Source organism: Copadichromis virginalis, linkage group LG12 (genome assembly GCF_057382275.1).
Source record: "Copadichromis virginalis isolate Kocher_CV1m ecotype Utaka linkage group LG12, C_Virginalis_male_GT1.1, whole genome shotgun sequence".
Classification (NCBI taxonomy): Eukaryota; Metazoa; Chordata; class Actinopteri; order Cichliformes; family Cichlidae; genus Copadichromis; species Copadichromis virginalis.
In genome coordinates this window covers 20,208,951-20,279,691 of record NC_140629.1, presented here as the reverse complement: position 1 = coordinate 20,279,691, position 70,741 = coordinate 20,208,951, and the positions used below count along the sequence as shown (strand labels likewise).

The 70,741-nt window shown below is 40.1% G+C and overlaps 2 protein-coding genes and 1 long non-coding RNA gene across 3 annotated transcripts; 1 reads left to right on the top strand and 2 right to left on the bottom strand.

The window, feature by feature from the left end:
* Positions 1 to 20,494: 20,494 nt before the first annotated feature.
* Positions 20,495 to 28,258, bottom strand: tmem167a (transmembrane protein 167A). Its single transcript, XM_085475202.1, has 4 exons — positions 28,178 to 28,258; positions 25,597 to 25,706; positions 21,400 to 21,434; positions 20,495 to 21,282 (listed from the first exon to the last, which is right to left on the bottom strand). Exons 1-4 carry the CDS (start codon positions 28,178 to 28,180, stop codon positions 21,212 to 21,214), a joined length of 219 nt encoding a protein of 72 aa, XP_085331328.1. The 5' UTR covers positions 28,181 to 28,258; the 3' UTR covers positions 20,495 to 21,211.
* A 15-nt stretch (positions 28,259 to 28,273) lies between these two features.
* LOC146696872 (DNA repair protein XRCC4-like) lies at positions 28,274 to 54,259 on the top strand. The gene is made up of 8 exons (XM_085475201.1): positions 28,274 to 28,342; positions 33,828 to 33,986; positions 34,776 to 34,963; positions 46,276 to 46,442; positions 46,912 to 47,076; positions 48,631 to 48,728; positions 50,858 to 50,988; positions 52,396 to 54,259. Exons 2-7 carry the CDS (start codon positions 33,848 to 33,850, stop codon positions 50,983 to 50,985), a joined length of 885 nt encoding a protein of 294 aa, XP_085331327.1. The 5' UTR covers positions 28,274 to 28,342; positions 33,828 to 33,847; the 3' UTR covers positions 50,986 to 50,988; positions 52,396 to 54,259.
* A 218-nt stretch (positions 54,260 to 54,477) lies between these two features.
* Positions 54,478 to 62,433, bottom strand: LOC146696871 (uncharacterized). The gene is made up of 2 exons (XR_014923344.1): positions 54,805 to 62,433; positions 54,478 to 54,714 (listed from the first exon to the last, which is right to left on the bottom strand). It is a non-coding gene; the product is annotated as an uncharacterized LOC146696871 (long non-coding RNA).
* Positions 62,434 to 70,741: the final 8,308 nt, after the last annotated feature.

The following is a 70,741-nucleotide window of genomic DNA, read 5'->3' as shown; positions in this document are numbered from 1 at the left end:
ATCACTGGGTCCATTGGCTGGAGACTACTGAGGGGCTTTTTCTACTCTCTAATTGCTCCAAGCTGCGTCCCCTTGAACGGCCAGAGACACACACAGATTTTCATGAGTGAAGGAAGAGGGGGCAACCAAAGCTGAACCTGTTTTTAAAGGAGCGCATGTTCATTAAAGCTCACATTTCATTGTTTCTCCTTAGAATATGAATAATGCTTTCAGGGCCACGGGAACAAAGAACTGCGTTTGTTAAGTGCATTAAAATGAAGTTTTTATTTTGGAAAAGGAGAAAGATAAACTTCCCACTGTAAACATTTTCTGATCTTTCTTTCTGTAAGTGCAGAAAAGTTTGATTTCTTCTTCTTCTTCTTTTTTTTTTAATATAAAATCCTTAACATATTTTAAATGTATAAAAAAGTGACACAAGGCAATTCTGTCAGTGTTACAGAAGGCAAGTTGCCAAAACATTCTATACTAATTCAAATAATCTACAGTTTCTCTTATTATTTTTCTCTATTATACGTGCAATAATACTCCTAAAACTAAAACTAGCTCTACATAAAGTGTGACTATATTGTGCACTTGTAGTGGTAACCTTTGGAATTACAAATAGTTTTTACTGTTCTAAAAAAATCCCTTGACACAAGTTGTTTGATTACACAAAGGATATAAAAACAAAACAAAAACAGTTCATTTCTATTTATGAAACTCAGAGAAGCACCCTCCCCTGCATAGGTGGACATTGCATATCTTGCAGCCAAACACGCTTTCATGTCGCAGTCCCTTGTTGGTGCAGTTCCTGCAGCGGCGCGAGCGCTCCGACATGCGCTCTAGGCGATGTCCATACTCTATGGGTGAATCTGCGTGTCTCTTGCGTGCTGCCCGCTCCATGCCCCTCGCCCCTTGGTAGTCTCCAATCAGCTGCTGTGCCAGGCGAACACGGAAGTGACGTTGGGTGAACTGCTTGCCGTTGAAGCCCGCTGGTGGCGCGCCCCCCCGGCTCTCCCTCAGGATGATGTATGCATTGACGATGCACAGGTTGACATAGAACCACAGGAAGTAGCGCCACCACTTCTTGCACGGCCTGCCAACCTGGTAGCACTCCCTCAGCTGGTCACACAGGTCCACGCCCCTCATGTTCTCCTGGTACAAGAGCAAGGGCAGAGGTCGGGGCACGCCAAAAGACAAACCTGAGCTGTCTATGCTGTCATTCTCACCATCTCTGTCTGCCTCGTGCTGCTGCCGGCCTGGACTGATGCCCACAATTCCTGGAGCGGAGTTGGTGGACAGGCAGCTGACCACCTTGGCGTCCCTTGTCACAGTAGCAACCAGGTTGCCACGCTGGCATTGGTAGAACTCGCCCTGGGACAGCTTTCCGACGTTTCGTGGGCGGAGGACCTCTGGGTAACCTTTGCGCCCGGGCTGAGTGGGCCCACAGGCATACTGTCCGTCTCTCAGCAGCCTCTGGAGGAGGGGCACAGAGGTGAAGAAGCTGTCCATGAAGAGATGGTGGTACTGACCCTCCAGGCCGCGCACTAAAGAGGTTACCACTCTGTAACCGAGGCAGGCTGCTGCCTCGTCTTCACTGGGCCGGCCTACGTAGATCTTGGCTCGATGACAGTAGCCTGAGCGAGAGTCACACAGCATCCACACTGTCAGCCCCTTCCTGAGGGGCTTGGAGGACATGTACTGGGTGGGGGAGAAACGTCCCTTGGTGACAATGGCACACTTGTCTATGGTCAAACAACGATTGGGCACGTACGCGTCCCACATGGTGTTCTCCACCACATCAAGGAGAGGCCTGATTTTGAAGAGGCCATCATATCCACGCTCCCCACGCACGGGCTCTGACTCACGGTCGCACAGCTGGAGATACTGGGTGAGTTTCTCAAAGCGCCTCGCCGTCATTGTCTTTTTAAAGCCCGCATTGCCGATGAAAATATCACTGGCCCAGTACATGCCGGTGTCTGGAAGCTGATTGATGCCCATAAGAATATTCAGCCCCACATAAGCTTTCATCTCCCTAACATCAGTTGGGTGCCAGTGGGGGTCTGATTTTCCGCTCCTCCTTTGCCGATAGAGGGCGTAATTGTTTGTTTGTTCTACCATGTGTTCAAAAAGAGAATCTGGGAAGAGTATCCGGAAATAGTCACGGGTGTCAGCATCGTCCCCCAGCGAGTGCTGAGGGCCACTGACAGCGGAGAAGGGCTCGATTGAAATTACCTGGTCAGGCTCGCCCCAGAAGTCGGGAGAAGTGCAGTCTTCATCCAAATCATCTTCAAAGCTGAAAAAACTCCTGCGCTCCTCCTCCTCCTCCAAATCGGAGAAATCAATATCCGAATCGTTCGAGGTGGTGTCAGAGCAGTTAGTGGAGGTAGAATAATAGCAGTCCTCTGCATACTCCTCCTCGTCGTGCTTGAGCCCATTGCTGCCTGTGACTAAAATTATGTTGCAGCCTCCTCCTGCGATGAAGCTGGCCGCGTCTGCAGTCTCCGCCGCCGCGGCTGCTGCTGTGCTCGTGAATCCATTCTCCCCCTCGCCGCCGCCGTCCTCCTCTTCCTCTTCCTCCCGCAGTTCGTCTTCCTCGTCCGAGTCTGGCTTTCTGTACGGAATCTCAAACCACTTCACATCGGCCGAAAGGTTAAGCGGAGAGTCTTGGCTGTCGCACGCCGCTGTACTTTCTGTGTCCGCGCTAGTTTCCAAAATAGTAAAAAGCTCTCTCCCTTTTCTTGCCGTCGCCATGTCGGGGTATTAAAGTGCCCCTGCATGAGTCTTTTTATGTAGATTTTTTCACTGTGGAAAAATATTCGCGCAAACCGGCCATCCGAAATGAACTGATGTGCACTTAACAGCAGCCTCTTCCCTCAAAAAAAACTTGCCAGCGGTGGACCTATGCGGCGTCTATAAGCTTGATTCTCATTGTTTCCGCTCCTGGTTTTTCTGGGCTTTGTAGCGCAGTGTGGCCGCAGACGTCAGAAGCTGCATGCATGTCCTGCTTTGTAGGGCGTTTTGCGACTGCAGCTGGTGGGGTTGCTAGTTCGCTAGGCTGGCAGATGGCCGCTTGCTGTTCTAATGCCCGCTGGCATTCCCCACCATCAATAAGCCGTATACCCATTTCTGAGGCCGCGGAGATAACAGAAACCACTGCTTTAAAAAACAAAAAAACAACAACAACAACATCAAAATCACACGCTGTCAATCAGCTGTCACACCAAACAGCTGTAAAACATTGTGGATCCTGCAAACAGATTACAAACTCTGAATTTCCCCCCAAACATTTCTACCTTTGTTTTTTCACAAGTTTATTAAGTTTAGTTTTTTTTCCCTAATGTTTGCAACTGTGACAACTAAATGCATAAAAAAACCACACACAGCAGTTTTAAAGTGCAGGACTTCTTATCCATCCCCATGCCAAACAGACACCACAATGAACTCGGGCAGAGAAGCAGTTTGTTCATTCATAAACATGCTTCTTCCCTCTGACAGGTTCTTACATGAATCTGAAGCCCTATAGGCTATTGTGGAATTAGGGACCTCCCTCTATTTTATGAATGTGGGCAGATACTCTTGTGTTTTACTCTCAGACTGAGGTTGGAGATCTTTGCTTGATGAGATTGATTCCCCCTGCAGGTAGTGGCTGCAAACCCGTGAGATGCTGGCCCTTTTATTTTCCTTTAACTGTGCCATTTCAATTAGGATTTCCCGTGTTTACACACTACACTCATGACTCTGCCAAGCACTTTCTAAGAGCCTGTGACATTTGCCAGTATAAGTTAACTCTTCAGTCCCATTATGAACAGATCAGTGCAACAGCTGAGCTCTAGTCGTGAACTGCAGCTATACTTGCAGTTATTATTATCAGAATAAACAACCCTTTTATGATTACTGTTGTTGTTTATGTTTTATGGGGTTTTCCTTCATCGGTGTAACACTTGGAAGCTCAAAATGGCCATTGTAATATGTGATCTAGGGTTAAACAAGGATGCTTTTGACATTTCTGTATGCTACTCTGCATTAAATAAAGTATTCGCTACATTGTACTAGTTATATAGTTATATTAATTACACATAAACAGCATATTACTGAGGGTCACTTTCCCACAACAGACAGCAGAAAATGTAAAATAAGACATTTGGCTTTGACTTGAAATAATAAAACTTGTTTCTTTTTCGTTTGACTGAGGACTGGTTAAATCCTTTCTTTTTGTTAGGGTGGGGGAGGGTGTGGGCTGCAGGAAGGGTCCTTCCCAAATTCTTTTAGCTGTGGCCTGAGTCTACATGGCTGGCTGAGCACTGGGTTGCTGCCCCTGGGCCCTGCAGCAGAGGCACGATTTATGCGTCCTTCCTCACTAGCTTATTGCACAGATTCTTGTTGTCTCAGTGATATCATATTGCCTCTCTGAGCTAGAGGCCTGCTGTTTTTATCTGCAGAGAAGGAACTGAATGCCATACGAACAGTGCACACTGGGAACCAGTATTCTGGAAAACAGTGGAAAATGAGGGAGGCTGTGGACCTTCGATATCCAGCCCAAAAATAGAAGTAGAGAGGGGGAAAAAATGGCTCACTCCAGCGTTTCCAGGCCCCTGGAGCAGAGTACTGCAGCAGACCCCTCAGAGACTCCTGCGGTGGGGTGGAGAGACGTCAACCAATGGGGGTGCAGGCGTTCTGTGTGTGTGTGTATGCGCGTGTGTGCCTGTGCGGCAAACTCAGCTCCTCCACTGCTCAGATCCATTTCCTGTGGATGAGTTCAGAGATGGTTTTTGAGTGTGTGTGTGCATGCATCTGGTTGCATGTGAGCAAATGGTGCAACCACTGCAGCTCCCGCTTTAGACAGGCGGCCTTTTTTCTCTGTCATTTTGGTATAGTGTCTGCTTTGCTTATGTGTATGTAATGCTTGTCACTGAGGGGCTTGTTAATCACACATCTTGCACTGCCAGAAGCACCCTCAGTCTCAGCTGATGTGATTAGAATTACGAAAGCAAACCATAAACAGTGGATTTTTTAGTAAGCAGACTATCAGATGATTTGATGAGCTGATGTTTGACATAACTGGGGAAACTGATGAGCTGTAGTGCTATTAATGTAAGCTAAGCTGTCTTTTTAGGACAGCTTTGCTATATTATGGACTCTTTACTAAAGTGTTGCTACATAATGAAATGGTTTTTAGCGTTTTGCTGAACCTTTAGATGACCCAGTTACCTGCCCAAACGCTCCATGATGTGTAATTTTGACCTTGAGAAATATTCACCTGATTGTCCCCTCCCTTTAGGCAAAGGGAAAACACTGCCCTCTTGTGTTGGATAGAGAGCAGTGATCACATGAGCAGTCTGACAAAGTTAAAGTCTTTAAAATAATAATAATAATAATTTCACGATCAAATGTTAATTTTATTATATTCATCTTATTATGGCCGAGCAAATCTTTGCGGTGAAGCACACAGAGGCTTTATTTTGGTCTAGTCAGAGTGCAGTAATGTGAAAAATCCAGTGTGCTTTGAGCCCAACAGTCTTCACGTGACTTTCCTCTTAGATATACTTGTATTGATACTGGATCTCAGAATGAATATAGCAATTATAATGAGGAGTAATTAAATTATGACAGTGAAAAAACTGGCACACTGCTCTATTACAGATAAGTTTTTGTGCATATACAAAAATATCAATGCAAAAAAACAAAAAAAACAATAACATGTTATCTTGCTCTTCAAAACAGATGAAAAAATCTCCAAGTTGGGCAACAGGTTATTTTACAAAGTAGTTAAAGCTACTGGAGAACTTTATATGCTTTGGCCACTAGATGGAGGAAACAGACAGAATACTGAGGGAAATGAAACAAACGTAATTATACTCAGCATCATGTTTTATGCTCTCTTTGTGTGCAAAGCTCTCTTAACAGACCAGTGGAATAAGAAGTCTCTGTGTATTACTCACCTAAGTTCTCACTTGGCTCTTAGTGCATACACCATGTGTTCCTCATTATGCCTTTTGTACTCGAGTAGGACTCACAGACCTCATCGTTGAGGCCTTGGCTCTGCCTTTTGTACAGTTAGCGCTTCTGCAAGTTCAGGTCTTAGGAAAAAAAAAAATCTGTGTCTTACTTATTCCTTAAATTCATTCATTTACTCCCATAATTCATTCTTTGTGTGTTATGGTCACCATTTTACTGACCTTCATTTTAAAAGGGGAACCACAGTGTGTTCTGTAGGAAGCTGAGGCAATTTAGCTAAGCTTAATTTCCTGATGACTGCAAATGTAAAATGTTTTAAATACCAGACCCTACTTCTATGAGTCAATCTTCTCTGTATCATGGATGGACGCACAGTTAAATATCAGACACCACTGTTAAGCACATCTTTATTGGGTTTATACCAACCTTTTAGTTTAGGCAGCTGCTCATAAGTATAGGCCAACCCACAAAAATCAGGGCTGCACACAGCCGGTCAGAAGAAAGAACAGGCAGGATAAAACAGACGTGGGCAATTAATGTTCCCAAGGGGCCACACAAGAAACTGGGACTGTTGTGGATGTCCATACTAACTAGCTTTTGAAGAAATTAAAAGAATATTGAGCAGAACTGAGTTCAGCTTATTAGTGCAGAACCTCGACAGCAGCCTCAGGTTCTCATTTAGGCCTTTGGAAAAATTAATTGCCCATACCTGGTATAAAGGATAGACTTCCAGCTTTCATGTTTCACAAATGAAAGTGCCATGAACCTGCATTCTTTTTTATGGCCAGCAGTGGGCTACTACTCTGGCTGCACAAAGACTTCCAGTTGTATAGTAATCTGGTTCTTGATTTTCTTGCTCTGTGACCTCATTAAATGTGTCCCCTGATGACTTAATCAGTTTAGACACTAGTTTCAGGTCATAACTGTCATATTGAGTACTTGAAGTTCTTTTAATAAGTTTTGATCTTTCACAAATCTATTATTTGTACCTAATATTCAGGAGGAATAATGAGGTGTGAGGTTTTCATCCTGGTCATGGAACACTGGACCAGCTCTTTATCTTGTTCGTGTGTATGGATGTTTGCCCAAAGTGTGAGAGTTTGGGGTGACTCTAGTTCAGGAAGTAGATCAGGTCATTTACTAATCAGTAGGCTGGTGGTTCGATCTCTGACTGCTCCACTTTGCATGCCAGTGTATCCTTAAGCAAGATACCAAACCCCAAGATGCTCTCTGATGCGTCCATCAGAGTGTAAATATGTGTGAATGTTAGATAGAAAGCAGAGTTTGAAGGTACTAACTCTCATTATCACACACATTCATACAAGCACTGTTTTCAATGTTTAAACTCAAGAATGCATGAATGTGTACAAATGGGTTAATGAGGCGTGTTGTATAAATCGCTTTGAATGCTCAAGAAAAGTAGAAAAGCACTACATAAAAACCAGTTCATTTGCCATTTATCAACCAGTCTACATGTGCTTTATGGACTTGAAGAAGGTATTTGACTGTGTTCTTTAGGGGATCCTGTTTGAGGTGCTTTGGGAGTATGGGGTGTCTGACCTGTGTTTATGAGCTATTTAGCTGCCACAGGTTTGTCACTGATTTCAAGGCGGAGACAAGTGGTGGAAGGCTTCCACCTTGATGGACTCAGGATCTTGTCTCTGCTTTTTGTGGATGACGTAGTTTTCTTGGCTTCATCAGTTAGTGAACTCCAGCTTGCACCTGAGCAGTCTGCAGCGAAAATGAGCACCAGGGTTTGTCCAAAGCTAGTGTTCTCAGCAGGAAAAGGGTGGAGTGACATTGCTCATCTGACATTTGATTAGGATGCCTCCTGGGTGAGGTGTTCTGGGAACGCCCACTTATAGGACATGCTGGAGAGATTATGCCTCAGTATTCCCCCAGATGAGTTGGTAGAAAGAGACAGGGCCTCTCTGCTTATACTGCTGCCCCAGTGACCCAGCCTGGACTGATAAATCACAGTTGACAGTTGTTGTGATTTGGCGCTATATAAATAAAACTGAGTTGAATTGAATTGAATTGAATAAATGGACAGATGGATGATCATTCTAAGAGTTTATCCAGAATATGCTCATTGTCTAACAATTTGTCAATCACAAGTCAATAGGCAATGTGAGTATGTGGTGTCCTTGTTTTCTCAGTCAGATCCACCCCTCACCAGTTTCAAAACACCAAGATGGCTATGGCAAAAACTCAACTCAAGGCTTCATAACGGAGCTTTGTTAACCAGTGGGTGAAATCACAGAGGCTACGCCCATCTTTTATACTGCCTATGGGACAAATGAGCGTTGTCAACAGATGTCATATGCACTGCACTTTAGCAAAATAAGGAATTCCTAATAATTTCTTCAACAGACTGCAGAATATGTGATGTCTAGTGAGGAAAACTTGAATTTTAACTTTTATTCTCATGATTATTACTTTAATAGCCATCAGTTGTCCTCTTTTGGTAATTACCGAACTGTGTAGAATAATTGTATCCTTTTTAAGTGTTTCAAAGTTTCAAAGCATGGTCTAGTATTAAGGGAATCCCCTTTGCCGTCCACCATTGGCCTTGCATATGGGTGTCGTTGTGTTACTGTCATGTGACAAAACACGTGGGGACAGATTGCCACAGTGACGCACCAGAGACCACAAAATATGGCACATTTGGGGATTGTGGAAGTGTTTTGTCTGCTACATGCAGAGAATGACCGGAAAACGTTTCACACTGTAATAAACAAACAATGCTTTTGAAGAATGTGTTGTTAATCCTCTAACATATGTCAATAACTCACAGCGTCCTTTGTCTGCATTCATGGGAAAGTGAACATCACTATTGATCTGATTTGTAATTAATGTTCTGTATGAATGATCATTGGCTTATCCCTTTCAGTGGGATACTCTCCTCTGATTTTATTATTAGCAGTAAATCATTCTCTTGCATCCAAGTCTCCCAGATGAAAAGAACTGTTTTCATGTTGTTTTTAATTAGATCCAAATGGTCTCGATGGGAAAAAATACAAACAAATGCATGATGTGTGTTGTACACCATTATTTTTCAGTCCTGTAAGTAACAAATAATGGATTGATATCACTGTCAGATTGCTGCTCACATCATTCACAATGCAAAGCAACACAAAGTCAAGGCTCTTGGATAAGTTGGTCTCAACTGGCTGTTTTTTTCTTGCCTCCTTTTCCATATTTTTCATATATCTCTCCCGTCTGGCCTGTATTGCAAAATCATATGAGGTCTCATGCAGTAAGTAATAAACAGATGGCGAGCAATTCAAAAAAGCTGTTAAAATCTGGCGAATGCTTTCGAAGGAAAGCGTTCACCTTTAATTTAGTAGCAGCACATTCATCCCTATGACAAATTCATTTCTCACCGCTGGATCCACATGACACAATCAATGTGCATCGGGGGCCTTTGTGTCACATCTTTTGCAAAGAGCATTTCTGCATAGCAAAAAAAAAAAAAGACTTCACTAGAAGCTTGAGTGCAGCCCTATATGATTTTGAAAGCCGGCAAGGTTAACAACTGCCATGAGTATATTGATCTACAGTTATGCAAAGTCCTATGATTTCAGGTTGAGATCTGTCATTTGAGACACTAATATTTCACAGAAACTAAAGAGGTTCAAGACTTCACTTGGTGTAGGTGCAGTCTCAAACTGTTATCGCTTTTAAAAGCCATTAAAATTTCAATTGTTACAGAGATGTGGATAACTTGTTTCTTTCAGCTTTACATCCCTGGTTGTGTTCAGCCTCAACAGACGCCAGTGATTGCTTGCACAGTCTCTGACGGGGAGCAAAAAAGTTCCAGATCAGCTGCTTGGTGTGCATCTCAGTGTCAGAGAAAGTTATTGGACACCTTAACTTCTCTGCTTGTGCTTTTCTTCTTCCTTTTAGGAGTTACTCAATGGAGCCTGGTCCCTCATTAATACAGACTTCTCACATTTGGGGAGCAGAGGGAGGAAGTGACCACATATGGACCTTGTTACCAGCCCTTGATGAAGACTTCGGGTCACAAAACAAGGGGCCGCATGGGGCGATGAGTGTGCAAGAAAAGGACACTCCAAAGTCTACAAAAGTCTGTAATCCTGCTGTACAACCACAACGTCTTCCCTCAAGTCATATCTTTAGGTACTCATCAGTGTTGCCAAATCCTTAGTTTGACCACAGCTGCTGTACTTGATGATAAAGAGCCATGTGTATCATTCTTAATACATAATAATTGTACTAGCAGTGGTCCTAAGTGGCTGAGAATGATGAGTTGAGTCTGATAAAGTGAGGTAACACTGTGAAAAAAGGTTGGCAGGGTATACAGCCGGACTTTTGAAGACCGGTGCCTTAAGATGAAGAGGACCTGGTTCTCTGAAAGGAAATGACCTATAAACAGACTCGTGAATGTCAGTCCAAACATTCTCATGACTTCTCCAAACAAAAAAAGGAAAAAGAAAATATTTCACAGTGAGCGAGCTATCACCCCTCTGCACGTGTTTGGGTTAAACACCTGTGCAATCTGTAAAGCATAAGTGACATTTTTCACCATGTACTTTGAGAATTAAATGTAAAAACAGTCAATGGATAAATATCAGTGGCACTGTTGAGCACTGCCTCTATAACAGAGAGATAACACCATGATATATGTTGCTTTTCAAGTCATTCTTAGAAACTGAGTTGGTGAATCAAGCGGGCCCAGTTCAAACATCTGTTATCAGTTTGTTTTGATCACCTTTCTTCAGCTAAGATGACTAAGAGGAGAGCATACACTTGAAAGAAATTGATTGTTAACCACAGATTAACCCAGAAAAGACGTTTCTGGTCTTTAAACATGTATGAGTAAAATAAAGACTCATATTTATCCGCTTGTTGTTGCTGTTGTGGAGTCAAAGCTAAGTGCAGGGAGGCCTGTTACTATGAGACAACCCTCTCTCAGCCTGACTCATGTCTGAGAACAGGAGGGGACAGAGGAGCCTGTGTAGCTCTCCCAGTCTCCGTTCCCACATGAGAAAGCTTGTCTTTTTGTCCTGTCTATTTCTATTTGAGAGAACACGCAAGTTTAAAAAGAAAAATGTTCCTGGATATGAACTGATCTCTCAATGATCACAAAAATGAGGGAATCTTTGTTATCTGACTGGAAAAGACAAAACACTGAGCATATGTTTGACATGTGCAGTCTTGCAAAATATTATATATCTTAAAGGCCACTGCGGCTTGTTGTGATCAACCATCTTACTGCAAATTTTGCTCTTCGCACAGCACTTTCGTCATTGCATCACATACCAGTCACACCCATGGACAGAGAAAAATAATGACGATGAGGAGACTCAGCAGCAACTGGAATAAAAGAGAAAAACATTTCCAAACAATATGGAACAAAATAATCTCATAGACAAAGGACATTTTGGAATATAAGATCTCCATAGTTCTCTGTAACAAAGAGGTATTTGTTAGTGATTCAGAATAAACTGTATCCTGTTTTAGAGAACAGTGGATATGTTTTCCACGCACATTTAGTTGGGCTCCGTACTTTAAGAAAATCTTTGCACATTAAAAAGCATAAACCTGCACATGACAACTAACTATTTAACTTAACTATTCTGTTATTTCGTGAATATTTTAATGATTTGCGTGTGATTCTGACCTCCAGGGGCTTGATCTGCTGCTCATCCTGTAAGATGAAGAGATATTGTTAGTCGCGTGAATGTAACTGATCACCACGGGGTTAAAAAGAAAGTGTAAATGTACACTATATGGACAAAAGTATTGGGAAACACTCTTAATCTATGAATTGACCTATTATGGAATCAACATCTTCAGGCCACGGGTTTCCATGTTTAGGTACTTTGGTCCATATTTTGTGCAATCAATCGCATGTATGAGTGTTAACTTCAGTACAAAGTTGATTTGAGGGTGTAAAAGTCTCTCACCTGTTTTGACTGTTATCTTCTCTAGTTTGTTTTGGCTAATTTGCCATGGTTGGCATAGAAGGCTGCCTGTTGCCCAGTTGTAGGTTGTTACTGGTGGGGGTCAGGATAGCCCTTCCATGGTTGAACTCTGTAAGTATAAATAGTAGGGTTATTAGGTAGTATTAAGTAGTATTCGCTACTTTTCTTTACAGCTTTAATCTAAGAATGATTGTAGACGTCAGCAGGGTTAACTTGTCAAGTCAGACTTCCTGATTTAATAAACAGTTTTTTAAGTGTCAGTCTGAACAGTAATAATGTATAAAACATGTTTCTGAAACTGATAGGGTTCAGTTATCTTCATTCATTCAGTTATCCTTGTTGCATCTGTGGCTAAAGGTATTTTTAGCACTATTAAGTGCTTCTTAAGAAGCAGATGAATCGAGGATCCCATTGTTTTCTTTGTGAATCACTTTGTGTATCAGATGCTCCATTTTCTTTGCCATCTACCTCAGCACGGGCACGTTTCAGAAGTGGTGGCCTTTCCTGCTTGGTTTCAACTCAAAGTAATATTTAAAAATCAGTGCCATGACCCCAGTATGCGTGACTGATTTGATGCTTAAGCTATCCAGGCACTGAGTTTGTTTGGGGAATAAGGCGAGGTCATCCTGCAATGTATGTGCTAAATGATCCTGTTATGAAAATAGATAAATAAAAAGGGAACACAGTTTACACTTTGGATTATTACTCACCCTTTTACTTCTGTGATCTGACAAGCTTGTGTTAAAAAGTCCCGGAGAAAAAGATTTGTTTCATGGATACGTTTTCTTAACAAACAGTTTGAGGAAATAAAGCTATCAGAGTGCAAGTGATATTTGGAAACTCTTCGTACGCATGGTTTTGAGCTTCCCACGACAAGATTTCTGTTCTGTGTATTGAAGGTTCATTTAAACATGACGCGCATGACGTGCTGATTCTTCCAACTTGCACCAGGGAAAGAGGTCAGACAGACTACAGTTTCATGAGAATGAAATTTACTTTTGTTACAGCAACTGAAATTTTTATGGAATACTTCTGCTACTACTACTGTTATACTAATAAAAGCTTTTTTTTTTTTTTTATCCACAAGGGGTCTGCCAAATCAAACACACAAAGTTATCAGCATGTTTGATTTATCTGATTTTTATGCCGGATACTCTTCCTGACACAACCCCAGAGGGATTTGTGTTTCCTTTCAACATCAAAACAGGGATCTTATGTTTGTTAGGCAACTATTACCACTAATAATAACAATGATAATGTTTTAGAGGCGTGGTCCCGCTCCTGATATTCAGATAATTTCTCTCCAAACCTTTGACTGACAGACGTGATGACAGCCTTAGCCATTTACTGCCTGCTTGGCCTTCCCTCTGCTAATTGGACCTGTTTGAGCTGTTTGAGCCTTTTCATGGTATTATGTGAAAAATAACATGTTCTACTGTGTGGTGCAGACTGTTTTTTTTAGCACCAAATGGCACAAATGTGTGTCTGTGCATTGCAACTGTACATTTCGTGGTTACAACTTGCTAACTAAACCTGCTAATCTTGCTAACTAAAAACTCCCAAACTTCAAAAGACTCCAAAGAAAACCCCCCCAAAAAACTAACATGACTGCCCTTGAAATGCTTTTCAATACAGTCTACGGTAGAAAACCCAAACTGGCAATGAGCATGTCTATACTGTCCCTCTAGCGTTTTACTGTTTCTCAGTTCTTTAGAAGAAAACAATACTCTGAGCATAGCATAACTGTTGTTTTCATTGCGCAACACCAAATCCTTTGGTTAACTGAGTGTGAAAATTGTGTGATTGCAGCCCTCTACGCCAGTGTTTTGTTGATTTTACTGTAAATTCAGCTGGAGTGCCAAAGTGTTGCAGGCCAGTAAATAAATCAAATCATAGGCTTGTATACTAATTAGAAACAGTTCTTATCTGTTAGACTTTTCATCAGTCTTATGAAGATGCTTGTTTTCTAAATTCCCACAGCCGTACTCCACGGGGTACAATTTCTGATACAGCTGGAGATTATTCATGTTATTATTTCTCAATTTGTGGCTACACCCATGAGTGTCACTCTAAGATGGGCATCTGACAGTTTTTGGGTTTTTTAAAATGTTTTTTTTGTCAATGTTTACGTTGACCAGCTGTGTCTCACCACAGTTCTATGAGTTACACTTCTGTGATACATGTTACTTTGCCAGGAAGGGCCTTGTGGTTTCAATGAGTGTGGATACACTATGCATAATGCCAACATTAGTACAGGACTACAGTCCAACAACAAATATAATATTGTACAGCCTCCTTTTTAAAGAAAACCAATAAAACAGATGAAACACTAAGAGTCACTTAAAGTCAGACCAGTTGAAGGCTGAGGGAAATGTCCCTGCAAAGAGGATTATAGACCAATAAAGTGAGTTATGGTTATGTGGGAGAGTCGTGATAAATCAAAGATGTTTACAGAGTCTTCTTGTGGATGTAGGAGAATCTTAATTGTACCGTGCACAAGATATTCAGCTGCTTTCCACATAGCACTGTGCAACCCCTAATATTTAAAACTCAGTAAATATACAAGAATCAACTTATTTCTGAGTTCTGCACACCAGGATTTATTATGTGTCTTGTGTGTCTTGAAAATCTTGTTTACTACAGGCAGCACAGCTAGTATTATTTTCACCTCGTGAAACTGTGTGTTTGTGACAGATGGCCAGATGTGGTCCTTATGACATCTACTCTAATGGGAATTTAACCAATGGTAGTTTTATGCAGTTTGGTAGGTGTTCATAAGCCCATCTGTCAGAGAACCAATTTTTCAACACTAACCCTGCAAAATACAGTCACAAAGCTTTACAGCTGTATAAACCTGATTCTCTGCACTGCCAGAGAAATATGAACAATCAGGTGAACTCAGGCATGACTTGCTGTGTAATCACAAGTAATTAAGTACAATTGCCTCCATTTGTGATTTGTTTCCTACAAACAATGCTGGAATAAATATTGGTTGGAGCGAGGCGTCATCAAGTGCTCATGAAACAGCTACATGTGGATGTATGCGCTGACCCCACACCTGTATATCATAAGAGCGCTAACATTTGTTCAGATCTGCTGTACTTATGTCTGATATTCTTCTTTATCACCAGGGTTCACTCAGCTGTACAAGTGCAAGCTGTTACAGTATCTGTGTTGTTCCATCCTCCACACGGTTCCTATGGCAGCTTTGAGGGTTGAAGTGGAAGAGCTCACATCCCCACTCATTACTGGAAACATGCCTGCTGGACTTCTGTGACCGTCTCATCTGCCAAAGTGGAAAAACTGTTTGGTTTTCCTAGAAGTGATAGAGGAACTCAAACTCTTCAACCACTTTGCACTACACATTCACGTGTTTCTGAAGCATAGCATATTTACATGTTTTCAGACAGTTTGGTCATTATCCCGGGGGAAATGGTGGTACTATAAACTGGAGTTATATGCTCAATATTCAGTTTAAAATGTAAATACAAGAATGTTGAAAAAAAAAAAAAACAGTCACGGTGGGAATGAACAGGACATTTTTCAGATGCTTTCATGGTTTTGTGATTTTGAATACACCTTCACTGCAAAATAAAATGCATCATACTTCATAAAAATACAGTGACTAAAGCCTTGAGATTGCCACATTTGCACATAGATTTATGGGCAAAATATTAATTGAACAGTTAGCATAAAACGTTTACTGTGCTTATAGCAAAGTACAAAAAAGGGTGACTTTGATGAAGTGAACTGATTCATTGTTGATAACCAGAATATGTAGAGCAAAACCATTTTTTTCTGAACAAGAAAAATTGAGCCTTGGTCACTACCAAGTTGTGTTAGGTACTTACACATACAGTGTAAAAGTAATGTATAGGTATGTATATATAACGGTGTAAATAACTGGTCCAAATGGCTACATATAATTTCCAGTGTTTCCACTTTATATTAATATGCAAAGACTCACGCAAGTGAGCCAGTATCACTGCAAATGGGAACACTTTAATTAAAATGTGGACACAAGTGGTCAAAACCACACTGTAAACCTTCAAACTCCTGTTGTTTAATTTGGCTGGTTATGAAGTCACTTTTCAGTGAATGTTTACTTCATGTCATTATTAACTCAGCCAAAGATGTTGGGCTTTCCAGATCTGTGGAACTGCCTTGGTGTGCAGAGACTCCTCCTGCTGCAGGTTAACAAGCCAGGCTGAGATGTCCCAATGAAGAAACTGTGCCACCTTCAAAGGAGACACATATTGGCCACAGTGGCCACAGGAGTGAGTTAAAAATTTTCCTTATAGCATTGCTGGTAAAAATGACTGCATGTGGAAGACGTTAGAGTGATTAAAAATATTGACTCTACATAAAATAAAGTTTCAAGTACATACCTGATTAAAACATCCAGCGTCCACAATGGGATCATTCACACAAATTGTCATCAGGCAGGTGACTGACCCAGACTTGCCCTACTTAGAGGATATTGGTGTCCTTTAGCTACCAAAGTCGTTTACTTGTCATTTGTGCTCTCGTGGGCAGAAAACAGTTTGGATCTTTCTAATGAAGAAGTGAGGACAGAACAAAGGGTTTATAAAAAGAATGTGATGTCAAGCATTTTTAATCATAATAATGAAGCCTTTGTAATCCTTTATGTCTAAAAGTTTGGCTGTGTGTCTCAAGCTAGAAGCAGCCACAAGAGAGAAATTACCCCCGTAGGTATCAGTAAACCAAGAAGCCTCAGGTTTTTAGATATATAATCAAGAAAGAAAATATAGGGCCAAAGGGAGACTGATCACAGAGATACACCAATAAGGAATAATCCACTACTCGTGAATGTTTCCCTCCTTTACTCCCTGTCATTATCTTGCTGACATTCTCACCCTCCGGCCATCTCCTGTGCAGCTTTCTTTCTCTCCATTCATCTTTACCTTCCTTTACAGAACTGATTCAAACAGGCTCCACTGAAGATTTTAAGGGTCAAGGTCTGTTTGGACACTTCTGGTTTGCTCAGCAGGAGATGGCAAAGACTTTAACGGCCTGATTGCCTTTGAAGTCCACAAAATGACAGCAACCTCTCCAATATGATCAAAGGAGGACAGAGGCAACACAATTAGAGTAATGTGCTTTGAATATTCTCCTTGTTGACTAATGATGTCAAAAAAGTACTTATGATGTGAACTATTACAAAATTCTCTTGAGGGAAAATTCTGGAAAACACAATAGTATATTAATATGAATTTTACATTGCCCAGAAACATTATAATGAAAAAAATACCTCACCAATCAAACAAACAAGCAAAACCAGAAATCAGTGAGTTCTATTTTCAGTCATTTTAACTTCATTTCCATTGAAAGGTAGAAGGGGGATTTTGGAATAGATGTCTAAATTTAATGGCCTTTCAATACATGTCTCTGGCTACTCCTCTAACTTTGCCGGTTTACAAAGGTTAAATATATATTTAAAAGTTAATATGCAAGTGTAGTTAAGATACGATAATCATAGGTATGAATGTTATGGTAAATTTAGGCTTGCAATGATTTCTTTGAACTGTTCTTTTTTTTTTTTTGGAGTGGACTGATTGTACAGGATACATCTTAGATGACTTTAAAAGGCAAGAATTGGGTCCAAAAAGGTTGAATGGGGTTTTTCTGTAATCCACACAGGCTCAAATATATACATACACCCAGACTAATATTTGGATAAACGTCACTTAGTAAACTGCACAGTAACCAGATGCTATCAACAAACTTCTGGCATAAGTCTGGTAGGATATTTGACCACTGTTTATGAAAGCATTGATACAGTTCATTTAAATTGGTTGGTTTTCTGACACAGACCCCACTTTTAAGCATAGTCCACAAATTCTCAATAGTGCTGAGCTCAGGGCTTTGGGAAGGCCATTCCAGAAGCTTAATGTTAGCCTGCTTTATCCATTCTATGACCAGTTTTGATATGTGTCTTGGGTCACTGTCTTACTGGAACATCCAATTGTGTCCAAGTTTCAACTGTCTAGCTGTTGATTTGAAATGAAGTTGAAGAATTTGGTGGTAGTCTTCGTTCTTCACTATTCTATCCACTTTTTGCAATGTACCAGCATCAGTGGCAGCAAAACAGCCACAGAGCATGATGCTACCACCACTGTGCTTTAAAGCTTGTATAGTGTTCTGAAAGCCTTCCTGTTACTCCTCTGAGCATACTTTTTGTTATTGTGGCCAAATAGCTCAATCTCATCTGACCAGTAAAAAGTTCTTTGTTGGTCAGCGCCCTCTCAGTCCATAGTGACTGTAGACAGTGACGCTGGTGTTCCAGCAGTTTACAGCATGTTTGAGCCTTGGTGGTTCCTGGGCTGTTTTTGGACATCCTAACACATTTCTTGTCATGGGAGGGTGACAGTTTAGGTCTGAATAACTTATACTTACACATCATTGTTTAAACTGATGATCTTGAAATACCCTGTCATTAACAAATGGCGCCAAGAGATCTTCCCAACTTGTAAAATACACAGTTCTTCTTCTTATATCAACTTCCTTGGACTTTCCCATTGTTCTTAGTACCGTCAAAACAAATCACTTTTGTGCTGGCAAACAGAAAGCACCAGTTGTAATAAATCATGATCACCAATGTGAAGTTAATATGCCTTGGCTTTGTCAAAATAACACTCTTAATAGAACCTTCAGCATCATTTATTAAAAGATTTAAGTGAGTGAGTCTGTATCTAAACTTTTGACCCTGTGTGAATTAGAGAAAATCTAATGTAAATCCAAACTTGTATACCAAATTCTTGTTTTTTAAAGTCATGAAAGATGTGTGATTACAATCATTGCACCCTAGAAAAAAGAGCAGTTCAAAGAAATCATTACAACCCCGAAATTACCACGACATTCATGCCCATGAAGAGTGAATGTAAACTTCTGACCACAACTGTAACTTTGTATAGGATATACAGAAATAGCAAGTCTGTAACTAGGATTGTTTAAATACTGAGGGCACGAGTTAAAAGTTTATCCGTTCAGTTCTGACACTGTAAATAGATACAAGGTGCCTTTTGAAAAGTAGAATCAGCTCCCAAAAATTGTTATTGTTTAAATGCTAAAAAAAGATGTCTGACATTTACAGTCTCACTTTGAATTCACTATCCTGGCCTTTTATAGTAAAAGCTTTATTTTTTCTAATTAGAACAGCAATACATCAAATCATGAGGGAATCAATACTTGGATCTTTTTTTTCTTCTTCTGTTCACATGGCAGACAGAGACGCTTTATGATGTCACCATAACATCACATTTTATTTAGCAGTCAGTTAAATGAGTTTGCTTCACATTGTTAAGCACAGTTAGTTTAGACTGTTTGGTTGCCATGGTGGAGCCGAGAAATAAACATAACTTTTAAGGACAGAGGCAATGATGCTCAGCAGATGACATTTAAAACAGAATTCTGACATAAGAAACAGGACTATTTTTGTGCTCTTTGCCATTTGGCATCCCCTTTAATCAATCCTGATCAGCCAATTCAAACAGAAAAATCAGAGCATGCATTAAGTGAGCGAAGTCCTAAAGTTTTTTTAGGCATCAATTCACTGCACTTCTGCCAGATGTTCATTGCTCATTGCTTGGCAAATGTTTCCATAGCTTATGGGAGATTAGGAATAATGATCTTGACCCAAAAAGAAAAGAACAATTATATGTTTAGTTTGATTTTTGTCCCCAAATTACCCTACCAGAGCAGTATACAGCTGCCTACCGCCAGTTTACGAGTTATTTCTTCCATCTTTCCTACATGTAATTGAACCAGTGATAACAGCTCCTATCATCAGCTGAAGCAAGGAGCATCAGTTCTTCCATAGTGTCTTCCTTTCATCACCCAAGACATTAGCTCAGTTCATTGACCCAGTGATATCCTTCGTACCAGTATCTCTGTTCCCCCAAATAGAAACGGAGGACTGCTCCGCTGTGTCTGCTCTATCTGCGTCATGGCCTGATAATCACAAATTTACCAGAAGGCTTGATGCTTTATCTCAACCGAGGAGAGCTAAAATGGTTGCACACCAATATACGATCTATGTTCTCTAACAGGGAGTCTGGATCTGGATACTCATCAAGGGGGTGTGTGACTACAAGTGTTCTTCTTTAGTCTCATCCTCTGTACCCATAAACAGGGAGAAAATGTGTGAATAACTTTAACCCCCCCCTTCATATTTTCATGAGAAACCCACAATGCAGTTGTACTATTTCCTGAAACAATACCAGGCCAGCATTTCTTAGGATTTCACCAATTGGTCAAATTCTGTGGCTGACAAAACTTGTCAAGGCTTTTTCATAAGGACTTTATAATTTAAGCCTGTTGCAGGCAGTTTTATGATGTGGTCACATGTGGAATTTTGGTTTCATGCAATTTATCTTGTACACAGTTCAAAGATGAAATTACCAGAATTTGTCTAAATAAGCAATCACACATAGTTGTAACTTTTCTAACATATTCTGGATCTGTTTCAGAGGCTACTAAATTTTCTCCAGATTTTTAAAGCAGAACTCTTGACCCTCTAAACAGCTCTAAAAAGATTCTTGCATGTTTATAAATAAGTACTTAAATAGTAAAGAATGACACAAATCTATCATCAACACGTATTTACCATGTTTGAAGTCATAATTACTGACACTTTGTACAATGTGGCAGAAAACATGAATCATAAGCTTTGTTAAAAAAGAAAAACTTAAAACCACACTTCCAAAAAAAAGGGACTTTAATAAATAGCTGCAAACCAACTGACATTAAAAACATCAGTAGCTCTTTGAGGCAAAAATGTAGGACAACTAGACACCTGAAGAGCTTTAATACCATTTTGTTTGCTGTACCCACCATTTTCAACTCAACAAACAGGAAGGTAACAAATATAAGTCAGCATGTAAATCCCTTAACAGATTAAACATTTATTGGGGTCCTCTTTGTGAAGAATTTCAAACAGATTAATCAGCTCCTTATAGTGACACAAAATGATGGAAAAAATCTGTTTGAAATGTTTAGACAAACTGTATCATTTGATCCCACAAATAGCAGATAACAGAAAAGCGGTACACTTGTTCCTCCCACACACACACTTAAACGTACAGACCTGGAAGTCTGTGGAGGGATTCACACAAATGCTATCAGCTAACCCCCTCCTCCATACACGGGCTCTCCGTGACTCAGTACGTGATGTCAGGTCTCTCTTTTTACATTATCTAACTGATAAGCAAAGGAGGTCTTATTGTGCTTCTAGGATCATCCTGTCCATGTCTTCGTGTCTCTCCATTTCTCCAATGTTTCCATTAGTGGGTTTCTTTAGATTGCTACTGTAGGAACAGTATACTAAAAGCCATGATGACACAGCAGCAGGCCACCCACGGACTCTTCCGCTCACCTGGAGAAATGCAATAGTGCAGTGTTTAGGCTTTGTCAGGAAACATTTCTGCATGCATGTATGAATAACAATATGACAAAGTAAAAAAAAAACTATATGGGGCAGTCATAGGCTTACCTATTCTGGCACACTTCCAAAAAATTCCTAGAAGCCTAAAAAGTAAAGGAATTACAAACATTACAAACAGGAACTCTGATATTAAAAGCTCAAAGACCTGTGATGATATGTGCACATACAGCAACAGAGGTACTCCACAAAACCCAAGCAGCCATCGGATGTCAAGTTCCATGTGAGGAATTTACAACGTAGAGGGAAAAGACGAACAGCAGGACATCTCATATGGATTGAGCACTGAGGCAAATGAGACATTTTCACTTCTTTTGAGAGCTCTGTGTGTCTCTGCATTTAAAGCAAACTTTTTAAACTTTCATTCTCACCAGATGGTGTCAGCATCCCATTGTACAATTTTTTCCTCAAAGTTGTCTCTGTATAACAGTTACATTTTGTACACTTGAAGCTAAGATTTGTTTTTGAGTGTACTGCTATTTTTCTTTATAAAACACATATTTTCTTGGAGATGGTATTCCCCTTAGATTTTGTGCCTTTCCCTACCACACAAGAATTATCTGCGAAATGTGTGGCATCAAATCAACACAAATAATGTCTCATGCCTCAGTCAACAAATCAATCAAGGGGGAAAACTATTAAATCATCCCATATGACATTCTCAGTCTCAAGCGCTTGTCTGAACAGGATGTCCCTCCCTTTTCCAATGCTGTGTGTATGTGAGTGAAACTGTTTCTGGGATTTGCCAGATTTATTAGAAATGAATTACAGAACTTATACAGCCAAGAATAATGTTGATCCTGAAATTATAAAAATCTGCTTTACTTCTGCTACTTTACTGGCCTTAATAAGCAGCTTCTTATTAACCAAGTGTTTTGGACAGACAAGCCTTACTTGATAAAGGAACGACTTTAATATGAGCAAAAATACAGGCGTAAATTACTTGAAGTGCACCATTTCTATTATGAAAACTGACGGCGTCAGAACCTTAAAGGATGTTCACTTATCATTGGTGGTGTGTGTCTATCAACAATTGCCATTGCTCAGTGTGGACAGAGTAAGACGAGGACAGCAATCCCCTTGCGACTAGGAAAAATCTGGAACTGATTGCAAGTAGTTGTGGTATCCAAGTGGTCACCCCACCGACCTTTTGATTCCAAGTCTATTGCAAAGCTCACCTGGTAGGAGGCAACTTGTTTCCAAACAATCGCAGTCTGTAGCAATGAGCAAACTCATCTGTGAAACATCTTTTTGCAATGGGCTGCTTGACTCAATTGGTCGTCTTAGGGTGTTTTCACACCTGCGCTGTTTAGTCTGTTTAAATTGAGCTCAGGTTCATTTTCCCCCTTGGTAAGATTTGTTTGTGCAGTTGTGAAGACAGTAACCGCACTTGGGTGCCATTCAAAACAACCACACCGGAGGAGGAGGAGGTGGTCTCGGTGCATTTCCAAACAAGCACCAGAGCAGTTTGTTTATGGTGCGAGCGTGATCTGACCCCAAACTGGACCAACCACCAGCTGTATGCTGCAAGTTTGAACTAAAAAACATTAGTTTGCAATGCATTCTTTGTATTCTTAATGTGGGGAGGTTTTATATATGTGCAGGTCTGTACGGTCTAGCAACTAGCCAAGAAATCAATGTAAATTCTCAGTTTTCTCACACTGCATCTTCCTCCTATATTTAATTTGTTGCTCCTCTCCTGCCCCAGACACATCTGGCCAATGAATGGACTGAATATTTTCACAGTTTGCACTTCGCCTGGAGTTCTCTTGGACTTTTCTCTGTAAACCAAAACCACGGGGAAAAGCTACAAGTTTACAAACTCATCAACTGATCGGATCAGAGTAAATGAACAATAGTTGTGAAAACGCCCTCAGTTATATATAATAGCATGGTTGCTGATCACCTATGGCAATCTGCAGTTTAATTGCAGACCTGCTGCAACTACATCAGTATTTGTGGAAGAATTTCTGAATTTTTGTTAATGGGTTTCAGGCTAGAATCTGAATCCAAGAAGAAAATGTGAATTTATATGTGTGTAGATCACAGATTTGCAATTTACAACTACAGGGAGTGCAGAATTATTAGGCAAATGAGTATTTTGTCCACATCATCCTCTTCATGCATGTTGTCCTACTCCAAGCTGTATAGGCTCGAAAGCCTACTACCAACTAAGCATATTAGGTGATGTGCATCTCTGTAATGAGAAGGGGTGTGGTCTAATGACATCAACACCCTAGATCAGGTGTGCATAATTATTAGGCAACGTCCTTTCCTTTGGCAAAATGGGTCAAAAGAAGGACTTGACAGGCTCAGAAAAGTCAAAAATAGTGAGATATCTTGCAGAGGGATGCAGCAGTCTCAAAATTGCAAAGCTTCTGAAGCGTGATCATCGAACAATCAAGCGTTTCATTCAAAATAGTCAACAGGGTCGCAAGAAGCGTGTGGAAAAACCAAGGTGCAAAATAACTGCCCATGAACTGAGAAAAGTCAAGCGTGCAGCTGCCAAGATGCCACTTGCCACCAGTTTGGTCATATTTCAGAGCTGCAACATCACTGGAGTGCCCAAAAGCACAAGGTGTGCAATACCCAGAGACATGGCCAAGGTAAGAAAGGCTGAAAGACGACCACCACTGAAAAAGACACACAAGCTGAAACGTCAAGACTGGGCCAAGAAATATCTCAAGACTGGTTTTTCTAAGGTTTTATGGACTGATGAAATGAGAGTGAGTCTTGATGGGCCAGATGGATGGGCCCGTGGCTGGATTGGTAAAGGGCAGAGAGCTCCAGTCCGACTCAGACGCCAGCAAGGTGGAGGTGGAGTACTGGTTTGGGCTGGTATCATCAAAGATGAGCTTGTGGGGCCTTTTCGGGTTGAGGATGGAGTCAAGCTCAACTCCCAGTCCTACTGCCAGTTTCTGGAAGACACCTTCTTCAAGCAGTGGTACAGGAAGAAGTCTGCATCCTTCAAGAAAAACATGATTTTCATGCAGGACAATGCTCCATCACATGCGTCCAAGTACTCCACAGCGTGGCTGGCAAGAAAGGGTATAAAAGAAGAAAAACTAATGACATGGCCACCTTGTTCACCTGATCTGAACCCCATTGAGAACCTGTGGTCCATCATCAAATGTGAGATTTACAAGGAGGGAAAACAGTACACCTCTCTGAACAGTGTCTGGGAGGCTGTGGTTGCTGCTGCACGCAATGTTGATGGTGAACAGATCAAAACACTGACAGAATCCATGGATGGCAGGCTTTTGAGTGTCCTTGCAAAGAAAGGTGGCTATATTGGTCGCTGATTTGTTTTTGTTTTGTTTTTGAATGTCAGAAATGTATATTTGTGAATGTGGAGATGTTATATTGGTGTCACTGGTAAAAATAAATAATTGAAATGGGTATATATTTGTTTTTTGTTAAGTTGCCTAATAATTATGCACAGTAATAGTCACCTGCACACACAGATATCCCCCTAAAATAGCTAAAACTAAAAACAAACTAAAAACTACTTCCAAAAACATTCAGCTTTGATATTAATGAGTTTTTTGGGTTCATTGAGAACATGGTTGTTGTTCAATAATAACATTATTCCTCAAAAATACAACTTGCCTAATAATTCTGCACTCCCTGTATGTATCACTGTTCATTGCTGTATTATCACAGACACAGCATGTAAATAGGCAACTTGATCTCATTTAATTGCAAGCTGATAGCAGACTGACTCTGATTTCAAAGATAATGAGTTTGCAAATTCATGGCATTTGGTCGCAATAACTGTTGTCTCCAGCCACAATTTTCCTGTTTTTACCAGCAGAAACACTGTAAGTGACTGCTGTGTAGAAATATTTCAGCAAGCACTGATTAAACTTGCAGAATCATTAGATTTGAATTTTCACTCTTCTACACTGCTCCAAGGCTCCACATTTAACTGTTGTCATATGCATGTGAATGTCTCCATCTATTCTGAAAGCATTAGACTGAAATTTACTGTTTTAACCTTACCTTTAATTTCTTGTAAGATGATCTATAATGTTATAGAACCACAATAATATACTTTACATACAGATTACCATTCTGAATTATTACATAGTGAAATGAAGAGTGATCAAGCAATTTGCCATTATTGCTGATAATGAACTTAGAAAAGATGAATGATTTAGTCATTTTGATCATTTATACTGCTCAAAAAGACAAAGATGGGAAGCCAATTAATCATGTCAGTGGTGATTTTTAAGTAGCCCATCTTACCCAGTCTTATTCTTGTCCAGCAGGCTGGGGGCCATTGCTCTGACGTAGGCACAGGTACAGATCAGGAGGAGAATCACAGTTAGCAGTGACTGGAAGTTGAAAATGGCTGACTGCAAGATGAAAGAGAATGATACATTTAGTACAGACATAATACAATATGTCATAACAATTTAAAAAAAGTGAACTCGTGACAGTTTTCTGTAATACTGATCTTCAGCTACGTGCAGAGAAGATAGCTGTTGTGCCAGTTGTTCACTTTGGTGCTGACTGACTGTGCAGAACGCTTTAGAGTTATTATATTGTCAAAAACTCAACTTAAAATCTGTTTTTTTATAATCTCATATTCAGAATTACACAGTGAAAGTGCATATGTAGACTTACTTACAAAATCAACTACGTGCCTAGAAGGTATTATGACCTCCCTCACAATCAATATCTTATACAGTACTCTGATTTGCCAAAATGAAGACCAAAGTCCAAATGGACTCAGTTAGTCCTTATCATCAAAAGGTGCAACACTTAAGATTTTCACTTCAAAACTGTTTTAGACATTAAAAAGATGAATAACAAAACTAGAAACAGACATGCCACTTATGAGAATAATTAACTGTTGCATTAAAACAATAGCTACTACAGTGTTCTACCACATATATAGATCGAACAGTCAGTGAATATACCGAGCCCACAGTCCAACATAAATGGGGAGAAAACAAAATTAGCTCCCCAGAGACTGTATTTTTCTCACACACAACCTGTGAGCCAACCCACTTCTTCTTGCTGATCACACTTTTTGTCAAACATGTTGAAGAATTGGCAGTCAATACATGAAACCTTGTAGACCACACAGACAGTACTTTGGACAGCTGTGGACACCAGGGACACATGAGTGCTCTTATCCTACCATTTTTTAGTCTGCTTGGAGGGAACATTTACAGTTGGTGCACTTGTAGACATAGTTGAAAAATCCACACTGTCACAACAAATTGAAAGGCACTCAGATGTCTGCACAGATCGTTGCACCGATGTAAGAATTGAAAGACGGTCGAGTTATGAATCAAACTTAGTTTCAGATACTAAGTGATTTTATTTGCTACTGCAAAAGAGCCTTTAGCCTTCTACAGAACAATGTACCTTGGAGATTGGCCTAGATAGATTAGAAAGGTTAACTAGTGGAAGCAATCCTGATTATTTTTCCCTGGAAAAAAAAAAGCAAGGTCGATCAATATTTATGTATTTGTTCATAACTCACCAGCAAACTGCAACTCATGTCCACATCCTAATCTAAGAAACAAGGTGTTTTGGAATTGAATCTGGTTTATTAAACACCCACACAGTAATTATCCAGTAATCTTCACCTTATATATTGCCAGTAATTTTGATCTTTGTATTCAACCATTTGAAAGAACTTTATCTACCACTGAGTTACAAGAGAACAACAGCTCACTCTTTTGTTCAGTTGGTGCTAACCAGCTAGTCCAAGCCTTTCATATTAGCTAGCTCACAGACCAGATTGGTAGTGCAGCTGCAAGAACCAAGACCGGAATTTGCGTTCATCTGCAGGATGAGAAACTAAATGGAAAAACTGCTGATCATATTGGCCAGTCTTTCGCAATGTGAATGGCAATATTTACCATGTGCACCTCATTTTACAATGCATGTGCACTTATGATCAAATCAAAGGTAAATCTAAAGGAAGGACTTTGTTATTAATTTATAACTGTCTTAATCTTATGGCACGCCAAAGCAACCAAGGGACTCTGCAATAGATTCTAATCCAACTCCATTGCTCAAGTAGTGAGCATGATGAGTTTACAAGTACATTTAAGAACTAACATAGGATTTAAACAGGGGTATTTAAAGTCTATACCTTAAAATAACTTCGAGATTATGAACTGCTTCTATTGCTGAATTTATAATATCCCTCAATAACTCAAACTGTAATGCTGTTACAGAAAATAAGCATCATTTTACAACGACTTAACTGGTGTCGTACACGTAATGTTTAACTTTTAAAAATGAAATGTTATATAATTAACCACGTTCCCTGTTTCTGTTGGTTCATCATTTCATCATTATTCATCATTTAGGCCCTCTTAATAAACGCTCGTCTTTAAAATTCTACTTTATGGAAACAATTAATTTCACTGGTTACATATTCATTTACGAGTTTTAATTCGAAATACCCACGCATGCAGGCAGTAGTCCATGCTCCTTGTCTAGCTACGTGGCATACGCCTCAAAACACTACGATGCTAGCACTCGTCGTATTTAAAAAATCAGAGATAACTTGACTTTTCTAGCAAACGACTCCCAATGACACATCAGTGCGCGCACTCGATGAAATAAAAGTTTAATAGCATGAACGGAAACGTGACATTGTGGCTAGATTTGCTAAACTTTTAGCCTAACTCAGCTAACCACTATTAGCTCGGTAGTTTAACATTTACTGTATGTTCTACAAGCACAAGCTGCCATCACAGTTTATCACTGATACAGGTCATATCTCCAATACGTGCGATAAATAACGCTTAAACGTCGCTGCAAAAGATCAAAAAGATCTGCTTTATCAAAACAAACTTACCATTTTTGTAAATGGGAATCAAAGCCACATCACACTTCCGCCTCCCTGGAACTTACGTAACGAAAGCGAAGCACGGTTTGCGTGACGTAAGGACGCACTGCGCTGTCGTTGATTGGCTCAAAGCACAAGAGTTGAAGGTTGAAACTACTGTCGAAGCTGTCAAGAGTGAGTGCTTCAATGATATCAGTTTCATAAAATAATTGCTTCATTTTCACATCGCAGTTGTTGGTCCACATAGTGCTAAGTTTTCGAAGAAGAATTTGTACTTCATTTGTAAGAACTAGAGGAAAATTCGAGTCGTCTATAACACGCTAATGACTCGGCGCCTTGCCATAGCGCCTATGCCACTGTGCTTTGTTCTATAATAATGCACACATAAAGTTATTTGAAGTCTAAGACGTCGGCACCTGCAGAGCCAGCTCGTTGCTAATGATAAAATCTATTCTGAACATATAAAGGAAAAATAGAAATGAACATTATTATACAATATTTAGATATTATACCCTCAAACTTGAGTACTAGCTTGAAAATACTTGAGAGTTGTTCAAGTCTGTAGACAGTAGTGTAGACTGTCTACAGACAAATGTGTTAAAACTATACTTTGCTAATTGGTATCATTCGTGGTGTGCTTGTCTTTGTTTTTAAAGTTTAATGTGCAAAAAATTACATTATATAGCTCATATTTCTCTCTTGGTGATGTAAGAGAGAAATTTTTGTGGTCCACTTTTCTCTCAAAGTTTTCACAATGATGTTCCCTCCCTCTCTAACCAGCCATGGCAGCATCTTAATTGCATTCAAACAGTGTTTCATAAATTTCCCCCCAGACATTTCCCTCCTCAGCACTCCTAGAAATTAGAAGAATAAATTTGTTTGCTCATTGTCTTAGACTGCTAATTATTTAGCTGTCTAAGACAATGTCTGCCTTCAGATGTGTTCCTAAGACAAAGAGATGGGCCGGGCTTACATGTAGGCTTACATTCCTCTTAATGTGGTCAAATTTATTTTCTTTTATATAGTTTACAGTGATCCATTTTGGCTACAGTACAATACATGCACATTTGATTACTGAAGTTAAATCAAGACTTGGTGTGGCCTTCTGTTTGTGAGATCTAAAATCAGGCCATATTTACATTTGCAAGAGTGAAACAGTCCTCAAGCTTTATTTTTTTAAAGATGTTTTTGACTTTTGGTTATTTTGAAACGGGATACTGGAAGTGTTACAGCAAGCTGACATCAGCGTGCTTGATGTCTGCTCCGACCTGATCCGGCTAATTTCACCAGAATACAAAGTACCTTTCTTTTGCAAACCACTTGTGTTGAGGTTTCTGTTATAAAACAAGTGGTTTACTGTAATAGTACTTATTTTTTCTGTAACCATATTATTAAGTTAGCAGAAAATGAACAAAAGAAAATTTGAAAAACTCCACTGCACTCGTTTTCTGTGATAATGGAGGCTGGCTTGCTTTGAACATATAATGTCTGCTTGCAGTAGTGGTTTCTGTTATGAAGAATCTGTCATGCCTTCATTATTCTTCCCATGGTTTTAGTGTCATCAAAACCAGCAGTAGGAGCACAGTTCTTAGTCCAGGTTCTTTCAAGTGAGTATGTTCACTTGAAAGAGAAGTAAATGCATTAACATACATTATGGCCCTAGTTACTATTCTTTAGTGGATCTGTGATTTTTTAGTTTCTTCTGTCTCTTCATTTTATCTTGAAGTGGCTGATTGATGTAGAGATCAGGGCTCCATTGGGACCATACTTTTTGTTGCAGGACTTTTTTTAAATTCTTGTTAGTGAAGAAATAGTTGTTCTTTATGATTCTTTGGGGTTTAGGGTTATTTTCACAGTGCAAAATTAATTAGAGATCAGTAGAGTTTGGGCTATTGGTATAGGAAAACTATTGTACAGTACTGAATATAAGTGGTACTTACCGGACACACTGCCATACGATATTTTCCCAATACTTCACTCACGATATACTATTGCGATTTTTAACATTTTGCAATATGCAGTATTATAATAACATATATTGCAATCCCCTTTTTAAAACTGCTAATTATGTACTCATCTGTTTTATCGCATAAGATAAAGTTATTAGTTCAGTTATTTTTCAGCTGCAAAATGAGACACTGTCACTGCCATAAGACAGAGGCAGTCTGCTATCAGTCTGCGGTCGAATGGAGTCAAGTTGGCAATTGCATGCAATGTGTTTCTGATAATACAGCAACTAGCTGCGATAAGTTGTCAAAAATCACAAATCTGTTGCTGTCGATATAGACAGAAATTTGCATTTAGCTATTACATTTGCACTCAGTAACCTTCCTGTGTTACAGGAATATAACCAGAATACAACCAGCTGGCAGCCAGTTGAGTTGAGTCCCCTTGAGTTGTGCTTTCTGACAAAAACTCATTCAAACTTATGGCAGTCAGTCTGCATTTATAAATTAGACAGCAATAATTTGCAAACCTTCAACAATCTCTCTGAGAGTGATTGCAGTCTGTCCAAGTCAGACTACGACTGCAGGTTTCCCTCCTATCAGGCAATAGGAGTACTGTAGGTACTCATTATTTTGTGACCAATCTCAGCTTGTTTTCCTACCCAGTGGTGAAAAGAAAGTTTTCCATCTATAATCTATAATAAAGTTCAGAATACATTTCTGCATGTAAGTGAAGGCGTGTCATGTTGTGCAACATGTCCTACTTTTTTGTTGTTTCCCATTACCACTGCATCACATTTTCCCCTTCAGACAGCAATAATATATGTTCGAAGCATCTTGGTAAATTACAGTACTTTTTAAAACCCTGGTTCTAATGCAGAGGCATCTATCAGCTAGCTTATGGGGACATTTCACAAAGTCTGCCTCTGACATGATCAGGGTGTAGCCCAGTTCAGACAGATGTTTTAGCTTTAAGGCCGTGATTTACTATAGTAAATATTATATTTTCTGTAACTGTGCCCAGTGGCTGAAGCCAATACCTGAAAAGAATAACGAGCAAAAGGCCCCAGCCCCACTTACTGTTGTTTAGGGCAGCATTGCTTTAATCCCTAACTGGTCATAAAAGCAGTGGATTTGCCAAAGAGTTGTCCTTTTCGTCTTGAGCCTATTGTGTTGGAGAAAACAGGAGGAGAAGTCCAGTGAAAGTACAGTGAGAGGATGGGTCTAATTGTCAAGGCTCACAAGGGAGAGAGTCAGCTATCTTGGCTTTTTCTTTACTCCTTATGAACTCCTTGTTTAAGGCACAAGATGCATAATTACAGGCCCTCTTTGTGACTCATTGGCCTGGTACTTCCTCTAAACAGAATTAAGTCTTGCTGTTTGCGAATGAGGCAATCCGGAAGAAGTGACAATGAAAAGGTTGAGCAAAAAATTACAGAAGGAGTAGAAAAAGAACGTAAAAGCTATGTGTCGAATCTCTAGGGTAGTTTTAGTTGATGATTTAAGCAATTCAGATGATTGCCTCTGCTGGCTGTGTTACTGAACAGATGCTAACAGTGAGAAATCAGTATTGGCTTTGATGATTCTGAGTATCTCTCCATTCCTCACAGGCAGTGCTGTTTATTTAATTGAAGTCCTTCTGTCATTACCACAGGGTCACCGTCCCTGAACAACAGATGTTACAGTAACTAATGAGTAGCCGGGCTCACTTTATGAGGTTAAAGTTGATGCCTTCAGCTCCCTAGTCTTGGTTGGCCCCTTTGCCTAACCACACCCCTTCGTAAGGCACAAAGGGTCAACTTTAATCTTTTTGCACAGTTCTTTGTGCATGCATGTGTTTGTGTGTGTGAATAGGGTGTGTGCGTACCCCCTGCGCAGAGCATGTCTCATTTTGAATAACCTTGACCACCTGCTCTGTCAGCATATGTGGTGGGGGATACATGTCACATCATAACTAAAAGCACAATGTCCAAAGGCACTCATTTTCATTTTTTCAGACATGTTCAGCTTGGCTAACTGCCAATTAAGCTGTCTTGCTTTTTCCTCCGTCTCCACTCACTTTGCCCTGTATTTAAGCAGGGAAACTGTCCAGCTCACCTCTCACTCGATGTGGAAGCAGTAATCATATGTTCTGACCTAGATATGCATAATCAAGTAAAAGTTTACTAGCAATCAAAGACACCCCCACCCCCTTTTTTGAGTTAATTACGTTAAAGTTATTGTAATCGTTAGACCAACTTTTTCACAACTAATAACAGGCTGTTTCTGGCATTAGTAGGATAGTTTAAGCTCCCATTAAGAAATACAGAACTGTGTAAAAGCATCCCTTATTTCATATTGTGCTTAAAAAGTGGGAAATGGATGTAGTGATTTATTGAAACATTAGCAAACATGTATGAATTACAGCGTAAAAAGCAAAAACAACTATAACAAGCTTAAAAGTAACTCTGGTACGACCAACGACCAACTTATCTGCATCCATAATTACATTCATTTTGTCAAGATCTCCAACACTACTGGCTGAAACGACCCAAACCGTGAAAGAGTCTAGACTGTGTTTTACTGATGGATACTGACACTCACTGCTGTACCTCTTTCCTGATCTCCTTCGTACAAACTGATGATGATTTGAACCAAAATTTGCATCATTGTTTAAAAGACCTTTTGCCACTGATTTTCAGTCCAGTTCTTGTGTAATTTGGCATATCTCAGCATTTTCTCACTGTTTCCCTTCCTTAAGTATAACTTCTTGAAAGCTGTCCTTGAGACTTGGGGCCGTTTCAATAGTAGATGAATCAAGTGAAGGGTCAGATGCATCTCTTTGCTGATTTTTTCCCCCTATTTTTTATGGACATGACTTTCAGATACAGTTTTTTTCCCGTATAGCTCTTTGGGAATCACTTTTTTTTCTGGTATAAAAAATATTATTTTATGCCTGTCGTCTTTGACATTTTCTGTAAATTCATCTAAATAAGTGCGGATGTATTATGAGTTTTGCAACAGATTACGAGTACCAAAATGCCCAAACATACAATTTAAAATCACTTCTTTCCTAACTTGCATATTATGTGTAGAGTTGGCATATAAAGACTGGACTGAAAATGAGTGAAAAAGCAGCCAATGTCAAACAAAAATAAAAAATAACTTTGAAAGATCTTCTGAAAGCCTGGAGAACTACTGCTCAAGATCACTTTGAAAATGTGAGTCTGGGTCCTTGGAAGCAAAATGTAAAAAAATGAGGGCTGGCTGGATGCATTTGCACGCTACTGTATAAATTTGATAATGTACTAATTGTATAAAACCAGTGAAACAACTGGTTTGTTTCAGTAATATTCCTCTATTTAGCTTTAACAGCATGTAATTACTTTCCTGGTGGTTTCAAGGCAGACACAAAAACCTGCCAAAACATGTTAATCTCCGTGTGGTCCCACTGACTCAGAGAGACCCCCACTGAAGGCATACACAGGAACGTTTTTTTATTACCAAATCCAAGCAGTGAAACAATGAACCACATTGATGCAAAGGGAAGATTAACACAATCTTACACCACGAAAACAGATTGATTAGAGCACTGTCTTCGAAGGAGGTCTTAGGACTCAAAACTAACAAACCTACAAAATGTTATAAACACTCATAGGAATTGTTGCCGGAAAATTGCATTTTAATTTCTTCTTGTTTAGAGTGTCTGAATTTCTGTTTTTGGTGTTCTGCAGGTCTCGGATATGTGAGAAACATGAGCGGTACAGTTTGTCAAATTAGACTAAGTGATGATCCAGATACTCCGTACTTCCTGCGAATGGACTGGGCCATAGACCTGGGTGCTGGTTTCACATTAGCTCTTACAAATGGCAGCTCAGCATGGATTGGAGAAGGTAAATATTTGAGATGTAAGAAGAATAGTTTAGAATAGATGAAAATTACCTTAAATTTAGGCTTAAGTGTAATAGAAAGACTTTCATTTTTTTCTAATTACCTAGTCTGAGTGGTTAGCAGGGCTGCTATTCATCAGGCAACCATTCATCCAAGCTGTCTAGGCACCTGGCCGACCCCCTTATCATATTATCATAGTGTTATAACTGTTGGTCTTTTAACAAGAGGGACAGACGTGACCTCGTTTCATCATCCTTCTTCACTCCTACGCTGCAGCTTACAGGTGTATAAAGCAGATTAAAATCTACAAGGCTTGTCTTTGTATATAGTAAGCCACTAGTGAGTGTCTGTGTGTGCCTGTGTGTGTCTGTACATGAATGCCCATACTCTGGAAGGACATCTGGAACATAACTGCTCTCTAGTTTTCCATTGCTGTCCATCTGGAGAGATGACAGGTGGAGATGAGTTTGTGACAGCTACGTGCAGGCTTGTAGCTCGTCAGTATTTCTCTGTTTCATGTGCTAATTGGGACTTTCAAGCCAACGTTAGCAGCTGTGCAGCAGCTGATGACAGTCCCCTTGGTTTCTCTGCATGCTTCCTTTCAAATCCGCTTTCACGTGCATTCATGGGTTACTACATAATAAATGTTTACACTTCTTGTTCTGTAATCTGCTCCTTCCCCTCTATCCAGTTTCTGTCAGGTGTACAGCTTTGAAAAAAATTTTTAAATATGAGAAAAATGCCTTTTAAAAGACAATAAGATGTTTGAGCAATGCTTTTTTTTTTGTCAGTTTCAGAGGATGATATGACAAGGGAAGCCAATGACATAGGAGTCCCAAGAGAGAGATATGTTGAGGATCTTCTTCAAGCCCTAACAAAAAGTGGAGGAGGAAGAAGCGAAGACAAGGAGATGTATACCTTTGGCCTCTCTCCTGATCGCCGTTATCTCTTGTATGAGAAGACTTGTAATGATATTTCGGTAAGCAAAGGTTTTGTGTGGATTTGTACAGTGTTTGCTACAATAATCATTCATTATGTTTAGCATTTTATGGTGCAAAGTGCTAAGCATAGAAAATGAGTACGTAACCAGGTTAGAGATAAATCAGGATAAGGTTTTTGTAAAAAGTATGTATTAAAATGAATCTTGAGTCACCGATAAACTAATAAGAATTTAGTGGTCAAGGTTGCAGTGACCTTTACAAAACCTGTTTCTGGCAGTATTGAAGACAATAATGTAAACTGCAAGTTGACTAGTTTGCAGATGGTTACAGTAAACACTCAAGCAATGTCAAGCAATATGGACAATAGGTTTTTGAAAAGACAGCTGATGCTTTGGATGTTACATAAGAGAAGGTTCCTAGCCTGTCTTTACATTAGCCCTTGGGTCTTGCCTTACATAAATGATAGGTTTTAAAAGATGAATGCTAAAACTCACAGAAAGCTTTTTCAAGGTTGTGTCTCCACCTATTAAGAGACTAATGATGAAGCAGCCGGATTTTTGGCAAATAGAAAAGACAGACATGGGAGGAATGAACAGGATATTTGTTGGCTAAGAACCAAAGAGCATACCCTCATCCTTAAATATAAGCTTCTGTGGAATTGAAAAACTTTTTGCAACCACAGGAAACACCCCCTGGTGGCCGATCACATGCATGCTGGTTTGTTTAAGACCTTTCGATGTTGGCTTCACTTTTTAAAGACACAAAAGCTATATCCATCTTTTACATTGACTATGGTCTGGAAATCTTGGAATCAATATATCTTTCATAGTGAGGCAGGAACTAATTGCTTAACTTGAGCAAGTGCTGCACTAAACTACCCTTCGTTCTGTGAAAGCAAGTAAAAAGAGAGTTTGTTTTGAATGACGGTTGATGAGATGTCAGTCTTTTATGTAGTCCTCCTGACACGGGGATAAATATTTTAATGCAGGGTTGTTTTCAGCGTAAATGTCCTTAACAAATGAAGAGAAAATGCTGCTGTTTCATGCATTGAATGGATGTGGCACAAGTGTAAAAAGTGCAGCAGTTGTAATTTTCCTTGCCTGTAGCTTTGAAGCACAGGCCTCAGTGATGGGGCTCAACGATAGACCCCAATCTTATGGAGTAAAACACGATGTATTATCAGTACTCCATCTTCCACAGCACCATGGACTCCCCTCTTGTCACTGTTCCCTGAGGACATCTAACAACACACAACAAAATCGAAAGGAAGTTTTCTTGATTTTCCTTTTTTTCTTTCTTTTTGGTTTTTACAAGGGACCGTTGAAAAGATAAGGTTTATAGTTTCCCCACATTAAAGGAGAATCAGAAAGGCTTGGTGGCCTTCAGGCTACAGACAGGAAGTACTCAGTGCAGTTTGTTACCAGTCATCCAAAGGTAGTGTTATTAGTTAGTGGTGTAATGGCTGTAGCTGGAAAACGAGAAAAAGGCTTCTCACTAAAGGTTTGTTACAAGGAAAGATAATTATGGCTCACACTGTTGCAATGTTAAATTTATGCAACAGTCACTGACAAATACTGAAAAAGTTTAGAAACACATGTTGTATGCTTTGCTCAGGCAGGCAGGAATGACACGCTCGATGAAGTGCAGGCCATGGCGGTTGATTTTGATGTTATTTTTTTCAAACTGTGAGATTCTGCCTCTGAGGAGGTTACTTTGGGATCTTGTAATGCTGTGCTGGCAGATGAAGAACCCCAGGAGGTTAGGAACACTGTAGTAACCATAAAACCCAGATTTATGGAGAGGGCCATCCTCATCCAGCCATTTTAAAAGACAGTTGATTAGACCCCTTTTCTCTCTTCAGATCCTCTTGGCTTTCTTTATCTCTATTATTGTGGGCAACAGGGCCATTTGCATGCATGTGTCCATGTCCAAACATGTACAGACATACTGTTGGTTAAAAAAAAAGGCTCTGAGGCCATCAGCCTTTGCGTACCACACTTGACAAAGCTGTTGAGCAAGTGGTTGCTCATTCAGACACAGAAATACACATGTAGCTCAGTTTTAAAATCAAAAACCAAAACATAATTAACAATGTCTTGCTTATTATTATTGTGGATGTAGTAAGGATACTAGGTCCTACAATAACCTTTCACCTCTTCAAGAAACTTAAAGAAGTCAAGTCGCTTTTCTTTACCATGACCTGGATGACTGAGAACATCCTACAGTACATTACTGATGTTAACAGTAATTTACACATACTTTAAGATGCCTCGATTATTGTAACACCTTATGCTCTCCATTAAAAATGCCTCATTACACTTCATTAAGTCACCAGCTGTTTTCAAACGTGATCTTTTGGGTAAATCAGTTCGGGACGTTGTTTAGAGATGGAGGTGAGGGAGCTGCTGTGTATGATCTACATCAGACATTTGCGTTCCTACATGTACCTGCGTCTGTAGAGAAAAATTCAGTGCTGGATTCCAGGTGTGAAAATGGCTACTGGAATTAATTCATGCAGGATTCTTGCAGGACCACAGAAAATGATTGGCAGTTGCCTAAAATTGCGCAGTCCTCTGTATACTTAAAAAAAAAATAATCAATTCTCCATGGTTGCAGTTATCTTCACGATGTGCAGAAGAAAACCCATCATGACCAAATTTTATATAACGTGCAAATTCACATTTTATTCTTACGCCTTCTATTCATAGTATTTTTTCCTAATCTGCCTTCGTACTGCCCCCATTATTTATATGTCAGAGGTTAAAAAGTTTAACATATTTCTCGCGGCTAATTTGAGGGTGCAAGTTTCCTTTAGAAAGAGAAGAAAAGAAGGTGGAGACTCAACAGGTGGTAGATTTGACATGACGTTAATATTTTATGATTATGACCTCAGACGATGTAATGATGAATACAGTCGGCTGTTTCATGTTAAACTACAGCTAAGCAGGTGTTTTACACACATAAATTAGACATAATCTCCTCCTTAATGTCTGTTTAAGTACACATCTGTCAAAAATCCAGCACTGAACTCTAACTTAAGTCTTCTGCAAATGTGTTAAATCCACAAACCTAAGATTTTGGATAGGTCACTTGTTAATTTACTGTCATCTAAGAGTGTGATTTTTGTTTTTACAATTTTAGTGTATTTTATACCTGCCTGAGTCAGCTGCATTTTTGTGCTACAGTAAGTTGTTTCCATTTTTATTAGATTGATCTCTTCATAGCCTCTATTTTATATCATAAGAAACTACCTTTTTTAACAACTTCATTTAAAAGTTCTCCACGCAAAGACATTTTCTCACGCTAAGCTTGTACATGCAGTGAACGTTTACAAATAGGAGTGTGTGTTACATGTACTAGTAGTAGTGGTAGTGTAGTAGTTTTTAATTCAATTCCATTTCAAGAGACAGGATAGAATATACACTGTGGAAGAGAGCCAGAGATTAATAATAACTAATGGTTAAATGCAAAATGGTGCATAAACACGTAGTGAACGAAAAGAGGTGTGTGAAGAAGAAGCGCTCAGTCTATCATGGGAAGTCCCCAGCAAGCTGCAACACGACTAAGGGAGAATTCAGGGTCACTTGATCCAGCCCTAACCACATGCTTTATCAAAAAGGAAAATTTGAAACCTAATCTTGAAGTAGAGAGGCTTCTTGAAGGAAATGCAAAGCTCTTCTTTGGATGTTGGCTGCCTTTTTCTCTGTTCTCTGCCGACATGATGTCACACTGATTCAATAATCTTGAGGTCCAGGCTCTGGGGAGGCCAATCAATTACTGATGGTCCTCCACTGTGGCAGTGTGTTTGGGATCATTCTCATGCTGGAAAAATGAAGCTGTTGCTAATCAGGTGGTTTACAAATGTTATTGCGCAGTGAATCAAAATCTCACAGTATTTTTCAGTGTTCCTCGACACCACTGCACTGGCTGAAATGTTGCCCCAAACCACGACAGAGCCTCCAACATGTTTTACAGATCGCTGTGGGCACTCACTGTTGTACCTCTCTCATGATCTCCTCTTTATATATTGGTGTTTTGGCAATTGGTAAATGCATCTTTCAGGCCCTGTGTCAGATCTCCATTGGATATTTTTTAAAATGATTCTTAAGGACATAAATTTCCAATACTTCTAATCTAGTCTAGATAGTTTTTTAGGCCTGCTGCTTCTTCTTCAGATATAGCTGTAAGCTTCTCAATGACAAAAGATACATAATAATAAAAAAAATGCTAAAAATCTTTGAACATAAAGCCAAGGACAACTTAAGTCAAGCACACAAACAGCTGTGTAAAAATTGCTAATGAATGGCTGATTAACTATGGAAGAATTACTATGGTTAACTTATCCGGTTGTTCAGTGATGACGCGACGAATCCTACTTCCGGGTCTAAAGTAGTCTGCGTTTAATATGGCTTTTGTGTTGTTAACATGTTTAATGTTATATATTTCCTTCTATTTGATCTCAAAAAGCTCCTAAAACAGTCAGTGATCACTGTTGACCTCCGTCGGCTTTTATTACCGCTAATCATTTATTTAAGCTCAGTTTTTAAAACCTTGGGATGTAACTACAGCCCAGCCCATGCAGCAGTATATGAATGACTAACCTCGTATTGTGGATGGATCAGTTGTTCTCCTGACTGAAGTTTGGTCCTTTTACAGCATCCTGCCATGCGATTACATTTGTTCCTGACCACCGAGAACACTCACGGTAACTTTTATCGAGTGGGAAAAAAGTTAGCTTGTTTATATTATGCTAACATAGCTGTGTCGCTAGCGGTCCCGTAGCACATCATTATATACCAGCTAGCCCAACTTCAGTAACCCTACAAACGTCACTGCTGTTTAGTTTTCTGTCTTCATTTATGCTGGAAGTGATAGCAGAGCTGTACGTTTTAATTTGTTTCCAAAACCCCGCAGTCAGGACATGCTATATTGTATTTAGATAGAAGCTAGCGAGCTAACTCCCTGCTAACTTCTAACTCCGTTAAATGTCATAAATTCCGTTTTCATGGATGCCTGGATGCTAAACTCAATTGTTACACCTGGTAGAGCAGAACGCTGATCATTTTATTAAAGATGAAAGACTTTAGACAGTTTTTCAACTCTCAGTAATGCCATAGTGATCGTTTGATATATGGACCTGCAGCGGAGTTTAGACCCAGACACGGCTAGTGACGTCAGACTGAACAACCGGATTGTTATCTTTTTTATCTATGAAGCTTTCACTTTTGGTCATTTACAGGCTCGTCTTTCTAATTTGGAATTCAGATTTTCATTCCAAGTACCCATCTCTTAAAAAATGATCATGTACATGATTTGCTGACAATTTTAATCTGTCATGTTCAAGTACATAATGGATAAATTTATACTAAAGAATAACAGAACTTAGGCTCCTCCAGTGAAATTTGTGGTTGGTGTCAAGCTGCACTGCTTGAGTCCCCAGTGAAATACTCGATAACTTTTATTTGACAAACAGAAAACATGGACACATCTGTGTCCCATTTGTTCACTTGTGGCTTCAATCATCTTCTGTCAGCTGTCAAAAATTACGGTCCAAATCCCGGTGCTTCGAGGCTGGCGCTGAAATACGACCTAAAGTGAAAGTGACAGGTTTTAGAAAATCACAGGAAGCCCCTGGATAACTGATAGTTTTTTGTATGTGTGTGTACATAATGGGTTTGTCATAGCGCTGCATTATTGTATACAACGTTAACAATAGAATTGTTTGGCTAGAGCAGAGAATTCCCTAAATTCATTTTTGTAATTGCAAATTTTTCATTGCCACGAAGTTGGCCAAATGCTTTTATTGTGGTTTGAGTTTAAAAACAAACTCACAAAAAAACAAACAAAAAGTGCACTGACTCAAACACCAAATAGCAAAAATGAGGACAAATTGGTTGCATCTTTAGCTTTTGCAGTCCCATTGAAGTCTGGGAAATTGTGGCACAGCTGGAAGCCAGATTTGAACACCGACCACACAGAAGAGTCTGATCCACCAACACGTTTCTCCTGCCGGTGCCACCTGCAGCTTTCTGCAATCGTAGTCAGGTTTGTAGTTGTACCCTCTACAATTTGAATGACAATCAGTGCTTAGAACGACTGTTCCTGTTCTGCTGCAACCCAAAGTGACCATTAAGTATTTTCCTACGGTATCTGCACTCCAGTTAGTTCCGCGCCACATCGTCCTTGCCGCGTATGTGAAAGTGTGTCTTATCGGGATGGACTCATTGCTTTCGCCCTCCACTTCCTGGACTCTATCTGGCCTTACGCCTCTGCAGAGCGGATAAGGGAACCGATGGGACAAACGGATCTCTGCTTCGATGCCCAGACGTCAGTGTCCGTGCCCACTCTTGTACACTGTCTCTTTGTATCGTGTGCTCAGTGATCACCCACTCACTTCCCTGGTCCCTAAGACACAATAGTTATTTCCAGATAAAGAATTAAAAAAAAAACTTTTATCAGGGACATGTTCACGGTGTTTTTATTAGGATTTAGATAAACATGAGCGCATTTGCCTTGCATTGCATTTCTTCGTATCATTGGTCACCAGTTGTTAAACCAAGGTATTTTTTTATCCTTAGGGCCATATTACCTTTTAGATCTCCAGCGGTGTGCCAGATGGAGTGACATGGAAAGCTTTCAGTCCTCTGTGGCCACAGTGTGTTATGGTATCATTTCCAGTGGGACTGTGTTCTTCTGGCTTTGTCCTCCACACCTATGTCAACATTTGACCTTATGGTCTGGTTTGCAAGCTGGAGACATACACACACTCACACAGACTAACATAAACAAACACCTAGACCACACACACTGGACCACATTGAAATGTTGGACAAATTTGCATACATAGAAGAAGATTGTACATCCACAGTATATAGATTATTCATCGCTTGCAATGTCAGAAAAAACTAGCTGTATGAAGCATCTCATTTAATTTGAGTGAATTTATCCGTGTCTCTCTGTCCAGAAAGTTAAGTGTTATAAGACATATATTGAATATTGTTAGAGGCTGAAACTACTGCTGTGAGCAGTTTGCTTATTTTAGTGTTGTTTCAGTTCGGCAACAAAAATGTGGTAGTGGGTTGTGCATCACAGACAAACAGTCTGACCTCCCACATCTTTGCAGTGGCTGGCAGCAGTGTGCAGACTGACCTTTAACTTTATCTCTGTTTCCCAGGAGAGGAGCCCAAGCTCAAGAAAATAAGAAAAAAAAGCACTTCTTGTCCATTGCTGTGTTTTAACGTTGATCACTTACAGAAATATTTCTTTCTGTCTGTCACTGATATGTAGATATTTGTATCTTGCTTCACTGCATTTTCATATTTATACCTCTGTTTAGTGTACAATACTTCTTATGACTTCCATAGAGTAATGTTAAATATTTGGTGATGTGTTTACTGCAGTGGGTCTTCTCAGATAACCTTTGACTAAAGACAGTGAAAAAACACTACCTTTGGTATTTAAAAAAAGGAGGAGAATAAATAAACAGCAGCTGAGTTCCATTTCTAAAGTTAATCCTGTAAATAAAGGTTGTTCTTCCAGCACTTTAGATGTCTCTGTCTAGTGTCTTATTAGGGTAATACAATGTTGACATGTTGGTTAGGAAGATTTGTGAGTCCGTGTCTAAAACATCAAAGATAAAGTTCAGCATTATTATAGATTGAGAGAAAATCTAGGGGACAACATTCTTCAGCATAACATAACACAACATAAAAATATTAGATTACTCAACAGAGCCTTTATATTATCTGTTATCATGGAGCTGATGTATTGCGGGAGCCTTTCCTCTAGAGTGCAAGTCAAGGAGGAGTTTGATCTTTTCTCAAACTTCCCTTCTGTCTTTACTTGCTGTCAGTTATCTGGGCTTTGAATGATGTTTTCAAACTCTTCTTTTTCCACATCACAATCAATAATATGCACGTACAATTGTTTGAACTGATGATCTTGGAATCTGCAGTTGTTAAAGATCAACTCTTGTAAGCTTCTGGAATCGCCTACCAAAGCCCCGACTGTATGTTTACTGAAAATGTGTGTACTAGGCTTAAAGACTGGGCCAATGCCAGGAAACAAACCCATTTAACTGAAGTTTACTAATTCTGCCAAGAATAGTGATCAAACATCCAGCCAGAATTATGCCAGAAACTTGTTGATGGCTACCAAAAGCATTGAAAATGTATCCTGTACATTCATTCTACCCTGAAAAAGGAACCAATAAATCATGAAAAGCCCCAAATTACCATGACATTTATTCCCATGATGCCCATTAGTGTAAAATTTTGACCACGTCTGCATGTACCTTGTCATACTATACAAGTTGGTACATCGTCACAGTGGCTCTTTATCACTTCCCTCTGTTAACATTCACATTTTGCAGAAAAATTCCCATTCTTACTCTATCTACACACATCTCACTGTTTGATCTTAACAGTGGACTTTAACTTGCACAATAACTGAATCACAGCTATGTCAACTTGTTGATAAATTCTAATGCTCACACAAGTTCCCCCTGCTAGAAGAGGCTGCACTGGATCACCGGTGTTGCTCCACTTTTTTATGAGTTCTTGGGAATAGTATCCGGGTGGTCTTCTCTGAGTCCTGATTCCATTTGTTGTGATCAGCCTGAGCACTGTCGACATGGACGCTGACGAAGCTGAACTTAAGCATTACAGTTTCACTCCCAAAACTTGTGCAAGTTAAATAATTATCACTGTATAATAAATGTATTGCCAAATGATATTAAAAGAGCTCCTTGTGTGTGACAGTCACCAGTAATACAGAATACAAGTGTAAAGTTGAACAAGATTTTGAAATCTAATCATTTAATAATGCTTTAATTTAATAGTGCAGTCACAGAACCAGATGGTTTGACAGTGCTTGAGTTTATGCCAGCCATCGCAGCACAAGAGGGAGGGTCCACCCTGGAGAACTGTCGTCAGGCCATCGCAGGCAGAAAACAGCTGTGCGTTAACATGAGCAGTGTGCCAAGTGTAAACTGGCAAAGCTTATAACAATCCGAACAAATCACCAAATAAGACGCAGGCGGGGTAAATGGAACTCCATGCCTACACTCAGCTGGCTTACATGGCTTGATTACTGCTGCCACGGATTTTTTGGTAGTCATCAATCTCCCTGTAGTCTTTTCCAGATTTGTGAAGTTTTGCACACTGATGGAGCCTTGATATGGATGTACAGAGACAAACACCCTTCCAAGTCCAAGGCCCAAAACTGAGAAAAATGTAGTGTTTTGGGGCCATTTTATGTCAGTGTTATGTTAGACTATATGAAGCATAATTTTGCATAACATTAAATGATGTTCTGTTTGTCTTTGAATAAGGAAATATTCTACTGTTGTTATTGATAGGCGATACACGCTGGAGCCGATTTATATTTAAGTGATATTTCACTGGGGTGTACTCACTGATGTTCCTGTCATGTTTAATGTATAACGTCTGTGTTTTGGTCATTTTATGAAAGGGCCTCTGCTTTGATGTTGTACTTCCTGCTTTTGACTACAAAGTGAGATGGTTTGACTACAAAGTGAGATGGGTCAGCGAGGAAAGTTGAGTACACTCTTGTTTGCATGCATTCATGTTCAGATGGTCAAGCAGAAAATGTAAGAGTTTTAGTGTTTAGTCATAAACAGCTGCAGTTTTTTTTTTACACTGCTGGAATTACAGCTACTAGGTCACGGATCGGAAAACTGATCAGTTTCATTTGTAAGCAATTTACCACCCAGAATTAAATCAAGCAACAGAATTCATTTCACTTTGGTTTGGCAACAAACTAAAGCAATTCCTACGTGTTCTTGGAACATGTAACAATGGGACAGAGTCAAAGCTCATCACACTGCGTGCTATTAAGCGTTTATTATTATTATTATTATAAATCAATGTTTTTCTGCCGCATTAGGCCTGGTTGCTCGCCTTATTTGCAGCACCAGTCAAACAATGCGTTATAATTAATGTGAGTGCACATGGAGCCTAACAAAGAAACTCCAGGTTAGCAAAGAAAGCTGATAACTACCATCTTGATGGCACTTTCTTCTGACTGGGATCTTAGGTTTTCTCAAGCTAGCCGAACATGCTTTGTAGAACACGCCTAGTTTGCCCTGTTCCTATAAAATGTCTTTGTTATTGTCAGAGTTTTGTAACAGCCATTAACAGTTAGTGTTCAAGGCCCTAAGAGACCACATTCAACCACTACTGAACACAGAGTACAGCTGGTGCTGATGGGAGTGTGAAATACTTCCATGGAAGAAGAGAAAAGAGAAGACGGAAAGTTTTGAAACTGAACGAAAGGCACCAGGGCACAGTAGTGCTTAGGATATAAAACTGGGGGCAATATGAAGCCACTGTCTGCTCAGTAACACATGTTCAGGTTCAACAGAAAAGGAGAAAACAGGTGTGTAGCCTGCCAGGACAGAATCAGCCCAGGACAAAAATGACAAGTATTTTATGAGAGCTTTTGAAGATGGTGGCTTTATTGCAGTGGGTCTGCGACCTCACGCAGCTAAGTGAAGATTTAACACCTCATTACCTTCTGGTTTTTCAGTTCTTTATGAGGAGTACTTATGTGTTGGTGTGTAAATGGAAACATCTCCAAGGTAACAAGCAAAGATAATACAGCTATATGATATGAACCGTATTAAACATGGTTTCTATTGTTAATTAGGATAACATTTTCCTCTTTAAAAAAACGACACATCACCTAAAAGTTAGAATTTCTCGATTTCTTTGCTCACTGCTTTTTGCCTCAGCCCTGGCCTGTGACTAAGAGCCAAGATGCAATCCAAATGAGGAATGTTTTATTACATATGAAGCCTGCCTGCGATTCCAAAGACTCACCGACAAAAACCAACAGAGAGGAAACTTTGCTCTCCCCTCGCATACTTTGCAGGTGACCAGTGAATTCATCTTCTGTTTCTCCCAGACAGAAGGACACTCCTCATCACCTGAAAAAAACTCTCCTGCTTCAGAGAAAATCTTATGTAATATTTGTGGTACGTTGTACTGTAGACTCATTGTAATGATAGAAGTGTGAAGCTTACTCATTTTTCACAGTGAACTGATTCTGGAAGCTAGTGATGGATCATTTTCGTAGTCATGATTTTGATGCCAGATGCGACTTTCTCAGGTCACTCCTAACTTCTAGCAGAGGATCCCCAGGTACTTCAGAGGTAGTTGTAAACCTGTCCTGTTTGTTGGTTGCCCTCAAAGGGAGGCAAGTGGAAGTTACTTCTCAGTGCAGAGGAAGAAAGACTGAGTCTATCTTCTCCAATGCCTTGCAAACCAAACTTTGTCTTGCTGTCTCATTTCACTTTCTGTCGCTGAGCTTCTTTTCCTCCTTGTTTCAGGTGCACTTGGGCTCTGTGGAGCTCCAGCCATCTCCAGACCCTCTGGAGCTGACCTGTGAGATGATTGGACAGTCCCTAAAGCGCAGCACAGATCTGGAGACAGAAAACTCGCGATTGTTGGAGCAAAACTGTAAATTGAAGCAGGATCACCAGCGAATACTCGGACAGTAAGGATAATGAGAGAAATAATTCAACAGAATCTCATAATTTTCTTAAGATGTTCTGGGCTGGTATTTATTGTTGATTGCTTCGTCTGCATGCACACTCCTTTTTCTCTTTAAGTTGCCAGCTTGTTTATATCCACAAAAATCACCCAGTATGACATCATCACTGGTCGCCCATCTGAGAATATTGTGGGATCCACCCATTATTGCGAGCTGGGTTTGTAATTTCTCGGAAATTACTTCAAGTGATTCACATGTCTTCAATTTTATTAATGCCTGGCATGTAAAATTAAAATAAAATGTGCTGTTGTTTATTCGCTTGTTGATTTCTCTCCAGAGTACAGCATGAGGTTCACACAGGACTTTTGGGATTAGCGTCATTCACCTTTGCAAATTACTATCAGATAGCCGACAAGAGCATGAAACCTCCACGCAGAATATTGTTGTCATATGAATGTGTTTTTCTCACCAGGCTCAAGCATCAGGTTCAGAAAAAGGAAGCGTTAGAGAGGGAAATGTACTCACGTTTTGTCATGGTGCTGAACGAGAAGAAGGCCAAGATCAGAGGTCTGCAGGAGGCTGTCAAAAGGCTTCGAAACTCGGACGACCATCCGAGCGACGAGGAGGGTGTACAAAGGTCTGCTTCGAGTGCTGTTATAGTGTTATCTGCCTTAAAAGTCCAATTTAAGGACAGAAACAACTGAATGTTGTATGTTATGTCCATAGAAGGGTTTTACCTGTGTATCAACTAATGTCCTAAAATGCACATTTGAATAGAGGCAACTAAAAAGCTATTCGTAGAATTTTGACGATTGGTTTTGAATAAGCCACAGTTCATTTAACTTTTAATCTAAGATGGACAAAAACAGACATCCTTTTTTAAATTTCAGAAACCAGTATCATCAGGTGATTGTTTAAAATAATAATCATTCATTCTAAAACAAAATGTTAATTTTCTATTGATTGACAGGTTTTTGTACATTCAGTCAATTTCTGTAGTTACACGTTAACCAGTAACAAGTAGGTCCTAGTCTGGTAATGTCCAGTAAAGTTTTCAGTCAGTTTAAAATGATTTCACCCTTTGATTTTCAGTGGAGCAGCCTTCACCTGAAAGGGGTACTCTCCCTGTGCGCTGTGTTGTAAATACGTGGAATTATGTATTTAGATTTTGGCCAAACTGTCACGGCTGGCGGAGGGAGCCGTGTGGTGTGGAGGAAAAGGAGGACCCAAGATGCAGCAAACTGATGATACGAGTGATGTTTTATTTACAAAGGTGGTGGTGACAAAAACAGGCAACGAGGTATGAGTACTTTACAAACGGAAACCTAAACTGGGAGAAACTAAGTGACAAACCTGAGACCATACAAAAGGGGTGCGGGGCAGAGAGACGCAGAGACAGGAACACCATAGAACGCAGAGGTAGACGGATGAATGCAGACGAGCCGACAACAGGCAGGAGAACACACAGGGCTTAAATACACACCAGTAATCAGGGGATGAGGGACAGGAGGGCAACACAGCTGGGAGAAATCAGAACTGACGGGACAGGGGAAATGTAAACTGAACACACTCACATCAGACAGAGACCTTCACAATAAAACAGGAAACTCAGACACGGGGAACCAAACAAGACAGATCTAAACAGACAGCTTCACAAACAGATGGGGTGACACCATAGACAGACAGATACAGACGCAGACTCAGAGGCAGACCGAATATAACACAGAACTAAAACAATCATCATCATCAGGAAAATGATAACAAACTAAAAGCGCTGGGTCACCGACCCAGGACCATGACACAAACATAGAATCAATCAAAACGTTCCTGTCTTTTGTTTTACATCCACATTGCAAGTTTTGTTTTCTAAGAAACTCAACAAAATGCTGTCAGAGCCACATGTGTGCTTGCCACACCTCTGGCTTTGGCTGACTTGTTTTTAGTCAGGCTTGTTAAATAGCTTTCATCATTACAGGCCACTACAGGGTGCAGAGCATGGAAGATTTTACTCATAGTTTCTGCTCACACTGTCCTTTGTGGTCAGTAATATTTAACAGTGAAAGACGAGTACTCAAAAGCAGAGTAAAATGAGATACTCTGCTGTAGTTTCTAAAGCATATCCACTTGTCTGACTCAGGATTCAGTTTGTGGGCGTTACAGGAAACACTTCGTCTTCTGTAATTTCTTTCAGTGACAATCTCACAACTCAAGGTGAAGGCAGTCCGGACAGAGGAGAGGAGACCAGTCAGAGCATCCAACCCTCTCTGGAGCCAACTATCCTCATTACAGGTGTGTGTGTCTGTGTTTATGGGTGTGTTTGCTTGTGTCAGAGGGAACAACAGTCCCAATCAAAAGTGGTTTCCCCGAGGATGAGACTGCTGTACGCTCAACCTCTGAGTGACCAGTTATTCGCCACAACTACTGACACAGAATGCATAAAAATGTAATACAGTCACCAGACAACCACCAACCTTTCCTACTCACAGGGAGGTTAATGGGGTATGTAACAACATGGGGGAATGATCCATAGCCCAAATCCATCTTGCCCAATGCAATGGTTTTTCAGTATTCCAACAAGTATAAACAAGCTGTTTCAGCTTTTCTCAAAACAACCTTGTGTTCCAGTAGCTGCTCAAAAACACATGCAGCATGTCTTGGAGCAGGTTGTGCAAGTATTGAACATGGCAAATTTACACCCTTTCCCAGTATTCTGACGTAATAGGTCACGATCTTATTTTCTAATGATGCGGACCAAAGTGAAGCCCTTGAGTTTTCGCTTTCCTCTCGCCGATTTTACTGTCCAATAAAGTTGACAGTTGAATGTAAGTGAGTACGTAAGCAAGGGGGTGAGGGGTTGAACATAAACTTAAAAGCACACATAAGCAGAGCGCATACCCTCTGGTCGAAGGGTTCTGGGAAACACTTGAGTCATAAACCCACACAAGTCTGTTGAGATTGCTTCAGCACTGCTGGCCATTAGGTGGTCTTCACCTTCCTGCGTCTCGCAGTGCTGGAGTAACGTCACATCTGAGTCATACCCCCCTGTACTGTAGTGCTGCAATCTACTGAGAAAACCTAGATCACTGTATCAATGGTTTTGTTTGTGGTTGCAGCCAAACTCAAACCACCCCGAGAGAATACAGTTGAAAAACACATTGATGTCGTTCAGCAGATTGTGTTGCTTGGCTCTTATTTTCTGTGTTCTCAATCGCAAACACATGCACATGCACCCTCTGCTCTGTGCTCTGTGTCCCGTCTTGTCTTCAGTGAAGATGGATGGAGGAGGTAGATTAGCCCGTGTGGGGCTTGGCTCACACAGTCGGTTGTTTGCGGCCCAAAAGAGTCTTATAATGCTTTCTTGTATTTTCAGCTTGTCAGTGACATCTCCAGGCTTTTACCTACATATGAATCTGTCTCTATTCTCAGCATTTTAACATTATGGGTGTGTTTCCAAAGTCTTTGGGCGTTTTTTTTCTTGGCCGAAAGCACAGTGGTGGAAAAAAGCCGTATGCTCGTGTCACTCTCTGCTAGCATTAGATTCGTAACCACAACAACCGATTAATTCATAGACACCTTTACGCCGATCCATGAACATGAAACATACACATAATGAAACACCTCACTGATATTACTCCAGGTGAGTCCACACACACGTGGCATCAGATCAAACATTTCCCCTGTTGACCTCTGTGCCTCAGGCTGTGTTTCCATGTTGAGCAGAGCTGGAGGCTCTCTTTGACCTCGAGTTTTAGCATCTGACACCATAGGAAGAATCGCTCACAATGAGATAACTTGAAGATAAGAGCGATAGAGACAGTGGGAGAATAAAGGGACGTTAAAGAAAAGCATGTCACCTGAGGGGCACACATGTGACTCCTGTGAGGGAAAGGAATAATGGGTCTCTAATACCAGCCTCCACACCTCCTTCATTAAGGTAACTGTAAATACTGAATCTGCAGTAACATTACCATTACAGTACTGAGTTTTAGCTCTTAATCAGTTCAGCCCAAGTATGTCTTTGTTCTTACGTGGTGCCTCAATCTGTCGATCTTTGCGTTTGAATGGGCTAGCAGCAGTGTTGAAGGGCAAACAGGTGTGTTTTTCCTTCTGTATATAAACTATTGTAGCGTGACCAAGATTGTTAGGAATGCCAGATCTTAATTACCGATAAAGATCACACCTCTGAAGGTGTGGAGTCCTCTGGGGTTAACAGTGGTAATCTGGGGTAATTTGCCCTGGAACTGCCAAAAATGCACCAAAAGTGACACTGACAGAGTATGAGTGTAAGCCATAAAGCTGAAGAATTTAGGCTTTTGCAATGTAGCCACCCATGTAATTCTAAAAAGAAATGAAATTAGACTCTAATAGCCTGTATGTTTCTCTGTACGTGAAGTATCAACAGTTTGTGCTCTTTGCAGGACGTAATCTGGTCTGGGAAGGGATCCCCGTTGACCGGACTTTTTCTGATGATGATGAAGATGAGCAACCAAAATGGAAGCGTAGGTTGCTTCACACCTCGAGCCCACGATCTTCTGAACAACTTTAAATTGTAGGTTTGTCAGAGAAATAATGCAGTTAATGGAGCAGCATATTTTATATCATAGTTGCTTAAAGTTAATTTTGTGTGGAACCGCTCTTTACATATAGTTGTAGTAAAAGGGAAAAAAAAGTGTAATTGTAAGAATTTGGATCTTAAATTTTAAGAAAATGTGCAGTTATATGTTGCAGATTTTCAAGTAGTACCATGTAAAGATGGTGCCAACATGACACACAATGTCTCCGGTCCTGTGTCGGTTAATAAATAAGTTGTTCCATGTGACCCCAAATCAAAGTTTAACATCGATGCATGGAAATCATTTCAGGATTAAAGTTTTATTGCACTTTGAAACCTCTTAGCCTCAAGTTTTATTCAGCAGTTTTTTCCCCCCATTTGTAGGTTCTGTAAAACCACTACAGTGACAGATGTGGGTCGATCTACTGATTTTTTTTTATTCCCCGTTATTTCCATTTCACCCAATTAAGGAGGATTAAATCATCGTCTTGTCGTCATCATCTGTTTTAAAAAAAAAAAACCACTTATGTGTAATTCCCAGCATCTAACTGTCTGTCTACTGAGGCCTGAACATTTTTTAGATGAAATATGTATTCTTATATTGCTGGTTATATTAATCCACAGAGGTATAAAGGAGTCCAGCCACTGACAGCAGCGGTCTTAGAAGTGGCCCTGGGCCACACATGCTATAGAGTAGCTGCTGTCTCCACCTAATAAATAGGATTAATTAAGAGGCATCATTTTATTTGCACTCATCAGTTGTGGAAAAAGATTTTTAATGGTTTTTAACATTGTCTCTAAACATTTGAAAAAGTGAAATCTAGCATATCTTTTGTGGTTTCTCTGGCTGATGTGCTGCAGTAGAAAGAGCTGAGGTTGTTGGACTGCTGCCTATAAAGAGGCTCAGATTTATATTACATCCTGTATGCTACTAATGTAAAACAGCAGTGAGAAAAGCAACCTTCTCCAGACTTTGTCCACAGTGAGAAGAGGTGCAGATAAGTGAAATAAAATGTCACCTGATTACTGTTGGTGTTTTGGATTGCGTTGTCATAATAACATCAACTTCTCTGTGTTTTTATAAATCATAAAATATAGTTAATTTAATATATGATGCCTCTGTGGTAGCAGCACTTCTTTAACTCTACAAACATTAATAGTATCTGACAACTGCTTATATTTGTGTGTTGGCTAGCATTTGAGCTTCATGCTTCACTCCTCCTCCTCTCACTTGTTGGGTTGAATATAAAGTTAATGTATTTCATTCTGCGTCATCACACTATATCGAACTGTATTTCTCTAGTACAGCTAAATATTACACGGAAAGCTATAAAATATAAATGTGATGCATGTTTTACTGGTTCAAACAATATTTGCTTCTTTTTCTCCATCTCTTGTTCTCAGCCTCCTTTTCAAGAAATAGATGGCGCCCGGGACTATTCACGAACATTTTAATGAGCAGGTTTTCTCTGCTTGCTATCTTGCTATGTGGCAGGCTAGTTCCAGCCACACACGACCAAAACAGCGACAGCCGGGCAGCAGTGTCCTGGAAGTGTCTCCAGATTATGATGCAAGGGTCTCTCCTAGATTGTGAAAGTGAATTCAGAAAGCCAGAGCACATCACAGCATCTGGATTGCTTTAACTGTGACAATTACCTACCACATCTCCTAAGAGACTAGTTGCTTTACAGTAAAGGGGTGAAAAGCAGTTACTGATACAATCATTTCCCAAATTCTCTCCATTCTATGTTGCTGTAAAGATTTTTCCCAGATGTGTCAGTGGCCATGCGATAACAGCCACTTAACACTGTCTGGGACTATGTCAGGAACTAAAAGTGTTTCTGCTAATAAGCTGAAGAACTCGGTAGAGAATCTGGAGCACGACTACGGAAGCAATTTACGAAGAGTCTCACTTTTCCCTTAGCTTGAATTTGACTCCAGCTGTAGTCAGATCTCAGCTCAGTGTGAGAGTGAAGAAAAAGGGGGTCAACATGCTACACCCAGAAAAAAAGGGTGTCACAACCAGGGAACTATAACTGCTTTCTTAATGCTTAATGTCCTGCTGATGTTTTCCTCCCTCTTTCTATTATGAAAACAAACTCGAAACCGTCTCTTTCATTTTAACTTTCAAAACTAGCATTTTGCAAAAGATAATTTGGCCCTTAATCTTTTTTTCCCTCTTTTTCACGCAGCCTTTTATTGTGTAGATCAGGGGAGTCAAACTCAAATACACAGTGGGCCAAAATTCAAAACTGGAACAAGGTCGCGGGCTAACATTAATATTTATTGAAAAAAAATCTTCCTCCAGATTTAAGAATGAATCTCTTCTTATGGACTCAAACAAGTTTTGCTGAAAAACTGAATATGGAACGAGCAAAGCTTATTACTAAACAATATATATATTAGCTGTATAATACCAGTAGGCCAGCTCTAATAATAATTTGGTATGGCTTCGCGGGCCAAATGTAATTAGGCTGCGGGCCAAATTTGGCCCGCGGGCCAGAGTTTGACACCTATGGTGTAGATATTATGTGGCCCAAACTACCTGAGGGTTGATTTTCAGGTTAATGAGGTTATGTTGTCTTTAAGCTTCTTCACTTGCCCGCATTGTCCTTAACATCTGCTATCAGCTTTAGGTTCTTAGTTCATCGCCGTGTGTTTTCAATGAGACAGTAATGAAGCTTTGGATTATTTGACCCTTTACATCTGAATCCTGGACCTTCTTGCTGCTGCTTTTGATGATACCTTTATGTCTGTTGAAAACCACAGGTGGCCACCGGGATTATCCCGCTATATGTTCTTGGTGGTTTTAGTAATCCCCACTGGAATGTCACACTGTCTGTTTACATCTCATCAATAAAGTATTCTGAAAGCAAAACAAAGAAGAGTATCAAAGGTTAATTTACAGATGAATGCATGACAACGTGCGATGGACAATGAGCTTACGCTGAAAAGGAGACAGTGCTGAATATTTAAGGGATTTCCTTTATTACAATGCGTACCGGTAGTTGTTTGATTCAAAATGCTCCAAAGCAAGATCTCGTTCTGTTTTTGGAATAAAAGCTGATAATTCGTTTTTAATTTGGTAAAACCTGCTGTAAATGTGCACATTTAATGTCTAAATATGTGGTTTTTTTTATTTGATTTTAAATATTTACTGTAATTTAAACACATAAAGGAGATTTATTTTTCAAATGTTAAAAATGTATGTAAAATACCTCTGAAGAAAATGTATGTTAACATCATTATTAAAAATTTTGCATTTCAACGTGGTTGTCTTTTTGTATTTTCTGACTTATATATCATTGAATAGGACACAAATAAGCATGTTTTATTTGATTGTGTGGTTAATACTTTATAACAGGGTTAGACAGTTTATTTTCCCAGTGAGCCACATGAATAACTGGGACTGTTGTTGTGAATTGAGCCCTCCACAACAGTCCCAGTGTCACGGTCAAACAGGCAGGACCCAAGTGCAGAACTGAATCGTACGATGAAAGGGAAGTTTATTTACATGTCGACACCAGGTCAGATATATACATATATACAGTGAAGAGAGTTAGAGGGGCTCCAGGGAAGTCCAGGCGAAGGGAAACACATCCAACACTCCTCTTCACACGATCAGTGATTCACTCATCCGAAGCTCACAACTCGCTGTGGTCGACTCTCACTCACAGTTTCTCGACAGGGTCCGAAGGAAAACAGGAAGGGGTCCAGGAAGGTCTGTACACAGACAGCAAACACACGTTAGGAAACCAGGGAAACACATTCAGAGAAAACAGGAACCACAAAGAGAGCCGGGACTACACTAACTGAAGTAAAACGATCCAGCGAAGAACATCACCCAGGCGCCGCCTTAAGTAGTAGCAGGTTAATCAAGGATGATGGGCAGCTGGTGAGTCAATTTGCAACCAGGCGTGTTGGCCAAGGTCGAAACCTGGAACCAAGTAATGCCCAGGCGGGGAGGAGCCAGGAGACAAGGGAGAGAAACAAAAACGCGGACCAGCTTCTCATGTTGCCCCTTGGGAAAATTATTTGCACATTCCCGCTTTATAACTTTCTTTAATAAATTGATATAATTCAAATAGAATAATAAATGCTGCTTGTTATTTATCATTAGCTGGTTTCATAATAGGTTTGGTTTGGTCTATAAGGCTATTATAAAGTTAAAACTGATGATTGTATTATTTGTTTAAAGAGAGGATAAGCAGGCAGGTGGGTTGTCTGCACTGGTGTGTCTGTGGTCTAAATCATCATTTCACCAACAGGTTAGTTTGAGGTACTGAAGACGATTTTCTTAGATTTAGGCATCTAAAACTACCTGATTAGGTTTAGTCACCACCAATGGGTCAGTTTAGACACTTAAAGCACTTTTATTTGATTAAGGCATCTGACACAAATTACTTGGTTAAGTAAAGATTGTGGTTTGGACACTTTACATAGAAAAAAATATGCTTAAGTTTACCTGGCGTGTTTAAGTCTGATGAGAAGTGATTTGTCACAGTGTTAGGTGTGAGGACTGATATCATGACACTTTGTTCAAATCACACAGATGACACAAACTTTAAAAAAAAAAAGGCAGTATTTAACACCCTCAGAATGACGCCTGACTGATTAGTAATGAAACCTTTTCTTCAAAATGACAACAGTCATTAGCAAATGTTATCAGCTTTTTCCTTGTAATTTAATCTGGCAAGTCAAAACAGAAAATTTCTGCTTAACATTATCCCCGCCAGTGACGAACTTTTCCAGCAATCAGTGTTTTCACATCATGCGGTAGTGTTGAAAACATAACTTCCTGGTCGTTGGTCATGTATATGTATTCATAGAACAAAAATATTCTGGGAGGTCTTGAATAAGTTGGCAGGGAAAAGATAAAAAAAAAAAACATGGAAAAAGTGATGTACAATCACTAATGAAAAATGAAGAACTCTATTAGAATACACGTCATACATGTGGTAGTAGTGGTACATGTATATATGTATAACTCACATATATAGCAGGGACATTAAAACTAGTTTAATTATGAGAGCAAAAAGGTTGATCTATGATGTTGCTAAACAGTGGTAAACACATAAACACATCAACTTCAGTGTGTAACAGAAGTTCATATTTAACAAATAATTTAGATGGATTCACAAACCAATCAGTTTTCATAGAATAACCAACCATACGATTACTGCAGGCTTTACTGCAGGCTAACTTGCTAATTTCTTCAATTCAATTTTGAAAAACAAAATATTATTAAGGAACCTTTTATCTTTAATATTATTTTTAGGGCTTGCTGAGATCAACCGACTTCTTGTTCAATGCATCGTTTTGTGTTACTGAAGGAATAACTTTTGAATTAAATTGTTTCAACTTCACGAGATTCTCACTATGTACATCAGTGGACTGGTGTTAAAAGGGTTAACACTGTTTGTGAGATAGAAACGATGGCCATGCAAGTCTGAAATGATGTCTTTAGTCACTTGCTTATCATCGTTATTCACTTAGAGTGCACCTGTAGAGTTCCCATTATCCAGGGAAGTGACAGGAGTCTTCCTGGTTTCCCGCCACAAAGCTTCAGGGAGACAGAGTGGTCTTTGTCCGTCATCTGCCTGTGCTGGGCTCTCACTATTCACCATCCTACACTATAATATATGAAACAACTTCACACTACATAAGCATAAACTTACTATTATATCTAATTTGCAAAACGTTATCCCTGAATAAACTAAAAAAAAATAATGCTTACACTTTATTTATGATACAGACATGCTGCACCAGCTGATTCTTGCACAACCCCATTTCTGAAAAGGCAAGGATGCTGTGTAAAAATGTAACAATGTGTAAACCCTATAAACCCACATTTTATTTACAATAGATCACAGAAAACATATCACATGTTTAAACTGAGGCATTTTATTTTTTCATGAAAAATATTTGCTAATTTTGAAAACGGGCAGGATTCTGTCATGGAAATCACTGGATGGGCTCAGAAACACATCCAGATGTAATCGTGAACACAGTTCACTGTGATATACACAAATGTAAGATGATGATGCTCTATTAAACAAAAAATGGGGCCATGTGTGAACACAATCCAGAAACAGTGCCCTCTTAGTCTCCAGGCTAAAGAGGGACCATCCAACTTGTTTTCAGCGCTCAGTGCAAAAAGTTGCATCTCTGTTAGTGCCTATTGAAACGTACCATCAATGCTAAAAGATGTACAAAGATTTTAGAGCTGCATGCATCTACTCTAACAACATGACTTCATAATAGAAGAACTCTTTCACCAACTGGAAACATTTGGAGTATCATAAAATGGAAAAACTTAAATAAAGACGACCCGGGAGTGTTGTGCAGCTAGAATGCTATATTAGACGATATTGGGATAACGCTCCTCTCCCAGAAGTGTAGCAGCTGGTTTCCTCAGTTGCCAGATGTTTACAGACTGCTGTTTAAAGAAGACAGTATGCTACAGATTGATAAACATGGTCCTGTACCAACTTTATTGGGACATGTTGCAGCCATCAAACTCTAAGTGACCTTGATTTGTTTTTTGTGTTCTATTGTGAATAAATATGAGTTTCTGACGTTTCATTCTGTTTTTTATTTGCATTTTACACAGTGTATTTTTTTTGGGGGGGGGGGGGGGGGGGGGCTGTAATATAAATTTCTATATACTTTTTACAGTGAATTAAATTGCTAGTGCAATAAATAATTTCTCCTGTTTTTTCCCCCTTTTTTCCTGAATAAAAAGTGTAGTCAGCTTTATTGGGGGAGACACGTCAGACTCAATTACCTGCTGCTGTTTTTGCTCACAGCGGGAAGTGCTGATGTTTCTGTGGGGGTGGGGCATATGAAAGTAAAGCAGAGGCCATGCTCTTTGAAAGCCTGCTTTCACACATGCACTGCAGCCCTAAACTTGCAGCCCTGCCCCCCACCCCTCTGAAGGAGGTCCACACGTCCAACACAGTCGACATTAAGCAGTTTACCTGCTGTCTGCGTGTGTCCAGTTGTGCCGATTTGGGTCAATGTGAGAATAAGAAAAGGAAGTTGACGGGTGAGTTCATAGTGAGGGGGCATCATGTGTCTGGGCTCCTGCGTGTTCCCAGGCAACCCCTTTGCATTGACTTAATAGAATATTTCCAGGACTGCGAATGAAAGTAACGCATCGTGAGAAAAGGCAACATCACATCAGGCGATGTCCTGATCTAAACGCACCGACACTGTCATGTCATGCGACCGTTTTCTAGAGTTTGATTGAAATATGTGAACACTGTGTTGAGGGCAGTTGCACCTTTGATGGCTTAAGACAGACTTACGCAGACTACCAGCATTTTTGAACACCTACTTTTCCAGGTAATAACTGAAATGTACATAGTGACATGTCTCAGTGTCATCTAAAATAAACATAGAAAGTAAATCTTTAAAAAAAAGCATAAATATGAAAAACAAACGGTATATTCAATCTAAGCTTAAACTTTAAAATCATTCAGCAGCTGAACACACAGTGTTGTTTGGAAAGTTTTGCCCTGCATTTGCAGAAGTTCCACCAAATCTTTCACACGTGTAAGATGCTTTGCAGTGCTGGTCTTCTCCTTCTCATTTTCTCACCATTATAATAGAAATACACAGTACAATTTTACCCTGGCAGTTACTTACATGTTTGCTTGTGTTGTTCCCATGAATGTTAAAAATTTTTTTTATTTTATTTTATTTTACTTTATTGCTTAATTAACTTTATTGAAATACAAATTTCCATACAACATTTAGAGTTGAGTTGTCTCTCATTCGTGATGTTTTTTCGGCAGTAGAGCAGTATAGCCAGTGGCAAAGAGTACTCGCTTTGTTTCAACACAGTCATTAAAACAGCTTTTTGATAATCACGAATAATGAGGGCCTTCTCTTTGAGATGCTGGTGTGAACTGATTGGCCTCATTATTTGAATTAAACCAAATGTTCTTCAGGTTTGAAGAGGACTGTGGTTGAACATTAAGTGTGATAATGGCTACCTGCTGCAGAGTGGGCTTTGGGGAAGCCTTTTTTCTTTTCCCCACGTTGTGCAGTAGATATTTAAACTTTGCTCAAAAGGTGACATATAAGGTACTCTAAATATATTTTCTTTTTCTTTTTTTGCTGTTACTCATGCATAGGTAAAATCAGATGAGAAAGCAGCAACAGTGATGTTTCAACACAATTTCATATGCAAACTTAAAGATTTGTTTCATTTCAAATGTTTTATAATGTTTGCAAGTGTTTTCTATCACTGTCTTGTAGTTTCTTCATGTTCTCGCCTGACCTGATTCTACTTAGAAGTATACAGTGACTGCCAAGCGATCTTAAAAGTCATCTATACCACCCAAACATTTTAATGGGCGGCCAAAAAAGATTTGTTTTCCAGTTTTACCAAACCATTCTTTAAAACGGTAATTGGAACCAAGGAAACCAAAATGACTTTCTACAGTTGACTTGATTTTCTCTCATGACAGGGAATGCATTATGTTATTATCTTAACTTCCTCTTGGTCAGAGACCAAAGAATTGCTGAGCTGCCCATACTGCCTTCTCTTGTGTAGGCTTAATTTCTGCCTGGCTTAATAACCGACTGTCTCACACGCCCATCTGTGTAGTGGCTAAAGTAAGAGTAAGAAACATAACTCCACTTGGAAGTTTACCATAAGGAGTCAATGACTGTTCACACAGTTAGTGAAAATATTTAGGATCACACAGTTTTAAAACACTTAGGATCTGAGTTGTCCAGCATGACACCAACATTTTTTTGAAACACTGCAATCTCAAGTGCCCAGAGGTCATGCATAGGCTGGGAAAGAATGGGGTTGGGGGATTAAAAGGTTTCCAGATTGCTGCATTATGTGAACTGCAATTGGCAAATATCTGTGATGCGGGGATGGTTTGTGTTCGATTATCATCCCCCTCTCTGGTTTTAACTCGCTTCTTATGTCTTTGTTCCACTGCCATCCATTCAGTGTAAGAAAAAGCGTGCCAGATGCAGCCATTCATAAAGTTCCAGTCTGCTGGGCTTCTTAAAATATCACCACAAGAACTTTATGTAAAGACTTGAGGTAAAGACATTCTTTTAGAAGCTGGAGCCAAGACAAAAAAACACAAAACTCAGTGTAGATCAGTGGTTTTCCCCAGAGGCAACAAATGTTACACAGAAGAGGAAATCTGTGTTTTCTCTCTGAGTGACTGACAGCTGGTCAGCTGTCCCAACGTGACTGACACCCTACTTGCTGAGTGACAACAGATTACTCCAAACAACTGTCATTATTCGGGCATTCTCACTGTTACTGTGCAGCTCTTTCTTTTATTTTTTTTTTTGCCTTTATATTTTTTAAAGATGTTAAGAAGTCATAGAAAGAAGTACTTGTGGTTAGCAGGGAACATTATTCCTTTTACATACCTACTCGGTTACAGGACCATGCAGAGCTGGAACCTATCCCAGCTGTCACACAACAAGTAGTTGCTAGTCCAACAGGGCTAACGCAGCGCGACCGACTGTTATTCATGCTCATATTCACACCTACAACAACATATTTAGAATTACTACTTAACCTAACATGCATGTATTTGGGCTGCGGTAGGAAGCTGGAGCACCCAGGGACAACTCATACAGGCACAGCGAGAACATACAACCCCCAAGCAGACAGGCCACAGCCAGCCAACAGGTCCAAACCATTAGGCTGTGATGCAACAGAGCTAAACACTGCATCACCACAGGAACTATTTTCTTTCTTCTGAGCCGGATCAGACAATATATTATTACACTTCTGGTTTAGCAGTATGAAAAGATAGGTGACCACAACAAAGTTTTTGCAAAAGTTAAGCTTATTACACAAAACCGCTTTTAGCATGAATATTGTGGTGGTTAACACATGTGAAAGCTGGTGCGCTTTCACCACCTTCACCATCCTGGACTTGAATGCACCAGTTCAAGACCAGGAAGGTGAAGGTGGAGCTGAAAGAGGATGGGAAGTATCGAACTACAAATATATTGTATATTTGAAGTTATATATCATATATTATTACAAATGATATCCAAGAGAAGAAATAAAGCCTATTTCTTTACTTTCTTCTTACTTCTTACACTTTGTTTTACATTCACACTATTTTGATTTGAAGAAATGCCATTGTAATCAATGTTTGCACTGCCACTTACATCACATGGCCTCTAAAGCTGTGGGGATATGGTTTGGTTGTCTGGACTTCAAGGGATCAAGGTTCACTTTTGTCCAGAGCCAACTCCATTTACCCCACATTCTGCATTAAATAGTGGGTTCACAACCAAAAAACCAACACTCTGTCATTTTCCACTCCTGGTCACAGGTTTAACTTTTATCTGACACCTAAATTACAACCAGTTTTATGCCATTTTTTATTCTTTTTTTTTTGCTTTCTTGAATAATGTGGTTGCCTTTGTGTGTGCCAGTTGAAGTCGTCCATCCATCTATTTTCTTATCCAAGTTACGGTCACACTGTGGAGCCAATACAAGCTATCACAGGACATGTGTACACCCAGGCCTGTCCAACACAGGGCTAAGACAGAGCGCATGTTCTCCCTGTACTTGTGTGGGAGGCACACTCACAGGGAGAACATGCAGAAATGCAGATTTTCTGTTATCGGCTTACGCGTGTACATACTGAACGATTTTTGTCAAATCCACAGAAACAGAAAAAAAATAGCTACTCTATTGAAAGAGATCAATCCTAGAGACCACATCAACTGCAATAGTGTGTGTTTGCATATGAAATCACTCTTAACAAAGGGAGTTACATACTGCATTAAAAATCCCAATTAATGTATGACAGGAGTGTAAAATGGGATGGAGCCTGGGTCCACCCTAAATGGGACATGAGGACTGACACTAATGGTGATCTTTACTCAGTACTAATAGGTCAGCTCACACCCATTTCCAAACTGAGCCTTTTTATTTATATCGTAATTAAACTCACAAGCTTTGCGACTGCATCTTTCATAGTTAAAAACTAAAGGATTTGTCCTCAAAATTGCCTTTGTAGTGATTCCTCCTTCTATAAATGTCTCTGGAATCACATTTTCTGGTGACACACAGACACACTTAAATGGAAAACAGTATTAAATATACATTAAATGAAGTCACTATAACCTTCATATTTCTGAGTTCAGGTAAGACAGATCTCTTTAGGCTGGAGCTGCTTTTATGCGGTCTGAGGTGGCATGGGGCCGGATGGCGACTGCCTTTACGGGCAATGTGATACGTGGGTCACCCAGAAGCCTGCACTACAGATCACCAGGATCAAACACTCTTTGATTGCCTCTTTAACCCGCTGGTTTTTACACAGTGAAAAGCTGCACCTCATGCAGGAGAAATGTTGAATGTTATGTGACTTGCAGATTTTAGTTTAGCATTGACTCAGCTGTAAAATGAATCCTGCAGCTACAACTGAGTAGATGTTAATTCTGCTTAGATAAAGTTGCATTTTCCCCCCTTTGTTCAGTGTTTTTCTTTAAACAAAGTTTATAAAAAGTTATCAAAGTTATTTCAGTTTGTCTTTGTCAGAATATCAATTTCGCTTTGGTTTGCTCTTCATGCTATCAGACTGTTAATTTTACAGGTCTGTTTAAACATCAGACTTCCCATGTTTAGAATTCCACAGACGGTTGTCGATGTGTGATAGAGAAATCAGTTAAAATTGAAACACATTACCGCCAACTTTCCTTCGACAACTCGCTCAGTTCTTCTTTTGCTACTTTGCAGGAGAGATTTGTTCTATGGGGAACTGTTTGAATGCCCCTGAGATAATACCAGTCCACTCAGGTATGGAACATACACCTTTTTTACAGCTTTTTACAAGGTCCCTCAGGGGCTGACTTTTCACAAGAGGTTTTTCACCTTAGCTCTCTCTTCAGCTGGTTTCAGACACACATCACCATCATTTTGAACAATGAATGAACCTCTCTAGCTTCAGCAAACGCACTCTAGATCAACTCACCTTATATAGTTCTCTCTTTCGGATCATGTCAAGGAATGCTATTACTACAGTACTGATGGCACCTAAATGCAGTTTTAATAATTTTGTTTTAAGGCAGATAATGTTTGAGTGGTTCAGAGAAAATTCTCCGGAAAGGACACTGACTCTACAGACTGTGATCTCTGGGTGTTAGAGGATGCTTATATCCAATTTCTCAATAAATAAAGTGATAATTAGCATGTTTAAACAGCATTCATGTTATCACAGAGCACTCCATGTTCATTTTAACAGCTGTTACACATTGACACTTGTTACGAAAATGTTTTTTCACTTCTAGTTTTCGTTATTTCATTTGTTTTCGTTAATAATAATAACCTTGCTCTGCACACTGGAATAAACATAATCAACATGATCAACATTTTACTGCGTGTTATTTCACCATCTTATCGATTCCAACTCTCCATCCGCATGTGGTTTGGCACATTATATTTATAATATAAAAGGAACTGTTTTCCTTTAAAAAGATGACGTCATCATTTTAAAGGAAAACAGTTCCTTGTTTTTTGGACTGGATTGACTTGCTGCAATCCTTTTAGGCTCAGGACTTCTCATGTGATCAATGTCCCATATAAGTGAATTTCTCCCAAGCCCATTATAATCATGGAGAAAAATACTTTGCAACTGTTTCCAGTAAGAATATTTTATAGCGCTTTAAAGTTCAATCTCTCAGGCCTGGATTAAAGAGCTGATTTGTTAAATCAGGAACTCACAAAATACCAAAACATCACCACCGGTGGATCACACCTCTCAGATTTTCTTATCTCAGTGCACTGTAACAAAAGCAAAAACAAACGTAACCAATAAAATACTCATATAATAACAAATACTGAGGCCCATTGCAAACATGTCCAAGCATAAAACCATCTTTCTCTCTCTTAGAGAAAGAAAACAATCCAAACCTCACTGATAAAATCAACCTAGTGTCAAGCAAAACCCAAAAATCAACCAAAACTTCACAAGAAAGTTTTTCTCCCTCCCGGGACAATATTGTGTAGGAATACAGGTACCGTAACTCCTTTTTGCACTGACAAAAAACATGTTGGATTTACTTAATTCAATAGTGGACACTGGTTGCACACAAATGTTTTGCTTTGGCAGAAACTTAAACAACTGAGTTAAATCAACACAACCTTTTCATATTCAGTAAACCTGTGCATTTTGTGTTCATAAAACACGATTGAAACATGTTCAGATGGAGAAAGTTGAGCTCCTGGAGTATTTTAATCCTTCAATTCTGTCAGTTTATTTCAACACTATTCAATAACTTTTATCCGAATACTACTTGGTCACTTAAATACTACATGTTGTCTTCATATTACATGCGGTTCAACAAAGTCTAGATTCTGGTTACCATAAAAATTGAAGGGGTCTACAACAACTACCATCCTCCTATCTTTATCCTGGTTGCACCAGGGCTGGGAAATAACCCTGAAGTGATAGGTTGCCAGGCAGGGTACACCCCGGACAGCTGACCGGTCTATCAGATAGAAAGAAACAGCCGTTTACACTTACATTCATGGATAATTTAGAATCATCAATTAACCTAGCTCTAATAACTGCATGACTTTTCACTGTGGCAGGAAACCAGAATACCCAAAGAGAAACCACTGCAAACTAGCCAGACTGTGGACTTGCACCCAGGAGCTTCTTACTGTCAAGCAACAGCACTAACCAGCATGCCAACAATGTAGGAAATACAGAAAAGCTATGATTTCCTGTATTTGAGGCAGAATTCTTTTGTTCTTGCCCTTGACAGGTTAATCCACAATAAATACCAATAGCATGCATGGGGTGTGTGTGTCGTTGTCTGCCTCTTATAACTCCAGTGATTTTCCTGTAGTTTGAAATCTTATGCGGTGTTGTGAATTCCGTGAGTTCAGCAACTAACCACTCTTATTGGATTGTATAGTGTCATCTCAATGAGAACAAATTGAGTTGTTGGATTTCGTACAGATCTTTAAAGCCTGAGGCAATTGTGTTAAATACACGCGAGATGCTTACGTAAACCCAAAGGCTGGCCCCTTTTTTCTTTTTTTTCTTTTTTCAGTGTGTTCCTCCTTCAATTAAATCTCAATCACAAAAATGTGGCGCTCCGAAATAAGGCTCACACCGTTAATTCATCATTTTCACTCTGTACCACTGCTCCTTATCAGGCTGTGTGAAGCACAGTAAACAATTCAGTGGAGGCCTTAAGCCATAAACAGGCATCACACACAGACATTGTTTTCATAACCAAACTGCCTTAGACCTTGTCCCCTAAATCTACACAAATCCCCTCTGGGTGACATGAAATGCATTTAACCAATAAACAATCAATGGGTTCTTGTTGTTGTAACAGATTCTGTATTTGGATGTTTGTGTGCAGCATTTGTTAGTAAAGCGTTCTTCATTGCATCAGCGTGTGTGTGTATCACTCTTCATTGCACAAGCGTGTGCATGTGCATGTGTGTGTATCACTCTTCATTGCACAAGCGTGTGCATGTGTGTGTGTGTGTGTGGATCACTCTTCATTGCACAAGCGTGTGCATGTGTGTGTCATTTCTCAGTGAATTGACTCAGCGCGTGTGTGTGTGTCAGTTCTCACTCAATCAACGAGTGCATATGTGTTCATATGTGTGTTTCTCTTCATTCTGAATCAGTGTATGTAGATGTGTGCGTTTGTGTGTGTTTGTGTTCATCACTTTCCTGTTCTGGTGTTCTGGGTAAACCACGGCCTGAAGCGTGCCCTGGGGTCCTGCCCTCCTCCATTTCAGCCTGTTTGCATCCATTGGTGCTGCTGCTCAAAGTTCTGTCCATACTGGTTGTGGCCCCAATTGAGGCAGTCCTTTTCTCCAGTGTCCTGCATCTTCTCCTTGTCCAGCTCCTCCTTAACTTGACCCTTTTGCTTCTGTAGCTCCTTCAGGGCTTGCTCCTGCTGTTGGAGCTTTTTCGTCAGGTTTGGCGACCTCCTGCTCCAGCAAGCTCCGGCCTGATTTCAAGTCCTGTGTCTGTGACTCCAAGCCTGACTGATGGGTTCGATTATCAGCCAGCTCCTCCTGAGCCATGCTCAGCTTCTGCTCTGATGCCTTGAGCTCTTACTGAGGGCAGAAACCTCAGAGTCTTTTCTGTACATGTCAGATTGAAGTTTGTTGATGTTTTCCTTGCTTTGCTCCACGGCCTTCTGCGGCTCTGCTGTTCGGCTCTTCTCAGAGGTCAGCTCCTGGCCGAGCCCCGACACCTGTGCCTTCAGCTTATTTTCTTCTTGTGCTTTTGTCCATTCTGAGGTGCCTCCTGACCTCAGTTACTCGTCCTGTCTCTGGCACGCCCTTTTTGCTGCCCGATCATCCGTGTTGGTCCGTCACTGTCCTGCACAGTTTTAATGCAGAGTTGTTAAGGTCAGCATTCTTTTGCTCTGCCTCACTTTTCATCCGGGCTTAATGGCCGTCTCGTCACAGCTCTGTCAGCTGAAGCTGTCTGGAAATCTCCCCCGTGTAGTGAAACGGGCCTTGGATTTAACGCTCTCCGTCTCTGCTGCATGAGATCATTTTCCTGCAGCACTGTTGACATTTGTAGGTTGTTGTTGTGGGTCCAGCTGCTGTAGCATTTGGTCAGGGTCACATCAAAGATGGTAGAGGAGTGAGCAAAGATGGTAGAGGGGCGAGCAGGAGTCCAGGTCAGCCTCGGCTTTCAGGGCCGACAAAGCAGCCTGTAATCAAGTATAAAGAGAAAAAACAAAACAAAACAAAAACAAAACAAAAACAGACAAACAGGAAAATGATGTTGTGTTGTGTTACGGATTCAAATATTGGGGGTGGATACAAGAGGAAAAACCACAATAACAACACTGGTCCGGCCGGGTTGATTCAAACGATGATTTTAATGATCACACGCGTGGGAGATGGACACCGTACGCAGACAGCATCAGATCTCAAAATGGTGGAGCATTGATCAAACTCTTATAGCCTCTAGTGGCCCCCACCTAATCATAAAAGCCTGAACATTCACATGCTTTCTCTCACTCAGCGCCTAAGCTACGACCTTGGCTCCCTGTTTATCTGCTCCTGCTGAGATGGGGCAGAAAACTCCAGTATGTTCTGTTCTCTTCTAATCAGACAAATAAGGCGATGACTTTCTGCGAACAGTATTTCTTATAACTCAGCAGTATAATGCATCATAAAACAATATCATTCATTCAAAATAAATCAGCAGTCTAATGTAATGCAAATCAGTTTAACAAAGGCAATAGTTATCACCTTCTAATTCAGGAGAATAATGCAAACTAAAACTACATAATAATTCACAATCTTTAATTAGGGGTCTAACATGGCATAAAATAATATTATAATCCAACACTCCCCCTGATGAGCTCTTTAGAATAAAGAGCTCACCTACACCCTGTAATCCAGTGTGGCCGGGTTCATTTCTTCTCACTCCTGAGGCCCTTTGTCCCCCTGTTGAGCGAACCATATGTGAGATGACCTCTGTGTTTGCGCAGTTCAGATGCAAGAAAAACTATTATTACAACAATAGCAGGTACAGATGACACTACCCAATTCTCCCACAGCTTTATTTTGGTGCTACCTTATACCCTTCAGACGTACTCAGACTAGAACCTCTGTCCAAGGAGCTTTTAGCCTTTATTTTATTGCTGCAGCTACCAGTGTCTTCCAGTTTGGGGGCTCGTCCTGTGGTATTGGGGTGGAAGTTGGAGGTTTGGACGGTCCGAGGTTGTCGAACGGACAGGCACGAGCCAGTGGTGTGACATGCGTGGGCACAAGCTTATACAAAGGTAAGGCACTACCTGTTGAATCTATTTCCAAAGTGTGCCAAATTGGACATGATAAAATTAAAGTCTACTCACTGAAATTACTGGTAGATGTCTGTTTTGATTTTGATGAAAAAATCTCATGAGTTAATGCAGTTAGAGGCTGCTAAGAAATTAATGCAGTTAGAGGCTCAAGTAGTTTGGTAGGGAATTGGTCATTTTGTGAGTTAGAGGCTCCATTGATCACTAAGTTGCACCTGCCTCAGTCATACTCTTGTTTCGAGGAGTTGACTGCTGTTTCAAAGTGTTATAAATTATTATAGGACGGCAGTTAGAGGCTGCTAAGAAGCGCATAGCCCAGAGGTTACGCTCCCTCCTGGCCGTGGACGCGCGACCTTGACCTGTCGGCGATCAGGGTTAGTTCAGTTTGGCTTAACTGTGGGGTACAGGGCATCCTGGAATAAGCTAGGAGTTAGAGGCTCCTTACCGTGTTAAACGGTATCTGCGCTTTTTTGGACACTGTTAAATTGAGTTAGGGACTTTAGAGATTAGGCCAGATACAGTTAGAGGCTGATACTGGTTAATTGATTACAAAAAAGTTGGACTTTCTTCGGTTGGACCCAGAACACCAGAACAGGAAAGTAATGAACACAAACACACACAAACACACACATTTACATACACTGACTCAGAATGAAGAGAAACACACATATGAACACATATGCACTCGTTGATTGAGTGAGAACTGACACACACACACACACGCTGAGTCAATTCACTGAGAAATGACACACACATGCACACAAATCGAAATGGTGATTCAATTCACTGAGAAGTGATGAACACACACACACATGCACACGCTTGTGCAATGAAGAGTGATACACACACACGCTGATGCAATGAAGAACGCTTTACTAACAAATGCTGCACACAAACATCCAAATACAGAATCTGTTACAACAACAAGAACCCATTGATTGTTTATTGGTTAAATGCATTTCATGTCACCCAGAGGGCATTTGTGTAGATTTAGGGGACAAGGTCTAAGGCAGTTTGGTTATGAAAACAATGTCTGTGCGTGATGCCTGTTTATGGCTTAAGGCCTCCACTGAATTGTTTACTGTGCTTCACATAGCCTGATAAGGAGCAGTGGCACAGAGTGAAAATGATGAATTAACGGTGTGAGCCTTATTTCGGAGCGCCACATTTTTGTGATTGAGATTTAATTGAAGGAGGAACACACTGAAAAAAGAAAAAAAAGAAAAAAGGGGCCAGCCCTTGGGTTTACGTAAGCATCTCGCGTGTATTTAACACAATTGCCTCAGGCTTTAAAGATCTGTACGAAATCCAACAACTCAATTTGTTCTCATTGAGATGACACTATACAATCTAATAAGAGTGGTTAGTTGCTTAAGCTAATAGTGACCCAAGAGGTTTCCGGACTTTTTTAGAGAATCAGTGAGAAGCATAAATCATTATTTCCATGTTTAAGCATTAGTCATTGAAGTGAACTGAATAGCGTTTAGAAGATAAAATGCCTGTGTTCATGAGAAGCTGAGTACCACACTGGAGAGGAAACCGTGGGACAGTAGGCGGAAGCAAACACATGATTTTTGGGGGGGCAAATGTTAGGATTAAAAATGGCTAATTTGTTTTTGATGTCTTTTGTTAAAATGAGTGGTTTTAATAATTTCCAGACACACCTTGCAAATGTGCTTATAATGAGTTGGCGCTCGGTCTTTTGAAGGTCATAAGCTTCGTTCGGCGTGATGGTCCAGACTGATAAAGTGTAGGAAATGCCTTGAGTGCAGAGGGCTAAATGCAAACACGCTTACACACACATAGGATATGATTAGAATAAGTCCCTGGGACATTCTGAATAGTCTAAACCAATTCTGAATCACCAGAAGATCAGTAGATAACAACATTAGATTATTAGGGCTAGGAAGAGAGGTGTTTTGGTTTTCTGTCTCTTACAGAGAAAGGAACAGGCACCAGACGAGGTCACAGATATACGAGGATCCTTCGCAGCAGAGACAGACACAGTGACTGCCGAGACACCAACTGGGTTCAAGTGTCATGGCGTTTGGGCTCTGATTAGTCACCTCAAAAGGATGGATCCCATAAACACAGCAATAACCATGAAGGGGTTGGCGGAAATCCAGGAACACCAGACCAACGAGGTTCGAGAGGCTCTTGGGCAAAAGGGGGACACGTTCCTGTTCCTTTTTCTGGAGGATACACAGGACACACAGGACCCGAGGATACACAGATCGTTGTTGGAAATCGGGGCAGAATAATCCCCTGATCTGTGTCACGGCTGAAGGGTTGTCTAACCCCTGAGGTTGAAGAAAGGAGAGCAGAGGATCACCCAACTGGAAGACACTGGTAGCTGCAGCAATAAAATAAAGGCTAAAAGCTCCTTGGACAGAGGTTCTAGTCTGAGTACGTCTGAAGGGTATAAGGTAGCACCAAAATAAAGCTGTGGAAGAACTGGGGAGTGTCATCTGTACCTGCTATTGTTGTAATAATAGTTTTTCTTGCATCTGAACTGCGCAAACACAGAGGTCATCTCACATATGGTTCGCCCAACAGGGGGACAAAGGACCTCAGGAGTGAGAAGAAATGAACCCGGCCACACTGGATTACAGGGTGTAGGTGAGCTCTTTATTCTAAAGAGCTCATCAGGGGGAGTGTTGGATTATAATATTATTTTATGCCATGTTAGACCCCTAATTAAAGATTGTGAATTATTATGTAGTTTTAGTTTGCATTATTCTCCTGAATTAGAAGGTGATAACTATTGCCTTTGTTAAACTGATTTGCATTACATTAGACTGCTGATTTATTTTGAATGAATGATATTGTTTTATGATGCATTATACTGCTGAGTTATAAGAAATACTGTTCGCAGAAAGTCATCGCCTTATTTGTCTGATTAGAAGAGAACAGAACATACTGGAGTTTTCTGCCCCATCTCAGC

Excerpts from the sequence above, each read along its gene's own strand:
- tmem167a (XM_085475202.1), bottom strand. Across the intron at positions 21,435-25,596 it reads CTGGACAAGAATAAGACTGG|GCTTCTAGGAATTTTTTGGA; the intron begins GTAAGATGGGCT and ends TTTACTTTTTAG. Across the intron at positions 21,283-21,399 it reads TTGGAAGTGTGCCAGAATAG|GTGAGCGGAAGAGTCCGTGG; the intron begins GTAAGCCTATGA and ends GCATTTCTCCAG.
- LOC146696872 (XM_085475201.1), top strand. The coding sequence starts at position 33,848 with ATGAGCGGTACAGTTTGTCAAATTAGACTAAGTGATGATCCAGATACT. Across the intron at positions 46,443-46,911 it reads CACCAGCGAATACTCGGACA|GCTCAAGCATCAGGTTCAGA; the intron begins GTAAGGATAATG and ends TTTTCTCACCAG. Across the intron at positions 48,729-50,857 it reads GCCAACTATCCTCATTACAG|GACGTAATCTGGTCTGGGAA; the intron begins GTGTGTGTGTCT and ends TGCTCTTTGCAG.